This window comes from Delphinus delphis, chromosome 14 (assembly GCF_949987515.2).
Source record: "Delphinus delphis chromosome 14, mDelDel1.2, whole genome shotgun sequence".
NCBI classification, from domain to species: Eukaryota; Metazoa; Chordata; class Mammalia; order Artiodactyla; family Delphinidae; genus Delphinus; species Delphinus delphis.
This window is the reverse complement of record NC_082696.1, coordinates 27976599-28048687: the sequence shown is the minus strand read 5'-3', so window position 1 is coordinate 28048687 and position 72089 is coordinate 27976599. Positions and strand designations below refer to the sequence as shown.

The 72089-nt window shown below is 40.3% G+C and overlaps 1 protein-coding gene across 1 annotated transcript; it reads left to right on the top strand.

The window, feature by feature from the left end:
* Positions 1-36399: 36399 nt before the first annotated feature.
* Positions 36400-71397, top strand: MYB (MYB proto-oncogene, transcription factor). Its single transcript, XM_060030518.2, has 15 exons — positions 36400-36500; positions 40924-41041; positions 43077-43148; positions 44652-44744; positions 44991-45211; positions 46924-47158; positions 48495-48575; positions 48990-49094; positions 50417-50671; positions 53678-53820; positions 55046-55160; positions 55253-55378; positions 56499-56609; positions 58990-59097; positions 70041-71397. The coding sequence occupies exons 1-15, from the start codon at positions 36478-36480 to the stop codon at positions 70155-70157; spliced, it is 1923 nt and encodes a 640-aa protein (XP_059886501.1). The 5' UTR covers positions 36400-36477; the 3' UTR covers positions 70158-71397.
* Positions 71398-72089: the final 692 nt, after the last annotated feature.

The window sequence follows — 72089 nt, the reverse complement described above, 5'->3', positions numbered from 1 at the left end:
TGACCCTGATACTCTAGAGACTGGGGAAAACGGAGCCAAAACGGAAAAGCTGGGTGCAGACCAGAATAAGGGGGGGGGTGAGGCATTTGCCTTGGGTGCAAAATTTAAGGAGGCCCCCAAAACTTAGTAATCTAGAGAAATCATGTTTTAATGAAATAATTTTTTAAAATCTTAATTAAGGTAAGAAATGTCATGATGAACAAAATATCAAAATTTTAAATGAAAACAAGATCAGTACCAGAGCCCTACCAAGCCATGTTGGAGCCTGAGGCAAAAGACATAATCAGTAATACCGATCCTTTTCCCCAGTCCAGTCCTGTAGAGAAGGATAAATTATTCAAGGAGTATATGTTCATTTCTTTGGCCCTCAGGGCCATACTCAACCCCAGAGTAGAATCAGGACTCTTTTTTAATAACTTCAGTGTACAGACCTAAGTAATACACACACGTGAATGTTTTATACAAGGGCTAAGATGAACAATAACCATCCTTGCCCAGTATTGCACTCTCCTACAGCCAACTTAGGGACATTAAATAATATTATTTAGGATTAAAATGATTTTTAATTATTCCTATCTTTGAAAATGGGAAAAAAAAACCCACTGTTTTCTTATTGAACATTATTTTAAATCTTAGAGTTAAATAAGAAATATGATTGCAGGTGATGGAAAATGCCCATGTTCAATAACTATTCAGTAATGTGCCGTAAATGAGGAAATTGAAAATAGATGATAAGCGCTAGTTTATTATCTTTATATTTTTATTCTATTATATTATAATGAATGATAATAGTTAATATGAAATCGTTTAAACGTTCAAATTACAAAACTAATTTAAATTTACAAAACTAGAAATTCCTAACTGAAAATTACAAAATTATATTCCTTTACATGCGCTAACTTTGAGATAATCAGGTGAGAAAATGTTCTTCTGTGCCTATGGTGCCTATGAAGAATTGTCTTCTGGGGTGGGAAAAAAAAGATTCTTTGAAGGATAAAATTCTACCTGAATTGTTGTACTGTATTCAAATAGATCAAAAACCTTTCTGTTTAGGCATGGATTCCCTAAAAGGGGGCAGAATGAGGAAAAGGCTTATTTGCAAGCTGCTCCACTGATGAGCTGGGGGTGGGAACACACATGGAGAAAGGGAGGGAAATTCCCAGCTCTGGAGGAGAGCAGAAGGGAATACCCGCAAAAATCAGAGATACCTTGGCATGGATTTAACTTCCTCTTCCTAAACTTGCTGAAACACTTCTTCAAATCAAAACAAAATATAACAACAACAAAAAACCCTTCTTTCTTTTACAACTGAACAACAGTGATAATTGTGAGACTGCTAACCGTACTTTCCCAGCAGGTCAGGCTGTAACTTGATTTAACTGCTTTTGCACTGGGACAAACGAAGAGAAGGCAACTCTCCTTTCCATCCCCAGCCTCAGTCTGGGATTTGCCAATTTTTATAAATATGTCACATTGTTAGTACTTTCTTATTACTCCTGTAGCCTGCAGTCATTCTGAAGTCCTTTGGCTTTTCTTCTTAACCCCTTTATTTATATGCCATGTAACTAATACAAGTCTTGAAATCACCAAAGAGATAAACTCACCTCTCATAATAAATAACGGTTGGGGGGAAAGTACTTCCTAATGATCATTCAAAATGAGTTAAGCAATAAAATTTCTATTATGGTTCCTGTGTATACATATTATAAAGGTCTGCTAGTCAAAAACCCATAGCACACAAAAAAAAATAAAATAAAAGACCTTTCGTCTCTTCAGCTATTATGTCTTCCATTAGGAGTTTAGTCAATGTAATGATTTCCTTAGGTAATCACCAGTATGTGATTTTGCACACGCACACACACACACACACACACACACACACACACACACACATTTTTCAGGGTTCAAGAAAACCTCCAAGTTCAATTCAGTGTAACATTCTAATATTTAGTCTAACATTATTCATCCAAGGAGAACAAACTGGAAATTTCACAAGCATTGATTTAGTTGTAAACTTTTAGAGTTTTTCCCCTGCTCCAGTCATATAAATATAGTCCTCGAAAAACCCTGGGACACAAAATTTCAATGCTTTTGTTCCAGTACTTCTAGTGTCTCGAAACAGAATGTTACAAAAAAACAACATCATAAATCTTAATACTCTAATGAGGATATGTTAAAAGCCTAGTCTAGATATAAAGTCTAATTCTTCATACTTCTGATTTGGACACAGAGGAATTTATATTTGAGCCAAGCTTCCACGTAGAGGGCGAGGGGAGTGGTGTGTGTTCCCTCATGTGTTCAAGTTCCATGAAAGTTCTGCTCTGTTCAGTCTCAGATACAATTTAACAAAACCCCCAAAACAATAATATCTGTATAGTAAGTAGGAAATCCTGTAGATATTCCAAACTAAAAAAAAAAAAGTGATATCATTTTTCAGATGTCAAATACCTGGCAGAAATTGACCAGTTCAGTTTTGAATACTGTCATTAGCCATTCCCCCCAGCCAGGGGAAAATTTCTTCACGCTCTAAAAACAAGAACAAATTGTCAGTTAATCTCATTTTAGAATCTATGAATTTTATGTCTCCAGATGTGGGATTAGATATAGAACAAATGGAGTGGATGAAGAAGGCAAAGAAACAAAATATTTAGGATAATTTACCCGCTCAGCAAAAGACGACAGTATAAATCATTGGAAAACAGACTTCTCAGCTATGAATAGGGACATTATTTGGCCTAATAAATGCTATAATCTCTGAAACTTTAAGTATATGTGGTCAGTGAATATTTCTTTTTTACTTTCATTCTTATTTGTTTGAAGGGTAAGAATTAGCTACTATAAATTTGAAGACCATTCATATACTAAATAAAGTCAATTAAGCCCAAGGGTTCATAGGATTTATAAAACATATTGAGTAAACAGCTACCCTTAAAATTATGTTTACATTTATTAACTATAACTTTACATATATATTTACTTCACAGTTATATCTCTGTGGGAAAATAGAGAATGATGTCTGTGTTCAACCAACTATTTAGACATGTCTATTATTCTAGATTGTTTCCTGCCACAAATCATTTACAAGAAATTGTGAGGTCCTCCTAGGAGAAAACCCTTCCTTAAAAAAGAGAGACAGACAGACAGGGAGATTCAGACAAGCGTGGTAGTTACGATCCAGTTTTAGAAAATGAAATCTTAGTGGTCAGAGGAAAAGGGGTTCTAAGTACAGAGCAGTAACTGTCCTTCAATTTTTCTCCCCTGATCCAGACCCCAAGTGCTGTTTTCTTCTGGAAGCTGTTATTCTAAGAGGACACAGGAGGGAAAGCCATGGGGAAAGGTATAACCCAGCCGAGGTGGACAGAGCCCCTCATTCTCGTGCAGGGCACAGATTGGCTGTGGCAGTTTGAAAATTCCAGAGGACTCAGTGCCCCTCAGGCTCCCTGAGGAACCCAGAGCACCAGCTGCAGTGGTGGCCACGCCCAATGCATGTTTCTTGGGCTTTGTGGCAATGACTTCTTGTGGGCACCATCAGGAGGTAGGGGGACACAGAGAGGTGAGGAGAAAAGCTTGGAAACGAAGAAGAAGACAGTTCTGTAGTCACTAGTAGGATCTGCTTTACCAGGAGCACAGTTGAGTCTGTCTGAGTGAGGATCATGAAATAATGGTTGGGAGAATCAAAGACACAAATTTACTGCGTTAAAATCATATAAAATCTACTGTAAATATAATGGTGGACTATTTTGATTGCATATTTTGAAATGAATCTAGATAATAAAGTTGATTGATTTATCAACTTTTGCATTTGTATTTATGAATTTCAACCCCATGGTTATAGTCTTTACACTTTAGGATATTAATTTGATTAGACTATTTCATCACATGCTATAATTTGAAAATGCATTATTTCATCTAATCCAGCAGACTTGTGGGGAACACACTTCTAATATAACCCTGTTTTAAAGAAGAAAAACTAATTCCAGAAAGACTAATAACTTGTCCAACAGCTCACATTTAGTGTGAAAGGGGCAGACTCGGGGCCTCTGACTCAGAATCCTTATCCACTGCACTCTTGTCATAGCCCTGCGTGACCTGCCAGTTCCCCCAACAGCTACCTGGTGGCCCCAGAGTCAGCAGGCGACTCTGGGCCGACAATTGGGAAACCCCAAATGGAATCTTCCTGGCTCTTGTTCAACTTCTCTTTGACCTTGGGAAGGTCACTTAACTTTCTGTTCTATTTCTCCATCTGCAGAATGGGTTGGGTAACAATAACACCTGGCCTACCCAAACTTACATGAATGTTACGAGGAAGAATTAGATAATGTCTGCACAGAGCTTTGCTCTCCTTAGAAGAAAGTCCCTGTAAAACTCAAGGCAGAAATTCGTTATGGGGGCTGATGAGATCAAAGCCTGTTGCCATGAGCTGGGGAAGCTCTCCCCTGCACAGAGAGCATTTACTGCTCTCCACTCTAATAACAGTCCTCCCTTAAGATTCTAAAATGATTTGCAGATAGTCATTAAGTAAATCTTGCTGCCCTTAAGCAAGGTGCAATTTGCACTATAAGAGCCTAAAGCTTTATGAAAACAAAATCTTAAGAGGAGCAAAGGCGGTGCTTAAAAATATAATCCAGGAATTACAATCCGTATGTCTATTTTCTAATCCCCCTACTCTCTCTATCCACAAAATATAATTTTTATTTAACTCTTCAGTTTTCCTTTCATAGCAGCTAGGCAGTGCCGTTACAAGCAGACCTCGTGGTAGGAGACCTTATGCAAAAATAAAGGGAAACAACTACTCCTAAATATTAGTAACTTTAAAAACCTTGGGCAACTCTAAAACTTTATATGAATCCCTGGTTTTCATATTTGCCTGAACCAAAAGTACTGTCTTCTCTCCAGTTCGTTGTGCAGGTCCTTTCCGTCAGAAAGTGGATAAGGCACTCAAACCACGAAAGAACCCACTTGTCAGCTTTAAGGAATTCATCTCCCCAAAGTGCCAGGATCCATTAACCAAGTCTTGAGATGTTTGCATAATATTGCCTGACCTCGTTTTCTGATGTCTCAACTTGACTGCATTTCATTTTAATTTATTAAACTCTACTGGCAAAGACTCAGAGTAAAACGCTGCTATCTTATTTTTGAATCTACATGTTAATATGTCTAATTGTCCTTCACTTCCATCTGCACAGATCTCTAGTCTTCATTTCTGGAATTAGTAGATCAAATTGCCAAATCCAGCCCAGTCATGACCTCGTGACGTTCATCTGACTTTGCCTCAATATGCTGTCGAAGCCTTAAAATGTGCGTTACCAGCGTGAGCAAGGACCTGGCATTGAAAAAGCTTTCAGCTTTTATAATATTTCTCGTTTGGTTTAGATCTGCTGAAAGACAAGAGTTAAAAGCACAGAGAAGACCCCTTACTCTCAGTGTGAGGCTGACATAAGCTTTAAATGTTTTCTTTCCTTTCTAGACCTATTCTACAGTTTACTGAGATGAGCATTGGGGCCAGTTTTGACGGGCAATATGCATTTATAAGAGATTAAATAGAAGCCACTAACTCCTTTCTCTCAACCTCCCCAAGATTTTTGCCTCAAAAAAAAAAAAAGACCTATTCAATCTAATTCTAAAAAGGGAGGACTAACTTCACATATCAGTGCTGAATTGATTATAACAGGACCTCCCTATCCAAAAAACACAAACTTTCTATTTCTCCTCACGTTGGTCTCAAGGAATAACTCTTAAACTGGGACAAATAATTTTGAAGGTGTCACAAAGGTGCCCTTTCGCAAAATAGTTTTCTCCATCCTGTAAACAGTGTGTTTCCTTTGGCTACATGTTTTTCTCCTGATGAAATGCAAATAACTCTAAAAGCAATAACATATCAAGTCTTACCAGTCATTTATACCTTAGTGTGAAGGAATTGGACAGATTCTATGTGTGTGGGAAAAGGCCTGGAAAGGAAAACTTAAAGGAAGTCTGAGGATAAGGGACAAACCTTTTTTTGTTTGTTTTTTAACAACCTTATTGGAGTATCATTGCTTTACAATGGTGTGTTAATTTCTGCTGTATAACAAAGTGAATCAGCTATACGTATACATATATCCCCATATCCCCTCCCTCTTGCGTCTCCCTCCCTCCCACCCTCCCTATCACACTCCTCCAGGTGGTCACAAAGCACCGAGCTGAGCTCCCTGTGCTATGCAGCTGCTTCCCACTAGCTATCTATTTTACATTTGGTAGTGTATATATGTCCATGCCACTCACTCACTTTGTCACAGCTTACCCTGCCCCCTCCCCGTGTCCTCAAGTCCATTCTCTATGTCTGCGTCTTTATTCCTGAGGGACAAAATTTGCTCAATTTTTCCTGGCCAGGTATTTTCTTAATAATAATGCAGGTTCCATTCTATTCTCCTGTGACAGCTTCTTTCTTCTCGGGCTGAAATGGCACATAGAATCTTTTCTTTAAAGTCTACCTAGGCATTCTGTGTTAGGAGAGTAAGGAGGTGAGGAAGCGGAGGAGACAGACCCTCAGGGTCACGCCCAGGAGGTCACGCCCAGGAGGGCGGCTGCTGAGAGCAGGCAGGCTGCCTGACGTGACCTTGAGGACCTGCAGCAGCAAGCCGGCATCCAGGCTTCCAGACTGAGGGAAGAGGAGGAGGTGTGCAGACCATTTCATTCTAATCATGCCAGGGTCTGAACTGAAAAATCCCATCAAACCTCAACAACACGGGAAGATCCGGACGCGCAGCCTCAGCGGCCATGGCTCACGGGCCCAGCCGCTCCGCAGCATGTGGGATCTTCCCGGACCAGGGCACGAACCCGCGTGCCCTGCATCGGCAGGCGGACTCTCAACCACTGCGCCACCAGGGAAACCCCGGGAAGATTTTTTATTGCAGTCTAAAGTGAATTGGGGCTACTAAGATTCAAAGAGGGCATGCTGTTTCCGGCTCTCCAGCTCTAACAAATTTTCGAAGGTAAAGGAAAACTAATGTTCCTATAAAATGAAGAATAAAAACCCAAGACACTTGATTGGTGGAGAAGTGAACTCTGCTTAAAAGGAAAGAAAAAAAATCGTTTCGCACGTATTGTTAGCTCTTTCTTCTACTGAGGGTGAGTCTGGTTGATTGCTCTTTGGTGTAGCAAGGAGTATGATAAGCTTTCTGGATGTGTAAAGATATTGAGCCTCGTCTGGGATAGAGATTGCAAATTAAAAATTTCCAAATAATATTACAAGAAGGAGGCAGTGGGAGTGGGGGAGTGAGGAGTGAAGGAGATACAGTAGAGCTTTGGGAGCCCAGGGGGAGGCCACTCAAGGCAGGCACTTTAGGGCAGGAAGATCGAATCCTGAAGTTCAAGGGGATTTCTTTTTTGCATCTTGTGTTGGTGCTACTTTGGGCAATGAAAGAAGATGGGTGATGGCCTTGTGATGAGTGATGACTTTGTGAAGGTAAAGCAGTACTGAGAGCCACTAGCAGACAGAGGCAGCAGGATGAAGAGAGCATATAGGGAACTCTGCAAGAGGTCAAGGTGAGAGGTGGCTGGAAGGAAGAAAGCACCCATCCTGGGAATCCTTAAGAATCTCAGGGAGAGTACTAGGCTTTCCTCAGTATTTGGCATGGATGTTTGAGCCATTTTATTTGTAAAAAAAAAAAAAAAAGAACAGAACAGAAGAGAAAAAAGAAAAGAAAAGAACAAGGAAAGGAAAAGTTAAAGCCAGAATGCTAGAGGACATTCCTTGTACCAATTGGTCTGCTCTTGCTACATGAGGTGTGATAATCATTGGAAGTCACGATCTCTTTCTCTTTCCCAAGACATGTCTCTTGGCTACTTCAGTTCTCAGATTAAGAACCATCTGGAATGGTTGGATTCTGAATCTGGGCATAGCTCCACATAATTCAATCCAGTGGTGTGCTGGTAACCCAGCTCTCTGGGGGCGAAAAAGAGTTGGCAGTTTTTATGCGTAGATACACCCACCATGGCCAATTTCAAGCTACAAACTTTACGTCACTGAATGTGAAGTTGGGAAGAGGTGTGTGGAATCGGCTCACATTTGCTGGTGTAAACGAGCTCTAGCACACTGATAGCTCCATCAATGTGACAGCAATTCATTCCATTGTGTCACAGGACCAGCCACCTGGCCTTCTTTCAATTCCCTTTACTTGCTCTGCTTCCTCCTGCCTCAGGACTCCTGTGCTTTCTGTTCCTCTGCCTAGGACGCACTTTCCTTCCTTTTCACCTAGTCAATGTTTACTCATCCATCTGTTCTCAGCACAACTGTGGCTTCTTCAGGCAAACTTTCTCTGACCTCCCTGCCAGGTCAAGTATCTTAAGTTTAGACTCTCATTGCTCCATGCACCTTTCCTGCCTAAAATATATTACAGGTATAATTTTTTTTTTTTTTGGCCGCACCGCCCAGCATGTGGGATCTTAGTTCCCCGACCAGGGATCGAACCCACGCTCCCTGCATTGGAAGCGTGGAGTTTTAACCACTGGACCGCCAGGGAAGTCCCACAGGTATAACTTTACACTTGTTCAATTGATTATTTGATTTATATTTATCGCCCCTCCTTGATGGTAAACTCCAGGAGTCAGGCCTCATCTGCTTTTGTTCACATTGCATGGCCTAGCGAGTAACAGGTGTGCGATAGCAATTTGTCAAATGACTGAGCATCACACCTCATCCCCCAATCTTAGTAAATCAGCAGCTGGTCACTTTTCGTTTGAAGGTGGAAAGTGTAGAGCACAAAGAGGTCATCTCTCTTCTTATCAGCACCTTACCTGGCGTTGCTTCAGACCAAGAAGACCTCACTAGATCAGACTCACTTGAGCGTGCACCTACACTAACTTCTTCATCTCTGAGGAACCACACGGCAAACCAGCAGAGGTTTAGAAATCATTTTGTGTAATCTGGAGCTACACAACAATGTCTTATGTGGTTGCCTGATAGAACCTTCATCAAATAACCATATTTTTTTGTTCTTTTCTATCTATACATACTTGCTCAATACACTTGGATATATCCAATTAAAATAAATTTAATCTGGAAAATAGTAAGAAGAGAAACTGGAATGTTTAAGGGTATGTGTAATTTCCACTCCTCAGAATACTAATATTTCATCAGTGAAAAATGACATTGGCATTTAAATAATGCAAATAGTTAGCAAGTTGAAAGGGTTTACAAAAAAATTATTAAATAATAGTTGAAATGTATGGAGTAGCTGTGTGCTAACTCCTCATAGCAAGTCTCTGAGACTCAGAGACCTTCAAGTGCTCAATGTCATGCAGCCAGTGGTGGAGACTGGGAAGGTAAGGACTCTGACACTGGAGCCCACACTTCTAATGACTAAGCTCTGTGGCCTGCGGGGAAAAGACCAAGTGCAAAAGTGATAGAGTAACCTTCAGTCCAGGAAGACATGATATAGGTGCAGACATGTAAATAGAAATGGAAGAAGGTAAGATATTTAAACACCCATGCTGGGGTAATAAGAGGATGGGGTAAGAGGTAGACTTTTTTTACTTTTAAAACTTCATTTAAGATGGTTGTAACGCGTTTTTTTAAAGGCTAAAAACCCTACTTACATCTTTTGACCTATAGAGCATACCCACACACTGTCATTGGCGTCTTGCTAAGGATTCTAAGAGGAAAAGTAGACTTCAGTTTATTCCTCTACAGCCATATGAGCTGTGCCCTAGCCTAGTCATTGTAGTAGGAACATATTTTGGCAGTAAAATCATAGTTAAATTTAGTTGAACTGCTTAGCTATGCATCAGAAGTCAAGAGTTGCCTATATGCAGTTTAATATTACTTTCTGTAAAGAATCCATTAGGGTCTAAAGCCAGACTTAAGCAAAAATTTAAAAGACACTTTTAGAGAACAAGATACATCGTTCACTACAAGTTGCTTCTCAGTACAATTCCCTTTACCAATAATTCTAACTTTCACTGAGAAGTTTCTATGGGCCAGGCACTAGGCTCAGTGCTAGGGTAGACCATGCATTATTTCATTTAATCTTTACAAATCCCTGTGATCTACCTACTATTACTATGCTCATCTTAGAGTTAGAAAAGTGAAGTAATTAGCTCAAGTTGACACACTCAGTGAAAGACGGAGCAGAATTTTCAACAAAGTTCTATCTTATTCACTCTACACATACTGTCAAAAAATACAAAAAGTTAAAAAGGAAATTTTCACTTGAAAGCTCTGACCGGCAATTCATAGGATTTGATCATTTGGCCATGTCAATGCATGAGCTTCTCTTTGGAAACTTTTCAGAAACATATTCCACGAGGGAGCTTCTGCTTTGTAAGAAGCCTGACGTTTTGTCACACTGTCACTTTGCTCACTGGAAAAAAAACCCAGCTCCAAGAAATAAGAAGCAACAAAATCATAGCAGTAGTTTTTAACTCTGACATATTCAAATTATCTGGGCCGTTTTGAAAAAAATACTGATATTTGGGCCCCATCCCAGACCAATTAAATCAGAATTTCTTAGGGATGGAGCCTGGGCCTTGTTGATTTTATATACTTCCTAAGCCCGTCATCTGCCTTCTCTACCTGGTCCATCCCGACCATGCAGGTGAAAAAAATGTATAACTAAGGTAACAGCAAAAAATTTCAATGTTTAAATTTTTTTTGTTGTTAATAGGCCTAATTTGTAAATTTATGTGACTGCTTATAATTGTTGTTTATAAGATTATCTAAGCTCTGCCACTAGAATTTTCTAGTTTCAAAAGTCATACCAAAAGGCAACAGTAGATGGCTCACTCCTCTCAGAAAGATTCAAGAACCAGCACTGGATACTGAATGGAAGAACCAAAACGCGCCTTGAAATTAGCTTGAGGTAGGGGGTAGGTAAGAAGATAAAAAAGTGTTGGGGAAAATAAGAATTCAGAGTCTTTCCTAGAATAATTGAAGACTAGGTTAAAAGAGTCACCAAAAAAAAAAAAAGTACTAGGAATGGAAATGAGCAAAAAGTGATTCCAAAGTATATACTGTCTTTGAAACTGATAATGAAAGTAGTGAAAGTTTGAACGAGGAAGTTGACAAACCATAAAAGTGAGTCCCAAAGTTCCCTCTAATCATGGATATCTTTTTTTCCCCTTTTTCGGTGAAAGTGAGAATGGAAGATTTGGGTTTCATATGGACAACATCTGTGAGGAAACTTGGTCTGTCTTTCCCCTGAATGTCAATATGTACCATACAGAAGGGCCCAAAAGGCCAGGAATTTTCTCTTGCATCATCTGTTCTTAAAATTGTTTTCATTTTCACTTTTGCCAATTATACTGTACTTCAGAGACACGAAGTAATGATACCACTTGTTAGAAATTAATGAAAGTAAAAGTCTTTTACCAACCTCTATATGGTAAGACTAACCTCTATATGGCAAGTCTCCTAATATGAAGTATTTGTCACAATTAAGATAGAGTGTAAGGGAATTGTCTTTTCTTTTTTTATACAAGTGTAATTTTTAACTAAAACAATAATATATTCTTTCAAGAACTTTTGCACATCTCAATACATACTCAAGGGATACTTATTTCCATCAGGTAGGACCAATATTATTTCTATTTTACAACTGGACCAACTGAGAAATGGAGAAAACAATGATTTGACACAGACCTCCAAATGGGGCTAATCTCATCACTCCCAATCCAGAGCTCTACTCTTAAATGACTTTTCTCACTTTATTACCTCTGGGTTGATAGAGGTTTGAGGTGACATTTTCACTGTTAAGGACACTAGTGTCCTAGTTCTAGGCATGACTAAGAGCTCAGAGCCCGACTTTAGTCATTAGTTTCCGCCTGTGAGCCCACACTCACTCTGGACCCATGTAAACCCAGAGACCCTACTTAGAGCTGTAGCGGGGCAGCCAAGAGAACACATCTTTCCCACAGTGCTCATAACCCAACCCAGGACTAGATGTCAAGAACACTAACTCACAGTCACAGTCAGATTTCTATGCGACTACATCATCAGAGACCCGTTTCCGTATGCCTAAAAAAGTACTGAGCTTTAATTTAGACCTACAATCTGGCAGTGTGTTCTGGAATGGCAATGCATTGACCTTGCCCTAAAGCTCTGCTAGAAAACACAGATGTCTTTCCTTCAAGCCCATTCATTAACAGGCCTCAGTGAGCAAAGAGAGGGGAGTCGTGGAGGTGGCCTAGGGTAGACAGCTGTGGCTAAAGCCAACGCTAGTAGCCATGGCCATGAGGGCAGGTGAACAGTGGAGTACAGCTTAGCCACATCCTTCTGGCATGAGGTCACCCGAACCTTGGCCCAGCTCTGCATACAAATAAGTAAATGTCTACCTGTTTATTCTACCTGTGCATGTGAAGTTATTTTTAGCAAGATGGATTCCTATTTAATGTTCAGAATGGGGGGGTGCTGACAACCCTTTTAAACAGTGCAGAAAGTTCCAGCCAAGCACCCAGTTTCCACAATTGCATCTGCAAACAGAAGTGGTGATGGTGGTAATAGAGTTGTCCTATGGTTCATTTAATTCCTGAGTACTTGATTAATCCCAGTTGGAACTACATACAAGTACTGGATCTACTACTATGCACACTACCTCTGTGAACAGACCATGTAAACCTACTTTCCAAATTTGTTTAAAAATTTTTTTAAATGTAAATTATTGTGAACATTTTCAGGAAGTTACAATAAATTCAATTATCATGGCATTTTTCTACATAAAATTATTTTATTGTTCTCTATTACCTCTAGAATGAAGCCCAAACTGCCAAGATAAGGAATAGAAGGTCTTTGAAACACTATCTCCAACCAATCTCTCCATCTTTATCTCTTGCCACTCTTTACCATCTCTCCCATCCCCCAGAGCATATGCCCTGTTTTGACCCAGAACTAACCATTTTTGGAGTGTGTTATTGGCCAAGATTGCCAGCTAGAGGTCTGTGGACTCAATCATCCTACAGACATGTTTTGTTCGGGTCTTACAGTGTTTAAAAAGATTTTTGTTTGAACATTTCATAGGACTTCTATCTTCTTGTGAAAAATAGAAAATTTGTCAACATTGGGCCTACATTCCTATATGGCAACCAGCCAAAGCTAAAAAAATGACTTTCTGCTTTAGATGTGGCCTGCAGTCTCGAATTCTCCACAATCCCCACCCCTTTCCATTGTATCATTCCTAGCCTAGTCACTCATTTTCTTTGTCTGCCTGTCCCCTATAGGGCCATGCACCTTTCAATTCCATATTATTCCCTCATACTTGCTCCTCTTTGGGAAATGTTTTCTGAGTTTCTTTCTGGTAGACCTCTGCCAGTCCCAATTCAACATCTCCTCCACTGTGAAGTCCTTCATTTGCCTGTTTCATCTGTGATCCCTTACATATATTGTTATCATAATAATATCATAATATATTACAGTTCATTATAAGCATTAACTCCCTGACTACCTGTTCCCTCAAATTCAAGAATCTGGATCTATTTACCTCTTCGTTGCCAGTATTTAGCACAGGTGCCAGTGAATGGATAAGTTTCAAAGAGAGTCATGGTATAATATAGAAAAGGGTGAACTAATTCCCACAACATTGAAGGAGGAGTGGGTTTTTTCTGAGACGAGCATTGGATGTGTTAACAGTGGTTGAAAGTGGGGCGAAAAAGTAGGGTAGTAAGAAAGTTAAGAATATAAGCAGAATTTTCGCTTAAGAACAAATTCAGAAAATAGGACACATAATTGTACATATCCTGCAGATAGGTAAAAAATAAGTACACGTGAGGAAAACTGTGAAGAAAACATATGGATACAAAAGCATTTGTATTAATATTTATAGTTTCCAGCTGAGAACATTTTCAAATGTAATCATATTGCTCTTACAATTAAGGAAGGCCAATTTCTGGGGTTGTTTATAAACCTATTCTTCTACATTATAGAGGTAAGAGGTTCAAATGCCCAAATGTGTGTTGTGGGAGAAAAAACGAAAATAAGAGGAAAGTAACTCTCATTTTTCTGAACCTTTCACCAAAGAAGGAAGGAGACGGGGAGGAAATTACTGAATTCGTTAACATCTTAAGGTTTGACTGGTAGGTAGACCAGAGCTCAGCTGTATATTTCCAAAGCAACACTTACCACTACATGGTCTTTAGATTTGTTATGCTTGCATCTTAAATCAATTCCAGTAAACAATAAAAATATGGGAAAACAGTTGAACAGTTGTTTACTGAACGAGATATATGAAAAGTAAAAATGATTGCACACATCATAACAACAAAACTAATACTCTGCACTAATAAACAACAGTAGTCTGGTTTGTGTAATGGATTCTTCTTTATCACTCTAAGGGGTACGCATGTTCTCTTGTATAATTCTAGATCACTTCCTTTAAAGCTTCTAACTAAAGTACTCTGACAAATGTGTGCTTGCATACATTTAAATTTATCTTTTTTAGTACCTGCTATTAATTTACTCCTACTTCTTTTCCATTAGCTGCTTAAAAAGAAGGCGCATGTAGTAATTGACTTAGAAAGACAAATTGCCGAGTTTTTAAATGAAAGAAAAGAAATGTAGTGTTTGTAAGGTGACAAGTTTATGTGGGAGTGTTGTTTTCAATGACTTCAAGGAACCCTCATATGCTTGTTGTATAACGTCAAGTTAATGCTGTGCTCTTAATTTTTTTAAAAAAGTGTTCTCTCTCTTACAAAATCCCGTTGAAGAAATAAAACATACACATCTAAGTATAAGATACTAATTTCCTCAAGTATCTTCTATGAAGTTACAAAACTCATGATGAAATAACAGCCTCTTTAAGCCCTGTGTTCAATATCTCTGACTTCAGTTTATGCCGTTAGAAGATCCCTGGCATCAGAACATTCGTTCTCAATCCCATGCCCCTTAAACGTTTGCTCTATAAGCAAATAAGAGGTAGATATGTTAAGAGGAAGAACTGAAATGTCTTATTCTGAGGGGAAGAAAGTATGTCTCCACGTTTTCATTCTAAAACATCTATTATCATGATCAAATCCTTTCCTGTCACCAGTTTTTAGAATTAAATGTTTTATTTTACTTGAATGAATAGCAAAATGTATAGGCTTCACAGTCTATAAATATATTTTAAAAACTGGTTTCTTGAATCTATTTTCTTGATCCTAGGAAGCTAAATTGCTTCCTTTGGAAAACTGACTAAAATTTCACCAGGATATTTAAGGCAAAATGACACTAGTTACAGTCTTATTTTCATCTGTTTCTGTTCTTTACCATAGGAGAAATTAACCTTTGACTTTTCAGAAGACAAAGTTCATTATCTCTTTTTAAATAAATTAGTCAGCATGAGCTCTTGTCTATCATTTTCCATTGAGATAAATGACCTCCCTAATATAGCAGTGCCTACCATAATTCAACTTACTTAACTGAGCATATGTTTTAAAAGAATGCTTTGTTTTGTTGTTGTAGCTTTATTTTGTGTTTGGGCTCAGGACATTGCCTGTTAACATGCAGTCCAAGCCATTTGCCACAAGCCCTGTTTTTACATGTATATGTCAAATAGGCAAATATGGATCTAGGGAAATTGGGGTGGGGAGCAGTCTGAGACCTTTTGACTTTGCCACTTACTAGCTGTGTGACCTTGGGAAGATTTAAATCTTAGTCTCCTCATCTCAAAACGGAGGACAGGGCTTCCCTGATGGCGCAGTGGTTGAGAGTCCGCCTGCCAATGCAGGGGACACGGGTTCGTGCCCCAGTCCGGGAAGATCCCACATGCTGCGGAGCGGCTGGGCCCGTGAGCCATGGCCGCTGAGCCTGCACGTCCGGAGCCTGTGCTCCACAACGGGAGAGGCCACAGCAGTGAGAGGCCCACGTACCGCAAAAAAAAAGAAGGACAATACTTAAATTCTGGTGTTGCTATAAAGATTCAATGGGATAATGTATGTCAAGCTGTTGTTCTAGTCCCTGGAACATGGAAACATGATCAATGAATGATACTGACAGAAAAGATGATATGATGATGAGGGTAGGAAAAAGAGAAGAGAATGGTTTTTGGTCATTCCCTACCCAGGCCCTTTATCCTAGACAGAATTCAGGAATTCTCCACTCAGTCCAGGAAATGTAGGGAAGAAAGTGGGGTTCATTGACAGACTGTGTCAAAGTAACAATGTCCTTTTTTTTTAAATTCCCTCATTCATTCATGAAATATTTACTGAGTGCCCAGTGTATGCTAGGCACTTTTCTAGGCAAAGAAGATACAGCTGTGAAGAAACAAGGCCTCTTTCCTTCTTGAACTTATATTCTAGTGGAGGAAAAGACAATGACAAGGGTGAGTCCAAATATATTGTACATCAGAAAGTGGTTAAGTGCTAGAGAGAAAAATTCAGCAAGAAAGGGGTATTGGGAATTTGGGGGTGGGGAGCAGAAATATTAGATAGAATACATAAGAAGATCTCCCTGAAAAGGGAAATTTGAGTGAAGACCTAAAGCAAGAGAGGAAACAAGTCATGTGGACAGAAGAAGAACATCCAGGCAGAAGAAAAGCAGGCCCTGAAGTAGGAGCATATGCCTATCATGTTCCAGGACCAGCTAAGAGGTCACGGTGACCGGAGTGGCCTGGGCAAGAACAGTAGGGTGATACAAGGTACAAAGTCAGGGCAGGAGGCAAAGCAGTGGTGAATCACACATATGTCATCACTGGGACTTAGCTTTTTACTCTAAATTGGAAAACCATCAGGTTTTGAGCAGAAAAGTGACATGGCCTGATTCGTCTTCTGAGAGGGTCTGGCTACTGTGTTGAGAGTAGACTGAAGGCAGTCAGTTAGAAAAGTATAATTTGTAGGTAGGCAGCTACTCACAGGGTGGTAGCAATGGAGGTGGTGAGATGTGGTCATACTCTAGATATTTTTTAAAGGTAAAGCCAACAAGAGTTCTTGATGGATAATCTCCAAGTTTTATAAATGGAAGAATGAAGTTGCCCTCTACTGAGGAAGGAAAGATTTGGAAGGATCCAAAGGTGAGAACCAGGCACTTCGCTACATGAGTCTGAATATCAAGAAACAGATCCAAACTGGAGATAACATTTCAGAATCAGAGGCATGTAGGAGTACACAGAAGGTATTTAAAACCATTTGTAACAAACTCTAAAGCAACAATGGGCTAAACACCTAAAACAAACTTGGAACAAGCAGAGTAGAAGATAGCAGAGAAAAAGGACATGGAAATGGAAGGGGATGGGTTACAATAGTTTGTTGCAAGGGGCTTCAAGGTCAAGGGCACCAAGCACAGCTCACTGTAACAGGAAATTGGCCATGGGGGCAGGGCTGTGAACAAAGATGAGCAATTCTGCCTCCTTGCACACCAGTGGGCCTTAATGATCTCACCTTACTATCAGCTCTTACACCTCAACCTACTCTCCATACTCATTTGAGGGACACCTACTCCAGTGTTTAATTCTAACTTCATTTTTCTTTTGAACAGATAACAGCTCACTAAAGGACTTACTATACAAATAAATAATGTAAAAAATATTTCGAAAGGAAACGTTTATCCATTTGCTTCATGTGCAAAGAAAATATTGACGTTTGAATGTGTTTATTAGGAATCATTCCTACAGATTGATTAAAGCAGGATCCTCAGTTATCATAACTTGGCATATGACACCTTGAGCTCCTGGAGCTTTTCTGCCCTGACTCTGCTCTTGGCTAGATTTTCCTCCCCATCAGGAACTCCTGGGAACTCTCTTCTTGGGCCATTCCCTTTCTCATCCTAACTCTCTCTTTGGGAGTTCAAACACCCCACACAGCCACCAACCATATACTGATGAAGTTGATGCTCCTCATTTTTCCCTTTCTCGGTATTAATCCAACAAAAATAATACTTCCCTGGGCATCTTCCACCTCTCATAGGCATCTCAAAGGCCACACATGTCCAAACTATTATTTTCTCTTCAAACCCTCTCCTCCTTACCCAGAATTACATTTCCTACAAGATGCATCATTATTTATGAAGTCTCTAGAGCCAGAAACCTAGGAGTGACCTTAACTCCTTTATTGACGTCTTTCTCAACTCGACATAAGTTAGTCTTGTTAATTCTACAATTAAATATGACTTCCTCCCCATACCACTTCTATAATTCCTGCATACTTTTATCTTTACATATATCGAAAGATTTAGCAATTATGTATTTCTATGTCTGTGTTCCCTGTTAGCCTGTGAATTTCTTAAGGGAGGACACTGGATCTTCTTGTGGAAGTGAAGGGACTAATTCCAGATTTCAACAGAGTGAGGCTAACTGGTAAGGGCTTGGAGCTAAAGACAGAGGTGACTGTAGCAAGTGGCACCAAGAAGAAAGGGGCTGACACCTTGTAACAGTATGATCTTGGAAGGTAACCCCTGGAGTTGTGCATACACAGCCTGTACAGCCACCTACAGAAGTCCTGATTAAATACACTTGAATCCATGAGTGAGAATTTGCTGAATGCCTGCTGTGAACCAACACCATGATAGGCGCTGGTGGGGAATAAATAGGTATCAGACACAGTCCTCTTTCCACCAAGAGCACAATACACGACAGTACAGAATTCACTGATTTACTTAATGGAGACTGTGTCCTGGAAGAGGAAATAAAGCATTGTAATGAAAACCTTCGCGCAGGAGGTGAACTTGAGAAGGGAGTAAAAATGGGTAAAATCCAGTAGAAAAGGAGACTATGAAAAGGAAATGAACACATAGGTTCTGGAATGTGTTCACAGGACAGTCAAGAGATGAGGCTTCCTGTTGTGGGACAATGAGAAGTCAGGCAGGGCAGGGGAAAGACTGAAAATCTAGGCAGAGGAAGATGGTGCAAAGCCTGCGAGAGTCATTAATTTGAGCAAATTATAATTTAAACTTGACCCTCTACTCTACTTTTTTTTTAATCTATTTATTTTATTTATTTATTTTTGGCTTCGTTGGGCCTTTGTTGCTGCACGCAGGCTTTCTCTAGTTGCGGTGAGCGGGGCTACTCTTCGTTGTGGCGTGCGGGCTTAGTTGCTCCATGGCATGTGGGATCTTCCCGGACCAGGGGTCGAACCCAGGTCCCCTGCATTGGCAGGAGGATTCTTAACCACTGCACCACCAGGGAAGTCCCCTTCTACTCTACTTAAGGTTGATATTTCTTTGGGCTCTATTGAATTTCCTGAGGTCTTCTTACATATGAAGCACGATGACATGGATCCAGCAGTCTTCGAAAGTAAAGGAAGAGAGAGGGTGTGCCTGACACCAGTCATCAGAAACACACCAGCTGATTAAGGAGGGACATTATTTCACTTTAAAAGGAGGCTCTTGCTTCCCCCTAGGGACTCTGAGACTGACCACTTCAATAGGAAAGGCAACATCAAAAGGAACTGAGTGATGGGCAAACCAGAGTTAGAACTTCACAGTAGAACTTCAATTATAGACTCTAGAAATGTGTGTTTAACTACAGAAAGAGGACTTGGAGTCTGATCCAAAGAAACATCTTTGTGCATGTGATGGAAACAGACTACATCAGTTAAAGAAAGGCCAAGAAAGGAAATGACAGAGAGGTGTGAGGTCTGTTTCCCTAATCACCCTCTCCAATTCTCAGTGAGTGCAATAGACTACCCAATATGACAGAAAACTCATCGTGAAACTGGAGCCAGTGGCAAAGCAGAATGAGCAATTTCATAGAACAACAACGGACATGAGGTCTTCAACAGAACTACAAAAGGAAGAAAGTTAACTGTTAAACCTCCAACAGTTACGTTCTGCCTGGTTTAGGAACAACAAAATTTAGAGGCCATAGAGTCTTAACTTTAATCCTCAGATGTAAATGTTTTCCTTTTATAAGCTTGCTTAGAAACTGAACATACTAGACTAGGAGATTTTTTTTTTCTGTAATTTGTTGTGCATTATCAGCTATTTACATAATTACTCTAATTAAAGTAGTTACAGCAGTTCCTGTAAATATGCAAGAGATCACTGAAACATGTAATTATGTCCTTATATCATTGATTAAATTATATCAGCTGGGAAAACTACTGTAACTATGTCTGGAGGTGTCATTAGTCTGTGTAATGGAGACACAGAATTCTTTACTGAATTACAATAAAGCACTCTGCTCTAATAATCCATTTAAAACACCACTTGTGATTTTTAAAGGTCAAGATCCCAGGCATAAAAGAAAATTTTATCTTTCATACCCATAATGGTTTGAAAAACTGATCAGGTTTTAGACTTCCTTTATTACCAACTTGGGTAGAAGGCAAATTGACAAGTGGGCCCAATGACCTAGCGGTCATTCCTAGAATTGCAGAGAAAGCGGGCAGGGCCTAAGCTCTGAGCTCTTCCCCTGGTAAAGACACAGCCAAGGCCCATCCAGGAGGACATGTCTGCCTCCCAGGCTGGACAGGCTCCCACTGTTCCCTCCTGTATTCTCGTGTACTTAACCATTAACCTCTTTTCTCAGCGTTTATGTGTAGCTGTCCCAATGGCCCTAACCAAAATATTGGATTAATAAGGAGGATTCCTAGGAAAGACTGCATTTTAAAGGATACAAACATCAGAAGAGTGAAAATCTCAAAGTACTACATTTCTAAAGATAGAATTTCAGACATTGTGAGCATGATTTGTGAGGCTAAGGATCCAGTCTCTTATCCTCTCAAATCAATCAGCTTCTGCCTTCCCCTGAGGCAGGCCCTACTGCCTGGAGGTACTTCAAGCCTTATACCAGGAAATAGTATCCTGATTGAGTCAAGAGAAAATGCAGACAGCTCGGCGTGGGGATGGCAAATGATGGCCACAAAAGCCCTTATTGGTTCCAATGATGCTTGCTGTATAGGAAGAGGTAACTAGGACTAAAAAGATGAGGGGATCCCCAGAGCTTCAGAAAGACACACAGGAAACCCCCTCCCTCAGAAAATAACAAACAGAGAAAGCTTTCAGTTCTTCAAGTGCAAAAAATAAGAGCTTATGACTAGAATTCTGATTAGTTTAATGTTTATTTCTGGGGAGAGGAAAAGGTTAACTTTGTTCTTATACCAAAATCTTACAAAGGTTTTCATCTTCTTTGGAAACAAACAACTACATTCTAAAAGTTCTAATTCTTTGAAGTAGAATGTCTAAGTTTTGGAAGAAAGCACATGATTTTATCTTCAATAATTATAAAATATAATAAATACCTCCATTTGTCTCTAATCTTTGCATGTAGCAGATAACATACTTGACTAAGTTTCCATCAAATTCACATTTATGGACTAACCAGATATTTAAAAACTAGATTTGAATTATTATGATTTCTGCCTTCTTTCAACTTCATTTCCTGAGGCAGAATTAAACTCATTCCACAAAATGACACATAATAACATACCTCACTTTTTGGGTCCACCAAGGACTTCATGAATCTAATGATTACTACAAAATTCTCCCCTTTAAAAATGAAATGAATATATTCATTACAATTTACATGCAATTTAAAGTGTCCTCTAAAGTCTACTCATGGACCCAGGTTGAGAACCCAAAAAATACACTTTGAATTTTTAATATTTATTGGATGTGTGACTGTTCTCTGTTAGGACTTCTGGACTGAAGTGAAAAATCAACTGAAAGTTTCTTGCTTTTTTTTTTAACCAAAAGTCTTTAATGAGAGAAAATCATGGCTGATGATAATGTGTAATACAGAATACTGGCAATATTTCAGTGCAAACACTGGTCAGGAACTCAGACCAACTTTTAGTACACAAATACTACAAATACTGCTTGTTCCACTCCCCCATCCTTCCTTCTTTCAATGAATTTTCATAAGGCTCAGAATAGTTTATATATAAAAACTATTTTTCAACATACTCCTGAGGTAACATTGTCTCTCTGATCTATCAGTGTTGTCCTATCTCTCCCCACTCCCCACCCTGCCCCGAGTGAGGCAGCCTCAGCAGATCTCTCCATAGGCTCCAGGTTGTCGGCTTCTGTCTGCACATCAAGATTCACCTACCTTGGGCTTCCCCGGTGGCGCAGTGGTTGAGAGTCTGCCTGCCGATGCAGGGGACACGGGTTCGTGCCCCGGGCCGGGAGGATCCCACATGCCGCGGAGCGGCTGGGCCCGTGAGCCATGGCCGCTGAGCCTGCGCGTCCAGAGCCTGTGCTCCGCGACAGGAGAGGCCACAACAGTGAGAGGCCCGCGTACCACAAAAAAAAAAAAAAGATTCACCTACCTTAAGAGCAATCTGGTCTTCTCAAGGCGAAGCGTGTCTCTGAAGACAGGTTCCTTTCCAAATAAACCCAGTAAAGGCTGGAGGGCCTGCCTGTGAGGAGAAAACAAAATAGGAGCGATCTTACTCATTTTCTGAAACCCTAGGAGCATCATCCCCAAAGTTGTAACTCAATAAACAGAGCATCTGGGTACAAGATATTGCACCAGCCTCGGAGAAGGGATTTGCATCTCCTGCTGCTTCTCTTCCACTTGGTGACAGCCAAGCCGTGATCTTATTTGAAAGCCCTTAGTTAAGCTGTGCAATGCTACCTTCCAAATCAAGGTTCTTTGAGATCTATCGTGAGATGAAAAAGCGATGTGAAAACTGCATTTTTCATACTGACCTGAAGTTTTATGCCTTCTGCCAAGTAATTGCAGGAGCTAATCTCTTGATCAACCACAGTAAATAAGACTTCAGGATCACATACTTGGCCACAGAGTTTATCCTAGGATATAGGACAACAAATGGAGTCTCTGATACCATCAGTGGATTAACTCACCTCACTTAGGTAGGTAGTTGTTCTCACACAGTAGTTCAAGTGGCCTCAGCATGACCCTTTACATTAAGGAAAATAAGAATCTGGGACTTCTCTGGTGGTGCAGTGGTTAAGAATCTACTTGCTAAGGCAGGGGACACGGGTTCAAGCCCTGGTCCGGGAAGATTCCCCCATGCTTTGGAGCAACTAAGCCCATGCGCCACAACTACTGAGCCTGCGCTGTAGAGCCCACAACTACTGAGCCTGCGTGCCTAGAGCCCGTGCTCCACAAGAAGAGAAGCCTCTGCAATGAGAAGCACGTGCACTGCAACGAAGAGTAGCCCCCGCTCGCCACAGCTAGAGAAAGCCGTCCTGCAGCAATGAAGACCCAACGCAGCCAAAAATAAATAAATTAATTTTTAAAAAAAAGTTTCAAATACAAGTACGAATGGATTTAAATAAGGGTTGTTAAAAAAAAAAGGAAAATAAGAATCTAATATGTAATCTTAAAGACTTCATGTCTTTGAAGGAAATGTTTTTTAAAACGCTGAATAGAATGTGCACATTAGGGGTACTGCATTTATTAGAGGCAGAGGAAGAATTAGACAAAACTAAAAAACCCAGGTTAATTCTAGGCTGCTTCTCAAGTCCACCAAATGTGGTACTCTCACTAGGATTTATCTCCTACCGAATGAGGTTTTTCACTCCAGTATCTAATCTGGGCCTATTCTCGACCAAACCCCCAACTCAAAAATGAACGCACCCTTAGAGGTAATAGTTATAAATGGATCCGTATGGTCTTTCAATTCAAAACAATCTTTGAACAGGAATCTGATCTCACCCTAGGGGGTCTAAGTGTCAGGTAGACAGGGAAAGTATCTTTGGACAGGACAGTCTACTAAGAACACATTAGACCAGGTAATACAGGCCAAGTACTCACCGACATCTTCTCCGGTTGGTGGATAATTATGGACAACCTAAGCTCTCTCCCACAGAACTTCATGCACCTTGTACGATAATTACCACATGCTAGTCTCCCTACGCTGAGCTCCTTCAAGGTAGGGACTTGTCATGTTCATCTTTGTCCCCAGCGCTGAAGGACTTGCTGGCAGCTGTGCTGGCCTGCAGCTTTGTCACTCTGCTGCTGACACTGTTCCTGCTGACCCTGAGGAACGTGCTCAAGGCCTTCCATCGGAGCTGCCCTCTGGGCTGCCTGGGGAGCACACTGAAGCGGGCCGTGGTCTGCCCAGCACCCAGGAGATGGGGCTAGTGACCAGGGCAGTGGAGAGCCTCTCTTCTGAGGGGGAGATGGATGGGGTATACAGTCTACTGTGGTGATCACAGAGTGAACCCTGATGGAATGTTTGCTGGCCTCCAACGAAGTGCTAAGATGCTCTATTTATGTAAATACAGCCAACATGACACTGCTGTGAATCCTGGAAATTATTTTCTAAATCCCAGAAGCAGAAATAAAATACAAATCTTTCTTGCTATACCAAAGCAACATACATTTTGTAAGCCACTTTGCTGGAGCTGTTTTACATCCTTTTTGGTACAAATGGGGGATCAAGAGGATATCTAAATAAGTAAGTATAACTCAAGCCCTGCCTTTTTGACTTTTGGAAGTAGCTGACGTTGGTTACTTCTGATGGTTTGAGTATTTGTGGTTGATTCCCTTTCTTCTCTGAACATTAAGTCATATATTCCATAAAAGGAGCGCTCTTAGATTTACATGAAACCTGATACAACTCTACTGAAGCCCAGTTGTTTTCTTTAAAGAGGGTATGCCTAATCATTGACAACTAATTCCATGGCTCCAGGCATGACCGAAAGCCAGAAATGCAAAACAATGACTGACCTCGAAGGTGACATGCTCCTTTGGAAAATTATGTGGAGTAAATCTTTATTCAAAAATCTCTGTGGAGTTATTCTCCATTCTACTTGCTGCAAATGGGTTAAACCTCTTCTAGGCCTAGAATTCCACAATTGCTCTCAAAATGAGTGATATTCTCAGCTCACTCAGTATTTCCAAAAATCATCATTAGATTATCTTACTCCAGTAACCAAAAAGAAATTGAGGAATTTTACCATTTTTTAGGGGGGATAGTTGTAAGATTTCTAGGAAGATAGTTTATTAATAAGTATCTGATCTTGAACAATTCCATGTTTTATAGCTACACTGTCTAATATAGTAGCCACTAGCTATATATGACCATTGATTAGTTGAACTGTGGCTTGCGTGACTGAGGAACTGAATTTTAAATTTTAGTTATTTTTAAATTAATATTACATTTAAAACCTGACACTTGCTTCAGTTACTAGAAAACTTTTAAGTGTGTTTGAAACACTCTGGTTCTGTAAATTTACTTTTTCAACTGTACATTTTGTGAATTCTCATAACAGATCAAATATTTCTGATAAAAATTTAGCATGTGAGTTGAGATGCGTTATAAGTACCAAAAAAAGAATGCAGAGTATTTTCTTAGTAATTTTTAATACTGATGGTGCATTGAAGTGATAATATTTTAGATATATTAGGTTAAATAAAAATATTGTTACAATTAGGGTTGTCGGTTTCTTTTTACTTTTTTAAAACACAGCCACAAAAAATTTTTGAGGTAGATATATGTGGCTGGCGTTAAATTTTATTTGTCAGCAGTAGTCTACAGAAAACTCAATTATCTATGTATCAGGGGAAAATTACAGGTAATATCATTTTTCATTTTATTGATAAATTTTAATTTTTGACCAGACTGAGTCTCAGATTCTTCATTACTAAGATCTTTCAGGGATGCTACTTCCTCTGAGACAGCCAGACAGAAGGCAAGAATGTGGGCTTTTTGTTTGTTTTTTGTTAGTTTGGTTTTGGGGTTTGTGTGTGTGTGTATGTGAGTGGTAGGAATGGAGAGACAGGGGAAAGGCCTAAAAAAATCCTGAAATGGACATAACTCTTGAATTAAAAGCTATGTTCAGTCTAATTCAGTGCCTCAAATATTTATGAAATATCTACAAAGTGAAAGTGACTTGTTACCTGCAGGTTAATAGAACCCAAAATGCTGGTCTCTGAGGTGCTTATCATAAACCATCGAATCAGCATCACCGAATTCTGCCTATTAAAAACGCAGATTCCTCAATTCCAGGAAGGTTTATTGAATTGGAGTCTATTGACTCTATGGAATCTAGGATCTATTGAACAGACATGGTTACTTAGGAATCTTGCATATTGAATGGTAATTCTTATGTCACTAACAATGAGACCCACTGTTCCAGAGGACCAGGCAGAATGAAACAAAGGTTAAACATAAAGTAAGCACTCTGTTAGAGGCATTGATTCACAGTGTGCCCTGTGGTGACATATGAGCAGTGGACTGTTCTGAGGACATAAGAATGATATGAGGTTATTAGGAGTCTTAGATGTAATGCTAAGGATTTTGATCTCTACCCTGTAGGTAGGTCACTTTTTAGCGTGAAGGGGACATTGGTGGAGGTGGTAGGGGAGGCATGTGTAGTCTGAAAACAGTTTCCAGATGACCCTGATATTCTGGTCCAGAGCCACTGCTATAAGCAGGATTTTAAGCAAATGAAACTAAATGAGATTTAAGCCATCCTTAAATGGCTTTTAAGGATGCTAGCACAGCATCAGGGGGCTGACAAGTGTCTAAACTGAAGTGGTAGTAGAAGGGATAAAAAGGAGGGAAACTTGGATAAATGTTAAAGAAATCAGTTTAGCAGGAATTTGTGCTTGATTGAAGGTTGGGGCAGAGAGAGTCTAGGGTGACTTCCAAGTGCCTGGTTTGACTAACTGAAAGGGAGGCAATGCCTTTCACTGAGAGAGAACACCAACAACTTAGCCTATTCTGATTTTAAAACTTTGCTTGGCATGTTCTTTGGAATGAGTCATTCTATGCAAAACCTTTTGACAGTCTTCAAAAGAAACCAATAAATCCATAACATGGCACAAGACTCTATACCACTACGCTGGAAACACATCAGGTTTTGCATTGATAACATCTGTTCCCACGTTACATTTTCAAAGAAACCTATTTACCGTGAAATGCTTTTAGGATTTGAATCAACATTATCATCATGAAAATTCTGATATTTACATACTGAAAGGTATCTTTAAGTACACTGCAGTGAGTTTTTTTAAACTTTTAAACATTAATAACACCAACTTCATATATCGATATATAGCAAATTGTGAATTTTAAAAAGTAATAGTCTGAAGATAAAAAGTATCTTCTTTCGGGCTTCCCTTGTGGCGCAGTGGTTGAGAGTCCGCCTGCCAATGCAGGGGAAGCGGGTTCGTGCCCCGATCTGGGAAGATACCACATGCCGTGGAGCAGCTGGGCCCGTGAGCCATGGCCGCTGGGCCTGCGCGTCCGGAGCCTGTGCTCCGCAACGGGAGAGGCCACAACAGTGAGGGGCCCGCGTACCACAAAAAAAAAAAAAAAAAAAAAAAAGATTGTAAACAATTTGATATAGTTTCTTTAGAGGCTATTTTCTTTATGAAAAGTAAAATGTTTGCTTAACACAAGTATTTAAACCAAATTAAGATAATTCTGCGAACTGACATTTTACAAAAGCTAACTGACTATTTTTATTTATTTCCTTAGACCCACTACTAACACCAAAAAGTAAATTAGAATAAATAATTCCATAGATGTCACAACTTTTGTAGTATTGGTTTTACACTTCCACAGATTTTTTATATTTCTAGCAATAAAGTTAAATGGAAAAAGTAGAGAGATGGTATACTTTATCCCAACAGGGTTCATTCACATTTTAAATTATGTAACCCACTTGATTTGAAGGGCCAAAGAAAATAAAAACTACCTTAAAGCTATTCCCCTGTCCTCGTTCTGGTGGAGGAAAGAACTTCATCTTCTTAGACTGTGGGTTCAGATGGAAGGAAGGAAGGAAGGAGGGAGAAAGGAAAGGAAAGGAAAGGAAAGAAGGAAGGAGGAAAGACATACTAGTGATTAGAAAAGATGCCAGTTCTTACCAAATGGTTTCCACAAAGACTAAGAAAGCTTTTCATATTTGCTGGACATAAGCACTCATTCACTCACTGAGTTTATGACTAGTTTCAAAATGGACGGCTCCTTAAGGTAAAGGAATGGAATTCAATATTACATGAAGACATATTAAAGTAAATAAATAAAGATAAATATATAATGATAGGATAGAAAGGGAAGAAATAAAATTCAGAAAAACAATATGTGAAAAAAACATGCTTTCAAAGAAGACAGCTGCAGAGTCAAGTTGCCAAAAGGACAAGGATCTATATAAATACTAGAAATAAAGCACTACTTCTAAGATTAAAACAATGGTATTGATATAATTTGTAAGGTTATCAACCTTTACCCGAGGGCAGAATTGAATCCATGTGGGGGAATCCAATTTGAGAAGAATTACAAGAGCGTAAAGGGGGAGGAATTAAAAGTTGGAGGCTACCATAGAGTAGTGAACTCAGGGTTTGGAATAAAAAACCTGGGTTTAAACAATCCCAGCTCTTCAATTTATTACCTGTGTGACCCTGGGCAAATCACTTCACCTCTCTTAACCTCAGTTACCCCCACCCAAAACTAGGGAAAATTATATATGAGAGGGGAAAAACCATAGGCAGAAAGATAAGAACTGCTATGGGGATTAAAGATAATATATGACAAAGCCTGTTGTAAACTCTAACACCCAAATACCAGGCATTAAATGTATTTTTTTAAATATTTATTTATTTATTTTTGGCTGTGTCAGGTCTTAGTTTTGGCATGAGGGATATTTTGTTGCAGCAGGCACAAGGGCTTCTCTCTAGCTGTGGCATGGGCTCCAAAGCGCAGGCTCCAAAGTGTGCAGGCTCAGTAGTTGCGGTGCACGGCTCTCTAGTTGTGGCACTTGGGCTTAGTTGCCCCGCGGCACGTGGGATCTTTGTTCCCTGACCAGGGATTGAACTCGCATCCCCTGCATTGGAAGGTGGATTCTTAACCACTGGACTACCAGGGAAGTCCCCATTTAATGCATTTTTTTAAAAAAAGCAACACATGCACACGACAGCTCCAGCTAATTCCTCATTAATTGTCAACAGCACCACAAATATTTATGTGCGTACCTGTGCTCAAGATCCTGCTCCAGGAACTGAGTATATAGAAAGTCAGAAGATACACCCCTCTCCTCTAGTTTATAATCAAAACTCAACATGCGATAAGGCACATCATAAAAAATAAAGACAGAGAAAAGAGATAAGTAAATATCAAAGGAAGGTAACGTAGGCCATATGCTCAATAAAAGGCAGGGAATAGAGGCATGAACACAACTCACCGGTGGGCATGCTGATTGTGGATTAGGGAAGTCTAAGAGGATTTCAGAAGAAAGGTTGGGCTTCAGCGGGGCCTGAGGGATGGGGGGGGCACTTATGTAAACAGAGAGGAGGAAGGAAAGCATTGCAGGCAGGAGGCATGGTGTAAGCAAAGGCCCTGAGATTGCCAATGCTTTTTTTGGGAGGAAGCAGAGTGAACAGAGCGTGGCGGGAGATAAGGTTAGAAGGGAGGTGTGTTGTAAAGCAGAACGACACTCAGCCAGTGCGCCCAACTGGAGCTATACAGGTTGTGCTTAGCCAGGCCTTCTGATTGGTCGGTACATGAGCCATCCCAGTTATTAAATGCCATAACCCCCCGGGGGTAGGCCGAGTAGGCACAGAGGCCAGAGCAAGCTCAAGACAGGGAATGCCAAGTGGAGGAGTTCAGGTCTTATCTTCTCAACATTAGGGAGTCAGTTATGGGATTTTAACATACGACTGAACTGCCAAAAGTGGTTAGAGTGAGATTGACTCGCTTGTGGTGAGTTGAGAATGGATGGGGGAGAAAGAGATCATAGGGGGGAAATTCGTTGATGCGGGGCTGTTATGGTAGTTCATGGTGAAGTAATGATAATCTAGGAGAAGGTGGTGACGATAGGAGTGGAACAGAGGCCTTGAACGATCAAGAATCATCTAGGAAAATGCCCCGTTCCTTCTGCAAGCTCGTGCTTCACACAGTGCAATAAAAACAAACTGTGGGGGCTTCCCTGGTGGCGCAGCGGTTGAGAGTCCGCCTGCCGATGCAGGGGTCACGGGTTCGTGCCCCGGTGCGGGAAGATCCCACATGCCGCGGAGCGGCTGGGCCCGTGAGCCATGGCCGCTGAGCCTGCGTGTCCGGAGCCTGTGCTCCGCAACGGGAGAGGCCACAGCAGTGAGAGGCCCGCGTACCGCAAAAAAAAAAAAACAACTGTGGAAACATTGTCAGGTATATAGAGGTAAAATGGGAGACCTAGGTATTTTGGGGGAAAACAGAATATTAAAGACTGGAAGCACCTTTCAAGCTCTCTCCTGCAATCTCCACATTTTGAAGGTTTGGAATACGAGGCTCAGAGAAATTGCCATCTGCTGTATGTTTGATGACCTGCCTTGCCCACCTTGTCATTTCGTTACTCCGATAAGCCCCTAAGTGTGACTGTTGTTTCTGTTACAATTTCTATTAATAACAGCTCTTGGGCTTCCCTGGTGGCACAGTGGTTAGGAATTCGCCTGCCAATGCAGGGGACACGGGTTCGAGCCCTGGTCCAGGAAGATCCCAGATGCCACAGAGCAACTAAGCCTGTGCGCCACAACTACTGAGCCTGAGCTCTAGATCCCGCGAGCCACAACTACTGAAGCCCGCGCGCCTAGAGCCCATGCTCCCAACAAGAGAAACCACCGCAATGAGAAGCCCGCACACCACAACAAAGAGTAGCCCCTGCTTGCCACAACCAGAGAAAAGCCCACTTGCAGCAATGAAGACCCAATGCAGCCAAAAATAAAATAAATAAAATAAATTAATTAAAAAAAAAGATTTTAAATGCCAAAAAAAAAAAAAGCTCGTTAGTTTGTTTACTGACTCTGAAAGCTGCTAGTTTACATTTACTACACATGTGGAGGAAGTATGGAGAGGCAGGAGGAATTGGCCACGAACAGTTGTGAGAAGAGAGGGGAGAAAAATTACTTCTGTAAACTGGTTTTGAGGACTTTCTCCTAAAGCTTTGAAAAGACAGGACTGCCACTTGGGGAAAAGTTACTGTCTAAAGCAAAAAGAGGTGAGGCCTTCATCCTCTCAGAAGTGATTTTCAAACTGTCCTTCACTACCTGTAAGCAGGGCACAAAAACAACATAGGGTTCCTAACCAGGATATATTAACAATAGAATGGAATGGGTTGGAATGGAATAGAGTAGAATAATGTGAGTCATGATCCAAAATGTTTGAAAGCCACTGCCCAGTAAATATTTTTTTTCAACGTAAAGGAAAACCGGGACTTCCCTGGTGGTCCAGTGGGTAAGACTCCATGCTCCCAATGCACGGGACCCGGGTTCGATCCCTGGTTGGGGAACTAGATCCCGCATGCATGCCACAACTAAGAGGTCCGCATGATGCAACGAAGATCCCAAGTGCCGTAACTAAGACCTGGCACAGCCAAAATACATACATACATACATACATACATACATACAATAAATATTTTTTAAAAAGCATTCTTTAAAAAAAATAAAGTGGGCTTCCCTGGTGGCGCAGTAGTTGGGAGTCCGCCTGCCAATGCAGGGGACACGGGTTCGTGCCCTGGTCTGGGAAGATCCCACATGCCGCGGAGCGGCTGGGCCTGTGAGCCATGGCTGTTGGGCCTGCGCGTCCGGAGCCTGTGCTCCGCAACGGGAGAGGCCACAACAGTGAGAGGCCCGCATACCGCAAAAAAATAAATAAATAAATAAAGGAAAACCTTTCAAAGTCAGCTGATAAATACAGAATCCTATCAAAAGAAGAAAAGATAATAACATTTATTTATATATATCTAGAAACTTTCTTTACTTCCCAAGAGGTCTCTCCACCTAGCTCCTACACTCAGTCTCAACCTTGTCTTTCAACCTCTTAAATATTCTCCAAAGACTTGCCCTTGGCCATCTCTCTGTACAATGCCTATTAGCAAAGCCAGGCTATACCACAATTACTGCCTTCACACAGATAATTCTTAACTGTTGTAGCATTTGCCACTTTTTATGGGGCAAATACTCCAACCAGAGCCAATTTCAAGCTACTCACACAACTTCACTGAACACAAAATTGGAAAGAAATGCACATTCGCATACATTACATCGTATTTCCATCATGCAGAGGTAATAGAGATAAACTCAAAAGCATATTTAACAGTGAAATGTAGTAAAATAATTAGGAAATGATGAGTTTTTAATATTTATTATCTTTTAAAATCTATTTAATTGTAGATTTATGTAATTTAGCATTTAATAATGTCCGTGTCTAAGGACTGCCTCCCAAAGCTTTGCCCCAGGACACCGCTGTCCCAGCTCGACCTCTCCCACAGGCTCTGATCCCACACTCTCTACCACCTGCTCACCAGCTCTACCCGGATCTCTTCCAAAAGAAACCACAAAGTTAACATACCGAAATCTAAACTCACTTTCCTCTTTGAATCTCCTTAGCACTCACTTCTCTTCCCCTCTTGACTTCCCTATTTCTATTAATGGTGCCTCCAAATAGCCATCCAATCAGTTGTTACAGTCTTGAAGGTTCTGCCTCTGCAGTGTTCTTAGGATCTGCCCCCTCCTTTCCATTCTAAATAGGGTTACTGTCCTAGTCCAGCCCAATTAACTGACTGACCTCTTCTCCTACCCCTTTTTCTCACTCCAATCTATTTGTGACACTGTTAGATTAAACTTCCAAATGCACCGCTCTGATAATGTAGATCTTTCCATTCAACACATACACTCTGACCTGGCCTTCAAAACTCTCCTTGCTCCAGGAAATCTGGCCACCTCCTTATTCCCTGTGCTTGGAATACATCTTGTGGTTCCCGATCGTGTGCTTTTGCTCACAGTTTTCCCTTCCTCTGGAATGTCCTTCCCACATCACACACAAAAAACCCCTCATACCTTTTATTTAAGACAAAGTTCAAATGGCAATGAAAATATGCAGTTTGGTTGTCACAGGAATACACATATAAGTTTATGAAGATCTGGAGGTTGAAAACAAACAGGAAATACCAAACCCAGTAATCCTTAAAGGATAAAATTTTTTTGGTCACCATCCTGTATGGAGGCTCTGTGAAACATATTGCACTAAGCACTTCCCCATTGTTATTACTAAAAGGTTTGTTGTGAGCCAACATGAGGTTTATCTCAAACCTATGGATTTCAATTATACATGCTACAGCTGTCATTCATTAACTGAAATGATCAAGCATTGTCTGTACTTTAACCATTTGGTGTTTACTGTAATTATTTCCCTCTTAATGCTCTGAACCAAATTGGCTTGAGGGGGTGGGAAATGGTGGGTGGTTAGAGACATGGGGCCCCTGGGGCCTGGTCTGTCACCACCATTGATCCTCCTTCATCTTTGGGACGCTGCTCACAGGTATTAAAGATCCACCATGTGCCCAGAATTGCTCAGCAGTCAGAAGCAAAAACGCTGGAATCTACATCTTTCTTCTGTCAGCCCTTCCCCTCAGCGTTTAGAGTAAAATAAAATGCTTTAAGTGCTTACTTTCTGGAGGAGAAGATGATCATAATGATGACCAGCGTGTGATCAAGTGATTCCTTTTCTTTCAAGTTTCAAATATGAGGCTGAAGTTTAGTAGTAAAGGAAGAAGAGATAGGAGGCCACAGCCCAGCGGCCACCGGCACCAACTTTCCCATGGACCTAAGTTGTCTTGGGTTTCTGAGAGCTTGATTCCTTAGCCCAGGAGAGGTGAAAGAGAATGAGGTAGGGGAAGGTGGTGAGAGGCAACAGGCAGAGGGAAAAGTGTTTTGAAGCAGGCTGACTTCACTCTAATATCAAGATAGTCAATGACTGATTCAGAGACGGCTTCCGTGAAAACTGTTTGGATACTTCTTAAAAATGCAGAGTTTCCTGGGCCCTGCCACAAACCTATGGAATCATCTAGTCTCTAGGGGGATGGCCTGGGACTGTGCATTTTTCATGGATACACTTAGTGATTCTTATTCTAAAGACTGAGGATCACTGGTTTAATGTTGTCCAACTATGGCCTGCAGGCTGGATATGGCTTTCAAGCTAAAAATGGTTTTTACATTTTTAAAGGGTTGTAAAGAAAAGAAAAAGAAAAGTAGAAGAAGATGCAACACAGCCCCAAAAAAGTCTAAAACACTTGTTATCTGGCCCTTTACAGAAAAGTTTGCTGACCCCCATCTAGCACATTGCAAATAAAAGGCTATATCTGAATTTAGATCTAACCGAGGCCTGCCACACTAAAATAACTGATGCAGCAGATCTTTAAAAAAAAAAAAAGATTTTGATACTAATGAAATATATAATGTTGTCATCTAAAAATGCATTTGCAATAATTATAAGTGGAGAAAGGAAATGTATAAATATAGTTACAGTTCATATTCTGCAATGTCTTTGAAAATACATTTTCATCCATACAAGAATTTATAATTCCATTTGATTCTATCCTTCCACATACTTATCAGGTGGCAATATATCCCAAATTAGCCTAGTAAAATCATTGCATGCATACTCTTTATCAGACTATATTTGTCCCCATCCATATTTTTGTCACACATATGAGGGAAAAAATGTAAACCTAAACTCCAAAATGTCTGGGGAATGACAATATTATAAATTCTCAAAACAACATGTATGAAAATGATGCACAAAGGGAATAAAGGAAATAAAATTGAATTTGGTATTTTCTACTTAAAAGGAGTTTAAGAATCATAGACCACTTCCATCTCCTAAAAATCCTGGGAAAGAGGTGGTGAGCTCACTTTGGGAAGGGTTCAGACACTCTTATTGTGCCAAACAGGCTCAGCATTTGGGAATCATGCCAGTTAGATTCATAATAATCCCAAAGACAGATGCAGTTACTTTAAGGGTGGGTTCTAGATGTTTGTTCTAGGTATTTTTTTTTTAATTTGTTTATTTTTGATATGGAGAAAGAAACTTTATTATAGAAACTAGAAATAAACATTGGCTTTTAAAATATATTAACTTGCAAGTGACTTGTCTTTCAAGACTGTGAACTGAATTATCTCACAATAATTTTGTTTCAGTGTTATTTTTTTTTCCTCAGGAAGAAAGGAATGTTAAAACCTAACTAGAAACTAACACTTTTTGATAAGGATTTAAACTATATTACAATGTTAAGAAACAAAGTTTAAAACACCAGATAAAATCTTGAAACCAAGCATGCTTCACCATTTAATAAAATTGTGACTCATTTCAGTAAGAAAATGCTTTTTTAGTAAGAAAAATGCTTTCTGAGCTAAGTTTGAACTGCCGGGGCACATGGGACACTCACAAACCCAGTCAGCAGAAGTCTCAAACTCCTATAAGATTAAAGGAAAAATAAATTAGTGTGTACAGAGAATGAAAAAAAAAAAATCCCCAATGGTACAAGTGTATAAACGGAAGTAAAACTAAAACTCCCCTAAAATCCCCCAATCATCAATCCTTATAAATTCAGCACTTATATTCTCCCTCTGCTTCTTCGGGAGCCCCTACTTAGATGAACACGAAGGTCTTTTCGTGATTTTTATCTCGTAAAACAAAGAGTCGTAAACTATGCTCAACGTGGATACCGACCTCCGTATCACAAACTGTTGAACTTTTAAAACCATGCAAGCACACGTGGGGTTTCCTGAGTTCTGCTGGGGGCGGGCTGTTTGGAACCCTGTGGATTTTGCAGGTGTGTAATCCAGGGCGCGCGCTGCATTCTGCACGGGCAGAGGTGTGTGGTGGGCGCCGCCTGGGCCGGGCAGGGTGGGTGGGGCCGGGCGTGTGCCCCGGTGAGAATGAAGGCATGTGACAATGCGAAGGTGGCGTGTTGGCTCCAGGATCTGGGTGGAGAGTGAAAGCTCCGCCGGGGTGCGCCATGTGTGAGCGGTGATAGCTCCAGCCCCACTCGTACTTAAGTGTCTTTGGTCATCAAGTTAAATTAGACATGATCTTTATTTAAAAAAAACAAAACCAAAAACATAGCCAAACATTCTATGCAAACGTATGCTCCCATCCCCTACTACCTATCCCCCAATCCAACATTGCCCCATCGCCAGGGAGCTGAGTTTTAAACCCTGCAGAAAATCCAATCTCAAATGCCGGAGTCCCCCACCCCCACCCCCACCCCCCTTGCCGCCTCTGCGACAGTGAGGCAGAGCCCGGCGAGCTCGGTTCGGGTGCCCAGGAGCAAGCCGAGTGGGGCGACGGCGGTGCGGCCACCGAAAAGGAGGGGAGGAGGCATCAGTGGGACGTGGCGCGGCCCCGCGCGGCCCATGCCGCGGAGCGGGTTTTGCTCAGGAAAGGGCGCCGCCGCGGCCCCCGGCCGCCCCTCCCTGGCCCCGGGCTATCCGCCCGCGCGCCGCCTGGGCCTCGCAGCGCGCCAGGAGCAGCTCGGCGGCGCGAGAGCCGAAGGGGAGCGGCGGCCCCGCCGGCCGGGCAGCCCGGCGGGCTGCAGACAAGGCTACCGCGGAGGCGGTGGACAGGGCGCGTGCGCACTGCAGGGGCGCCAGATTTGGCGGGAGGGGGAGTGTCCAAAGCTCTTTGTTTGATGGCATCTCTGTTTACAGAGTTTACACTTTAATATCAACCTGTTTCCTCCTCCTCCTCCTCCTCCGCGACCTCCTCCTCCTCCTCCTCCTCTTTCTCCTGAGAAACTTCGCCCCGGCGGTGCGGAGCGCCACTGCGCAGCCGGGGAGGGACGCAGGCAGGCGGCGGGCAGCGGGAGGCGGCAGCCCAGTGCGGTTCCCGCGGCTCCCAGCGGAGCCCCGCGCCCGCCGCGCCATGGCCCGGAGACCCCGGCACAGGTAACGGGGATCCCGGGCGGGCGGCCGCGGGCGGGGGCGCGCTGGGCGCCAGGCGCCGGGAGAGCAGGTGGGAAATGGTTCCCGGATCTTCTGCGGGGCTGTCAGATCCTGCGAGGACCTAGAGCCCCTGCCTTGGCAGCAGAAGCCGCTCGAGGGACTGATGAATGGAAGAGCCTATGCGAGAAACGCATTAGGACGTTGGGAAGCACTCCCTGCGGCTCATTTTGCAAGTTGCACGGGGGTACGTTCTCTCTAGGGGGAAAAAAGCACGTTCCAGCCGGGGGCAGAGCGGTGCCCACCATTCCCGGGGAGCCCACTAGGTCCCTGGCTTGATGCCGCGGATGTCGGCGAGGGAGTCGCAGCGTAATTGCTGGATGCATTGCGATATGTTTGGACTTGGAAGTGCAGAGCATATGGCAGATATAGGGAAAATGCCGGATTGTATAGTAGCTGCAGGTAGTTCATGTAAATTTCATTCATTCTTTATGGAGGCGAAGAAGAGTGTCAGCTGACAGGCGGCTGGAAAGAAGCTTGTAGGGGAGGAAAGGGTCTCTACATCTGCAAATTGTTTTAAGCCCTGGTTTTGAAGGTTCTAATCATTATTCTCTGCGAGGCTTTTACTTCTAAAGCAAACATTGCACACCCGCTCCCACGCACCCGCGACGCACATGTCAACCGCACTTGGGGAGGCTCGCCGGGTATCTTGAATGAAGTGCCCTTACATTTCGGCCGGAAGGAGGGGAATAGGGAGCGGAGGAGGAAAAGACTGGTCCGAACTGTCACTTGCTGAAGCTCCCGCTTCCACCAGTCTCTGGACTTCCCGGACTGGACGCGGCGGAGCTCCCTGCGGGTGGCCGGGTGTAGTCGCTCGCTCGGCGGCCGTCACGGTTGCCACTCAACGGAAAGGGACTGAGGCGGGCAGCACCCAAGGCCGCTGCCGCGCAACCGGGACGCAATCCCCCGGAGCTCTTCCCCTGTGCAAGAGGTCCCGGCGCGGCGCGCGCACGTGGACCCGGCCGAGGTCGCCGTTCCTCCCCGCGCCCAGCTCTGCAGCCTCAGGTCGCCCTGTCGGAGGAGGGGAGACGGGACGGACCCTCGCCAGGAGGTTTTGGGAAAAAGTCCCCGGAGGCAAAGTAAACCCACCCTCTTTTCCTCGGGTTTTTTGATTTTCTTTTACTTATTTGTTTTCGAATCAGCGATCACGGGTCCTCTTGCAGAGCTAGGAAGTTGCAAAGAGCGTGGGTGTGGGCCCCGCTGCAGCACCCTCGGCCGGGCCTGGCCGGGCGGGGAGCGGCACCAAGGCATGGCCGGGTGCCGGAGAAAAAGGGAGGCGACTTGGGGGGCCGCTGGCTCCCTAAGCTTCGTCCAGGGCCCGGCCGCGCGGGGCAGGGGTGCTGCCCCTTAAGTGGTTTCACCTTCGCCCTTGGGACTTAACAGTAGAGCAACGGAGGTCACCTATTTTTTCGAGAGCGGAAACTAGGAGGAATAGGAGAAGGAGGGAGCTGGGAAGGGGTGCTGGGAGGAGGCGCGGGGGAGGCTCCGCGCCCCGAGTTCTCGACTGTCCCCGCGGGGCGGGGCCGCGCAGGTTCCCTGTGGCTCCCAGGTAGCAGAGAGGGGAGGCGGCCAGGAGGGGCGGGAGCCTTGAACCTGCTTCAGGGGGAAGAGAAACCCGGCTGCGGGCTCGAAGCCGTTTCTTGCAAGGCGAACGTCAACTCGGCAGGGATTATTAACCAGGTCAGCGAAATGAGTCTGAACCCTGTTTCTAGAATCACAGTAGCGGCCACAAGGCACTTCCTCCCGCTCCCCTCCCTTTTCCCAACCCCCAACACTTCTTTTCTTTTTCGTTTCTTTGCACGGTTTGTTTCCTTGACAGAATGTAATATTCATAGTCGTACTCTTGTAACCACACCAGGTCTAGCAGGTGGGGAGTCGGGTGCATCAAGCTTGAAATCAGCCTTTGAGAGTCTTCTGACTGTTGGGTCTGAGATCTTCTCAGAGCAGATAAAGGAAAAGTTATTTCAGGTCCTTAGTAGAAATTAATCATGCTTAGACGACCCGGACAATTTAGAACGAGGAAATCTCATGCAAAGCTCAAAGGCGAGACCCGCGCCTAGCCTGCTGATGGACCCAGGAGCTGACAGTGTGAGCAGCCCTGGGCTCGCCCTGCTCCCCTCATGGCCTCTTCAGGACCTGCGGAAGTTGCACACCAAGTTTTCCCCGAGACTTTGCTTTTGCACATCTCTGATTTTGCACATTTCTGCTTAATTTTTAAGAGTCATGGAAGATGTGGAATTATCCCTTATTAGCCCTGGAAAATACCTTACAAGTAAAATCCAAGCCCTTTGTATAGGCAAGCAACTGAGGTCGTGAGAGAGAGGAAGTGATTTGTCCAAGTCACGCAGCTAGGTGGAGGCAGAACTAGCACCTTTGCCTCCAGAACCCTAGTCCTGTTTGATGTCTATTCTCTCTCACCTGGTGTAGGCTGCCCCCTACGGGCAGCTGAATTTGTTGCTTATTCCTGAGTGTTGATCTGTTGCCCAGACAGTGGTGTCCAATTACTGATTTGGAAAACCTAGTCCTCACACCAAGGGAGGGAAAGGGGGAGGTGGTGGAGGGATGAATTGGGAGATTGAGACTGACATATATACACTAGTATGTATAGAATAGATAACTAATAAAGACCTGAAAAAAATATATAGTCCTCAGTTCTGAAAACGTGATCTCCAGATCCACCCAAACCCCCAAAGTTGAATTCAGTTGAATCTATGACTCCACTTTCAGATTACTCTGGTTTTCTTGGTATCCCTGATATTTCACAAGGGTGCCACCTCACTTGGGGGGCTTTCCAAGGAGTTCCCTATGAACCTTTCAAAAGCTCTAGGATTATAACTTTTTTTTTTCCACCTTATGATGCTTGTGCTTTTTATTAAAGGGAAACTACTGTAATTTTTAATCAGAAGTTGGTTTAGAGCCCCTTGTTGACAATGTGAAACAGGATCAGGCTCTTGTTTAAAAGGATAGGTACTAAGTGAAAGATGGTTATAGATTATAAACACAGTTTAGTGGTCTTTTTTGTGGTGGCGTTTTAAGTTTGGATCACATCCTACTTATCGCTATGCATCCTGGACCTTCAGATTCTTTCCCAAAATAATAGTTTTAAATTATAAGAACCTCAAATTCAGGATTTTGGGTAAGCATTTTTGCTTGCTGGTAAGGGATGGGTAATATATACTTGTAAGTTACTTTTGGAAGACAAAACCTGATATGAACATACATTTTCCTTTTAGAATAATGATCTGCATTATGATATTGCTTTATATCATTATTTTTATCGTTCTTAGTTTGATGGAATTCTCAATATTACAATTATAAATTTTAGTAAATTTTTAAAGATAGTATAATTTTTCCTCATATCTTAAGTTTTATAAGTAAAATTATAACTAAAAGTAAACTTGCTGTAAAATGACTCTCACCTATCCATTAATAAACATTACGTATAAAGTTACTTCAAAAGTCATCAAAATTTATAGTTTTGGTCAAGTAGGTAAAAGAAAAAACTCTTTTGAAAACAGTAATGGGTTCCTTTTAAACCCACCTGGGGGAATCCCTCAGTTTTGAATTAGGTACATTTTAAGATCTTTCAAAAACCATTCAGTCAGAGGTAGAAAAAACATGAGTAAGATTCTGACTATCATGTGGCCTAATTATTCACTTGGTTACTCTGGAAACTGAGGATTGTAAACGTGGCCACAAGTTGGATCAACCTGGCCTGGAGTTTTGAACTGTTTGGTATTAATGTTATCTACAAAGCAGTTTGATCACTTGATCATTTATCCTTTGTCAGGTTTTTAAATCCTTTCCTTTTAGATTCTCTTAATCTTCTAATCTTTAAGGGATGACTATAATTACATTGTTGGGTGCATTACTTCTTGAATTTTTTTCTCTTAATAAAACACCAGTCCCATTAGGATAACATAATGGAGGTTTTTTTAATTGTATTTGGGAAATATTACTTAAATGATGGGACGTATACCAAAGGTTTTGCGAGTGTACTTATGTAAAGGACATGGGCTCTCGTTCCTTTTATTGTCCTTAACATTAAGTTTTAAACTTAAACCTTCATTGGTTGGAAGGTTGCCAATTGTGTAACTTGTCACTGGTCTAACATTAACAGCAGGTTTAAACACGCAGAGCAATAGAAAGTACCAGGTCCTTTGCCGTATCTGTGGATACCAATAACAGCAGAACCAGTTTACAATCCTAGAGCAACAGAGTGCCAAAAACAGTCTCGTTATGCAAGTTTTCAAAGTTTTATCTTCGTAACCTTTGAAAAGATTGTTGAGGAGTTTTGGTGTAAGTTTTGTAATCCAGTCGTTTGAATCCTCTTGTTTCAGTCCACATCTGCCCATTTTTATTTCTGCAGCATCTACAGTAGTGACGAGGATGATGAAGACATTGAGATGTGTGACCATGATTATGATGGGCTGCTTCCCAAGTCTGGAAAGCGTCACTTGGGGAAAACTAGGTGGACCAGGGAAGAGGTAACTAATCACGTAATCAAAACATGGGGAAAAACCTAGAGTGCATCCATTTATAAAGGACAAAATTTCAGCTAAACTACAGATGTTCAAACTCCTTAGCGGGCTCTCTGACTCTTATCCTAGCCTGCCTCACCACTCCCCCACATGGACACTATACCATCCTTTTCCAAACTTTTTGCAGTTGTTTGAAGGTCCCCTCCTCACTTTGTTTTATCTGTGTTTCCTTCTGCCTATTCTGTTCTTGTCCCTTTGCCCCACAAATTCTTACTACTTCTTTTTTTTTTTTGGGTTCTCGGGCCTCTCACTGTTGTGGCCTCTCCCGCTGCGGAGCACAGGCTCCGGACGCGCAGGCTCAGCGGCCATGGCTCACGGGCCCAGCTGCTCCGCGGCATGTGGGATCTTCCCGGACCGGGGCACAAATCCGTGTCCCCTGCATCGGCAGGCAGACTCTCAACCACTGTGCCACCAGGGGAGCCCCTTACTACTTCTTCATCACTTGTGAAGACATCACTTCTTCTGTGAAGCCATCCTTGGCTTCCCCAGACAGGTTGGATTCGTCCTCCAACCAATGGATACATACATGTTCTTATTTATTGTTGCTGTAATGTATATGCCCCCCCGCCCAGTAGACTGTAAGTCTGCTGAGGGCAGAGCTAAACGTCTATTCATTTTTGTGTTCCCTGAACCCAGAATCGATTGCCACAAAGTGGAATATTAACAGATGTTCCCTGAACAAATGAATGAATTGCTATTTCCAAAAACAAAACAAAAGAATAAAGCAAAACACTCACAGAACTTGTCTTGTTATAATGGGTTCATTTAACATTCTTGATATATAATATTACACAGAGGAATATATGTGGATGTCTGTTCTGAAAGCATTCAAAAATGGATGGAGGTATGTCTCCTTCTCACCTCTGTTTGTCTGCTAGCTTATCAAATCTTATCAAATCTCTATGGGAATGGAAAAATGCTTAGGAGGCAAAATTATTAATGTAAGAGAAAAGTTGCTTTTTTCTTCCAAGTTCTTTAAAAAATTTTTGCTACCAATTGTAGAAGATTTCATGTTAGAATAAATGGTATTGACTCTTCTTCGGTTTCATCCTGTCCTCCTTCACTTAAACCAGAACTCTCATTGACAGGCAGACAGAATTTCCAGTGAGGTCCATAGGAAATCCATAATTTACCTATGGAAATTGTGCACTTGGGTGATTCTCAGCGATTTAGAAGTTCTGTTTGTAACACTGGTTTCCTAATTGCTGTGACTGTGTCATAGCGAGGACTCACATTGTGTGTGAAAGTTACCTTTGCAGAAACATGAGGATTCTCTTTTGCTTGAACATGTTTAGAAAGACACTTGTGAACTGAAAGAGTTCACCCTGACGTTTAGCGTCTTCTGTGTTCTAATAAGTTTGGTCTCATTTAAATTGTCAACACATTGATACAAAAGCTGAATGATTTTCTTACATCATACATGCCTTCGAGTGTAATTAAGAAAAGTGATCTTACATTTTTTTATATGAAAGAGGTTGAACTTACTAAATGTTAGACTAGAGCTTGAACTATTTCTTACTGAGAGTCTATCTATTGCCATAGTTCAATGTCTCTTACGTCAAACACTGGCGTTCATTACTTTTTTCCCACAAAGTAAAATTTTAAAAGTTACCATATGTTAAACATTCAATGCGCCAGGCATTATGCTAAAGTTTTGCATAATTAACTCATATAATCCCCAAATAACCCTGCTGACATCATCGTTTCCATTGTACAGATGACAATACTAATGTCCAGAAAAGCAAAATGATATACCCAGGTTTATACAGCTAATCAGTAGCTGAGTTAAGATTCAAACTCTGGTCTGTCTGACTCTAAATAAATCTATGCTGTAAACCAGTATATCACCTTAATATTTGTTGAATTTGGTTATTTTTGAGAGATTTTTTTTTGGTGAGGGGTTGGTTCCCCTTTAACTCTAACTTGAATAGAGTTGTACAGTAAATGACTGATATCCTAGGATTACCTTTAAATGTCTTAGGATGAAAAACTAAAGAAGCTGGTGGAACAGAATGGAACAGATGACTGGAAAGTTATTGCCAATTATCTCCCGGTGAGTTAGTAATTTTTTTCTTTCTGTAAAAGGAAATCTTCTCCCAAAGATTTAAATAAGATATTGTAGGAGATGATATTAAGACATTACATATTTGCTTGTATATAAGAAGTAAGGGAGAAATGCCTTATCTGTAACTTATATTTCTTTTGTAATGCATATAATTAAAATTTCTAAATATATTTTTAAAGGATTTTTACAATGTATTTTAAACGTTTGCTTCTTATTTTATCTTTTAATTTTTTAGAATAATATAAATTAGCATTTTGATGATTTGTTGTATGGTAGATGACTAAACTCATGGTACTTCCCCCAAGTCAGCTTCTTTTAAATTTCCTATTTTTTCAATAGCCATAATTTTGGTACCCTGGTTTAAAATTTTGGCGTTCTTTTAGACTTATCATACTCCCCCATCCCCTACAATCAAGCGACGATTAAGGAATCTGGGATTCCTTTGTTTATTCTTCTCACCGTTCCGTATGTTCGGCCCCTTTCCCTCTTCTCTGGCCGATTGCATTGCCTTCATAACTGGCTTTCCTACTTGTAGCTTTCCACTTTCCCATACATTCCAGACACCACTGACAGATGGAGCTTCATAAAATGCAGCTGTACTTTACTTTTCAAAACTAGCAACAGTAACTTCGAGTCTCACACATCAGGTAAACTGCCTGGCACATGAGGGCCTTCCCATATGCCTCAACTTACAGCCCCAGTTCTGTTTCCTACTTCCCCTCTGTAAGCAGGTTTGGTTGAATTCATTTCTGCTTTCCCTTCTGAGGGCTTTTGTCCCTGGTGATGCCACCTCCTAAAATGTTCTAGCCATCCTTCAAAGTCCATGCCAAGAGCTTTTCTGTACTCCTTCTAAGGAAACATAATTTCTCCTCCTCAGAAGATGCTCCTTTTTCCACCTCAATATCATTTTACTTTGGTCTCTTCTTGCATATGAATCAAATTCTGCCCTCTGTTAGTTAATTATATATTTGTCTTTTACTTCTTACAAGACTATAAACTCTTATAAAACAGGGCCTATCTTTATTCACCTTTGTTCTTTCCACAATATTAACACTTGTGGTCCTAAATTGAAGCACATCTCTTAGTTTGAATGGGAATCAAACTTGAGTCATTTAGAGTGGGTTTCCATAGAAGTCCAACATCAATATGGAATCGCTAAGAAGTCCTAATCCATGTGGGTACTTCCAAATGCAATACACTGCGGTTAAGGTTAAGTTAAATTGACAACCAGGTATACAGTACGATGATCCTTTAGTTCACATGGCAGGACTATTTCCCTGAGGATGCAGAGCTTCTAATTTTAGATGCAACTTTGATATATTCTTTGTATGTTCTTTAGCTGTAAGTAATGGGCTCTCCAGATATGCCCTGAACTATGTTCTTGAATGTTTTCACTGCATATTGTCCGTGTGTGATTTTTATTACAGCAGTCTTCATGTGCTTATCACATCGTATCTGTATGACAGTGCACACTTTATCTTATTTGCCTAGAATCGAACAGATGTGCAGTGCCAGCACCGATGGCAGAAAGTACTAAACCCTGAGCTTATCAAGGGTCCTTGGACCAAAGAAGAAGATCAGAGAGTAAGTTCTTTCTCCGTTGGTGTGTGAATCACAATTATGAATATTCCCCAACATTGTTGACTGTTTCCCAACTTGAAGAAACAGGTAAAGTGTGCAAACAGGAAGCAGAGGACTCCATTCCCATATTTCCCATGAATGAAAGAGGATTTTTAGAAATTTTCTAAAGATCTTGTAACATGAAGAATGATTACCCTGACTCATTACATAACATTAAAACATAGGTTATTTTTGTGTGTTTATCTGAAGGTGATAGAGCTTGTACAGAAATACGGTCCGAAACGTTGGTCTGTTATTGCCAAGCACTTAAAGGGGAGAATTGGAAAACAATGTAGGGAGAGGTGGCATAACCACTTGAATCCAGAAGTTAAGAAAACCTCCTGGACAGAAGAGGAAGACAGAATTATTTACCAGGCACACAAGAGACTGGGGAACAGATGGGCAGAAATCGCAAAGCTACTGCCTGGACGGTAATAATATGTCAAAAAATATATTGATTGGGAAGAATGAGGGAGTGGGTATTGAACATTCTGCTTTAAAATGTATGGTGAGTGAATTACATTTTATCGATGGTAAATGTTTCACAAGATAAACTAGATCCATAGCTTTTACAAACTGGAAGAGATCTTAGAGTTTACCTGGTTGAGGACTTCCAGAATCCACCCAAAAGTGAGCTTGGGCCAACTTTCCTCAGCCTCAGTTGCCCCATTTGCAAAACGGGGTATAACCTACTTCGTAGGGCCAATGCTAGTATCAAGTAAAACAAATGTCAGAGCACTTTGTAAACTACAAAACTCTAAACACATAGAAGCAAACCAAGGGTAGACAGTTTGTCTCTGGTCTGAGTTCACACAGCTGGTTAAGTGACCAGAAGGAATTTGGCTACCATTTTCCTGATACCATGTTCATTTCATTATACCACTTGGCTTAATTTTTTCTTTTGAATAAAGAAAGACTGTATTTCTAGAATTATCATACTGCTTCCAGGTTTTTAAATAATGTCATTGTTAAGCTTTCTTTTTAATGAACAAAGCACGAAAATGACCTCATTATGAGGGATATCTATGGAAGCTCATTTTTGTCCCACTTTCCCCATTTAAACAGTTTATAACGGATGTCATTTAGTTTGGAAGATACTAATTATAAATCTTACATTAAAATATTGTAGGATAGGAAACATTTTAAATATTTTTATTCTTGAGCTTCATAACCCCAAAGTGGAGAAAGGGTCATTTCAAAGAAGGCTGTGGCTCTCATGGTCTATGCAGTGTTCTCTTGTGATGTTCTGAAACATTTCCTCCCTCCTGGTTCAGTATAAGCTTAGAGAATTCAAGAGGTTGATAAAAGGAGGCCTTTTCTCCCATATGGTCTGAAAGGATATGCTGTTGATTCTTCCAGAAATTTAAGGGGCAATTGAACTTCCTCTTTCTTTAGCATACATTCCCCCACCCCCATCGAAATAGTAAAAGGGAGGCTTAAAACGGTTTTTTTGAATTGAGAAACTGTTTTCCTGAGAATTGAAAAACCTTAGTAAAAATGCTTTGCAGTTTGAAAATATATTGGGGAGTTAGCCTCTTTCCCTTCGGGATCCCATTTTGCATTTTCGCCTCTGGTTATGGTTCCATTTGCCTGGTTATGGAACCATTTGAGGTAGTTTTCAAAAGGTGGGCATTTTTTTTACTCAGAATCTCTGGCTAGTGCTATTCTAGATAAAGAGTAGACGCTGAGACGGCAGCAACGTCATTATTGCTCACCAAACTTTACTGAGTGCCTGTTGTGATGTGTAGGCCCTGCTAAGCCACGCTCAAAGGAGTAATTTTCTACAACAGCCAGAACTTTCAGTTGTCTTAGAGTCTTGTATCACAATCAGAATAAACATGAAGGGTGTTTTATTGGAAATATTCTTAACAAGGAAACAAAATGGCTAAAAGATTTCAGCATTTATAGAAAACTATGTAAGTTCCATATTATGTAATTTAGAGAAACCTATCAATTTTTAATTAGGTGATAGTGGAAGCATGATTTTTAGGAGGCAGAGAAGACAGAAACGATTAAAAGGAAAGAAACACTCGTAGTGGACCAAAAGAAAGGGTCTCTGTTAGAAACAGTTTTCTGTCAATTAACTGTAATCTGAATTGAAATTTTTGTTTGTAAAATGTGTATGTGATATATTTCTGTGCAGAACTGATAATGCTATCAAGAACCACTGGAATTCTACCATGCGTCGCAAGGTCGAGCAGGAAGGTTATCTGCAGGAGTCTTCTAAAGCCAGCCAGCCACCAGTGGCCACAAGTTTTCAGAAGAACAGCCATTTGATGGGTTTTGCCCATGCTCTACCTTCAGCTCAACTCCCTCCAACTGGCCAGCCCTCAGTTAACAATGACTATTCCTATTACCACGTTTCTGAAGCACAAAACGTAAGCCATTCCTCAGAATTTCGTTTAATGAGAGGGATGTTATTTTAGCTCCAGGTAATAATGATACCTTTCAGGTGCATACTTCTCAGCTTTCATGAACATGACCATGATCACGATCAATCGAGAGGGGTAGGTGTTGTTAGCCCTGATACGGATCCAGAAATGAGGATGTTAAGTGATTTGTCCAGGGTTACACAGCTCATAGAGATAGTACAGACTAAAACCCAAGTTGTTTGCTTCTAACTTGCTGCTTCGAATCTAATTTGGGAAGTTAGCTTTTGGATGTAAATTTACTTATCAAGGTACTGCTGAAGAAGAATGGGGGTATGGAGGTGCGGTTGTATCTAATACTTTTCTCTGCCCAAATGAAAAGTGAATGTAATATTACATTTAAAGAGGAAATAGTTTGACCCTGAAATTTAACAGATAATTGTAAGTTCAATTCTGGTAGTGATCTAGCTGAAGTACCTTAATTTATTCATTCAGTAAGTGTTTACCTTCTTACTGTGAATCAGGAGCAGTTTTGTGACTGACATCTGACATCTTTTGTCTCCCTTTGAATCGGTGTGATTCTTTCTTCATTTCTTGATATTTATATTTATGGACAAAAATCTTCAAAATGGGTGGGAAAAGAAGAATAAAGAGAAAAAAATCAAGAAACTTGAATCTTAAAATCAGCAATAATAAATGGTGAAACTTATCCAAGAATTCAGAGCTCATAAGCAAATTCTATGCAAAACATATTAGTAGCTTTTACTCTTCTCTGTCTGTTCCATATATTTGACTACAGACCTTCCTGACTGGTCTCAGGTGAATGAACTATCTTAAGAGGTGCTATACTCTTTCCTAAAGCTCATAATAGTTCACAGAAACATATTTTTATTTATAAACAGCTAGTGCCATCCGTTTTTACCATCAAAACTTTCATACACTCGTGAATGTACTTTAGATTATATTTTTCTTTCTGTTTCACTCTAAGGAATACTTCCTATCAGGATCGATGAGCACCTTAAATTTCTTTCGCTCTGTTGCTTTAGCTCTTTAACAATTATTAAAGGCTTGGCTAAAATTTCAAATTGGAGTTGGGTTTTATTTATTTATTTTGCTTTGTGAATTTTATCAGAAAAGTGTTTGTTTGTTTGTTTTCCTTAGTCCTAGAGCAAAACTTCAGGAAGCCAACAAGTCCCCTGAAGCACGTGTAACCATGAATGTCTCGGCCTTTGTTTGTTTTGCCTTTTTTTAAAATTTAATTTTATTTATTTTTTATACAGCAGGCTCTTATTAGTTATCTATTTTATACATATTAGTGTATATATGTTTTGCCTTTTTGATGTAGGTCTCCAGTCACGTCCCATATCCTGTAGCGTTACATGTAAATATAGTCAATGTCCCTCAGCCAGCTGCTGCAGCCATTCAGGTAAGCCCACTTTAAGATCATTTCATGAAGAAACTCATTAGCTACTCAAGGCACAGTTCTGTTTCTTTCATCCCAACGATTATTTGCACCTGATCCACTGAAGTTAAAAGAAAAGGGGGCTGTGGGGAGGTGGGCAGAGCTCTGGCCAGCAAGCTACACTTCAGGTTCTCTGATGTTAGAAGTTGAAACAACCCCTCCGTCAGCATCTCCTCTAGCCTCAGGTTTCACATCCCTCCCTTATGTCTGGGATAACATTCAGAGATTTCTACAGTGGCCAGATTCCGTTGGCGTTTGTTCCACGCCAGGGCTCTTTGGGTTCTGTGTGGTCCCTCGTGAACCTCGGGCCACGATCATTGTATTTACACTTTCTCACCAGATCTTTGTCTTTTTTTCTCCCTTAACTTTTAATTTCAGAGACACTATAACGATGAAGACCCTGAGAAAGAAAAGCGAATAAAGGAGCTAGAGTTGCTTCTAATGTCAACTGAGAATGAACTCAAAGGACAGCAGGCACTTCCAGTAAGATGTCACTGCCTACTTGATCTGGGCGGGGGATAACGCTTGACCCCAGCGCTCTTTACTTTAACAGCGCTTTTACTTTTACTGTATCTTTTCCCTTATCTTCTAAATATCACATTAATCAAGACTCTGTATATCCACTAACAATGTTTAAACACTAGAGGTTGCTTGTAATAAAATGCAGTTGGTATCACGATGTGTGTTGACTAAGTTGGAAGTAGTCCTTTTGTGTTGCCATAGAAACTCAATATCCATTTGTGATTCTCATTCTTGATTTTTCTTTTCTTCAGAAGGACTGTAATCAATTCAAAGACTAGCAGAGAAAAAATGAAAATTTGCAATTTTTTTTTTTTTTTACAAATCTGTGTATCTGTCGGGTACCTATTCATTCGATTTTTTCTATTATTCTTTTAAGCTAGATTTTCATACTTTATAATTTCAAATATGATTTGATGTATGTCCAGTATATACATGTAAAAAAAGATATATATTAAATCTCTCCATAAGCAACATAAATGTCTCTCTTTTGTTTGCACACACAAAAGCTGTGTGGACCATTACTGAATTTTGACATCTTTTCTAGTGTTTGGGCAGCAAACTGGGAAAGCAGCTTGCACTTTGTAACGTGCAAGAGAATAAAAGATGGGATACCCAGTAGGTATTCTGAGGAGTAGATTTCTTTTTGGTTAAATAATAAAATGATTATGTGCATATGATAGTTCGACCACTTTTTAACTTTAGTTAATGTTTTGCAATTTCTCCTGTTGCATGGTCATGCTGAAAGGAGACTTCTGTTAATTTGCTCTTCTGCTTTCCTAACCACGTTGATTTGGCAGCCCTTCACTGCATCAGTGCAATCTGTAGCATTAAAAAAGGAGTAGAAGCCACAAGAATATATGCAAATAAAAGCAACTCTAACTCTTGAATCCTCCAGCCTTTTTGTAGGTTAGAATGAGAATAGCCCACTTCTTAATTTGCAGCAAACCTTTATGATCCTATTGGAAATTATGTTAAAGTAGATTTTTAAGACATTCCATGTGAGAGTTGTACTTGGTAACATAATCCCTCTATTTGCAGTTTTAACAAGATGATGACAGTGAAGGTAATCCTATAGATGACAGGCTAGACCATTATTAAAAAGCAGGGTCTTGCATTGGTAGAAGGAAACATCTTGACAACTGTCTCATAGGCGCAAGTTTTGGATGATGCAACAACTTTTATCTTTCCTCTAACAGCATCTGATACCTTGTGCAACTTCATTGCTAAGTTCCTTCTCCCTTTTTCCTCCCCGCTTTTTCTTTATTCCCCCACCCCCTCCTTAGACACAGAACCACACATGCAGCTACCCTGGGTGGCACAGCACCACCATTGCCGACCACACCAGACCTCATGGAGACAGTGCACCTGTTTCCTGTTTGGAAGACCACCACTCCACTCCATCTCTGCCGGTGGATCCTGGTTCCCTACCTGAAGAAAGCGCCTCTCCAGCCAGGTGCATGATCGTCCACCAAGGCACCATTCTGGACAATGTTAAGAACCTCTTAGAATTTGCAGAAACACTTCAATTTATAGATTCTGTAAGTAGAATTTTTAAGGCAAGCTAATGTTTTTGGAAGGGGGATTAGGAAACTCCTCAAATTGTTGCCATTTTCTATGGCGAATATCATGTTACTAGCATATGTTAACGTAAACGTATGACTTTAGTTTCTGTGTATATATTTTTTCAACATCTGATTTCTTAGGCTACCCAGATATAAAGGTAGCTTTTCACATATTTCCTTCAAAATGCATATTTTTAAAAATAGTAAAGTTAATGACCTATAAGTAGAGCTTGGGTAATAGGAATGATATTTGGATTATTTTAAACTTGTTTTTTTGTACTTTGTTTACTCCTTTGTGTTTCCCTAAAATTGTGCTTTGCTTTTGGATAGCACATTAAGAATTATGTTCACTCGGAGCTTAAAGCCATCTTTCAATATATGTGAATTGGTAATATGTTCATTTGTTGGCGCATGGCTTTCTCCACAAAACATTGATTACCAGTCCCAACGGATTCACTGAGACAAACCATCTCTGGTGAAACAAACTTGAATTCAGTACCACAAAAGCAGACACTCAATTCATTTCCTTTGTTTCCCGGTTGGTTAAAAAGCATTTACTGCATCCCCCATCAGACAGAGGATGAACATTGCCAAAATGTGCTATCAAAAAGTCTTCTTTTTGCTTTGAACTGCATGCAAATGATAGAGTGCCAGGAGGTCCCTGCAGCACCAGGGTAGGGCCAGCCTTGAGGCAGCATGGCAGACGCACCATGCAGTGTACCAGAACAACTGTTCATCCCGAAGCTGTTTCTCAGGAGGTCAAGCAAGTGGGCCAGGTGTTTTCTTTGCGTTCAGCATCTCTTTCTCAGTGCTGTGTTTCAGGTGATGGCACACATCATGCACACACTGTCTCAAAGTTCTGTGCCTCCCACATTGTTTCAGGATCCTTCATCGTGGGGTGATCTCAGCAGTTTTGAATTCTTTGAAGAAGCAGCTTTTTCACCTAGCCAACACCACGCAGGCAAAGCCCTCCAGCTTCAGCAAAGAGAGGGCAATGTGAATAGGCCTGCAGGAGAGCCTAGCAAGAGGGCGAACAAACGCAAGTTGAGTGAGGGTTCACTTGACCTGCCCAAGCCCTTCCCTCCTGCGAGGCCCAGCACAATTCCACGGGTCATCCTTCGAAAAAAGCGGGGCCAAGCCAGCCCCATAGCCACTGGACACTCTAGTTCCTTGATATTTGCTGACGTCAGCAGTTCAACTCCCAAGCGTTCCCTTGTCAAAAGCCTACCTTTCTCCCCCTCGCAGGTAGAGCACAATTTCTGCACAGCTGTTACTAATTTTCAGCAGACACCTGACCCTTAATAATCTAGAAACTAATCCTTTGGAACAAATGACTCATTACTGTTGTCTTCACTGATTTCATTCCGTTGTTGCCTCTGGCTGTTGCTAAGTCATACTGCCTCCCAGAGTGTAGGCCATCTGTAGATGGACTGATGATTTTGTCATAATTCTCTCTCTGACTTTTTGGTGATTCTAAAGAGAGTTAGTTGCCTGGGATGTGCTTTTATTTCCTTCAACACTAGAGTTTAACGTTTCTACTCCTTCCTCTTCTCCCATCCCTTTAAAAACTTTAACAGATTTTCTGCCTCTTTGTTCACTTATTGTTATGTGATTCACTGACCCAGGGGAGGAGGGAACCAAATTATGTTTAGATAACATTTGAGCTGCAACGGGAAAATTTAAAGGTTCCAGTCCATCTTTAAGTGAAAAAGTTTTGGGAGAAAATGAGGAACAAATGCTTAAGAAAAACAACGTATGTTTTAATTTCAATTTCTCAACATTGGCTCTTCTGAGTCGTGCCATAATATTTTATTGGCAGTTTTTGCCAATGAATGTTCTTATTTCATACAGCTTTTTTAAGGCATGGAAATTATAATTTTTATCAAAGACTTGTGTTCCTTAATTATGAAAATAATTGAAGCTAAAGGATAATTTGGCACTTTAAAACATTTTTCCAATTATGCCTGTCGAGTCTGTTATAAGAACAACTTAGGTATGAGCAAATGATATGCCCACTAAAAAAAGATCTTCTTTTTTTGCTTGTATTTTCCAAACCCTGTTCTGAAGTATATTAGTTCTACAAGATTTTAATGATGTTCCAGAAAAACATCTAAATATATAGGTATATAAGTTTGGGAAACACTGAATCAAACAAAATTAAAATGGTTTGTTTAGGGCTTCCCTGGTGGCGCAGTGGTTGAGAGTCCGCCTGCCGATGCAGGGGACACGGGTTCGTGCCCCGGTCCGGGAGGATCCCACATGCCGCGGAGCGGCTGGGCCCGTGAGCCATGGCCGCTGAGCCTGCGCATCCGGAGCCTGTGCTCTGCAACGGGAGAGGCCACAACAGTGAGAGGCCCGCGTACCGCAAAAAAAAAAAAAAAAAAAAATGGTTTGTTTACTGCAGGACCTCTCAAAGTTTTTAATATACGGATGTGCATTGTGAATTTCCAGGAGGAGATTACAATATGTGTGTTTCCCAAATTTGTTTTACCTTGGAACCATTTGAGGAACACCTATTACTTTCTCAGAACATCAGTGTTCTGAGAGATACAGCTTAAATTATTCAAGAATTTTCCACATAATGTCAACTTTATATAATAATGGTTCCTAGATCATTAAAGAGAAAAAACAAAGTATGAAAGAAAAAAATGATTACTTTCCAAAAAAAATCACGTTAACACCTTTAATGTTAATAAGAAATGCATCTCATTCTCTTTAATGACAAGTGTCCTTATTGAGAATGTTTTCTTAGGATTTTGCAAGTTTTTCAGCATTGACTCTAGATTTTATTTCTTGGAAATCATACTCCAGATCCCGGGTGCTGAATTGAAATAAAACACTATGTGCTTGTTAACATCATTGTTATCTCAGATAATGGTCCAGTAAAACACACCTACTTGTTAACAACATGTCATTTTTAAATTGGGCTGAGTAAAGAATCACTGTTTAATTTAAGTATATTTTCTTTCTTCCCATATTTAGTTCTTAAACACTTCCAATAACCATGAAAACTTAGACTTGGAAATGCCTTCTTTAACTTCCACCCCTCTCAATGGTCACAAATTGACTGTTACAACACCATTTCATAGAGACCAGACTGTGAAAACTCAAAAGGAAAATACTATGTAAGTCCTTGTTTCAAGAAAAAAATTATTTATTTTATTTACTTATATTTAATTAATAGAATATAGTCCCCAAATGTCTGATCTATTTATATGTATGTAATTTTACTGATCCACTTTTATATACATAGTCATGTGTATCTCCACATTGAATATGCCTGTCCTGGGCATGTTAGAACTACCTAGAGGTAGAAGGTAGGAGAATAAACTAAATTACCTTTTGTAGTTCATTTCAAAATTTCCTATATATGGGCTTCCCTGGTGGCGCAGTGGTTGGGAGTCTGCCTGCCGATGCAGGGGACACGGGTTCGTGCTCGGGTCCGGGAAGATCCCATATGCCACGGAGAGGCTGGGCCCGTGAGCCATGGCCGCTGAGCCTACGTGTCCGGAGTCTGTGCTCCGCAACGGGAGAGGCCAGAGGCCACAACAGTGAGAGGCCCGCGTACTGCAAAAAAAAAAAAAAAAAAAAAATTTCCTATATATGCAAAGGTAATTTTCAAATAACTTTTCCATTCAGTTTTTCTGTTTGTTCAATAAGTCCTTTTCTTCTTCACCAAAAACAAGCTTTTTCAGCCTTCTTTCCTCTTTGATTATAAACTTAAGAATGAGTATGGTTCTTTACTTAGTTCATATTTTTTTAATCTTATTTTTTCTTTTTGAAATTTATCTATAGATAGGACCTCTTTTGCCATCCCCAGGAAAATTATATGATTAGAAGCCAAGGAGTGATTAAGTAGTCATTTATAGTCAATAAAGCCTTAACCAATTCAAAGAAATGGGAGAGAACATCAATAAGAATTATAAGAAACCTTTTAAAAAAGCAATTTTATTGTTTCCAATATAAAATACACTTTAAAAGGTTAACATATGTTTTCTGTTGTGGGTAGATAAGAGATAATGAATAGATAAAATTGATTTTTAAATGACATCAGATCTTCACAATACTTATGGTCATTATAAAGGCTTAGGGGTACTACATGTGTTTTCAGAATGATTAAAGAAAGATGAGAAATAATTTAATGCTCTTAGTTTTGTGGTATGATATTTTGAAATATGTGATGTACATATTATCTTTTCCCTAGCAATACATATATGATTCATCAGCATACCCTATTCCATATCAATGAGTTTATTGTATTCAGTAGAAAAATATTAAATTTAATAGGTAGAGAAATGTAAGGGACATATGTTCTTTTATATTTAACCAAAACTTGTTTTCCTCTTAAAGTTTCAGAACTCCAGCTATCAAAAGGTCAATCCTAGAAAGCTCTCCGAGAACTCCTACACCATTCAAACATGCACTCGCAGCTCAAGAAATTAAATATGGTCCCCTGAAGATGCTAGTAAGTTCTCACAAAGTTCTTGGGGTTTAGTTGGTTTATTAGCACAGACAGAAATTTTCCTCTGATACAAATGTACCCAATCATCCCTTCAGCCTCAGACACCATCTCATCTAGTAGAAGACCTACAAGATGTGATTAAACAGGAATCTGATGAATCTGGAATTGTTGCTGAGTTTCAAGAAAATGGACCACCTTTACTGAAGAAGATCAAACAAGAGGTAAACACAAGATTCTTTGGAAGGAACAACCCTGCTGTTTTTGTCCCTTGTGGGCAGCTTGATGTGTCTGGGGGAGGGGGGAGGCACTGTGTAACAACACCACTTTTCATAAAAGATTTTCATATAAGATGCAGTTACGAGGTACTGCCAAGCTGTAGGCATGCAATCTTGCATTTGGGAAGCCGAGCCACTTCTATTTCCTTCCTGTTTGAACAGAAAACATGTGAGAGAGTATAAAGGAAAGAGAAGGAAGCAGTTTTGTATTGTACTTTTTAAACTCACTGATATATAGGTGGATGGATGACTGGTTGATACATAGATATTTAATTTTTGGACATCATGGAAAATTGAAACAAATTAATAGTATCTATTTTTTTGGTAAGTCTTTTTGATTTTATTCATTCTAATGAGTGTGGCATTGTACCTCATTGTAGTTTTTTTTAATAGCTCTTTATTGGAGTATAATTGCTTCACAATAATATTGCTTCACAATACTGCATTAGCTTCTGTTGTACACAAAAGTGAATCAGCCATATGCATACGTATGTCCCCACATCCCCTCCCTCTTGAGCCTCCCTTCCACACTCCCTATCCCACCCCTCTAGGTCATCGCAAAGCACCGAGCTGATCTCCCTGTGCTATGCTGTTGCTTCCCACTAGCTAAATGTTTTACATTGGTGTCAAGAAGCATTTCCAACAGGTTCGATACAGTGCCACTTGAATTTATTTTCATATAAGGATAAGTGGTTGAGAGATTGGGCAGAGATTTACTTTTTCTTCAGCCTTACTGAGACATAATTGACAAATAAAATTATAAAGTATTTAAAGTGTACAATGTGATGTTTTGATACACGTGTACCTTATGAAAGGATTCTCCCCCATTGAGTTAATTAACACATCCATCTCCTCACATGTTTACCTTTTTTTCCAGTGAGAACATTTAAGTTCTACTCTTTTAGCAAATTTCAGTTATACAATACAGTGTTAGCAACTATAGTCACCGTATTATACATTAGATCCCCAGACCTTATTCATCTTACAGAAGTTTACTCTTGAGTTGAACAGTTTCATGGGAAGTTCTAGCTCTAGAAACAACAAAGCACTTCCTGTTTGCTTTTAGGTGGAATCTCCAACTGATAAAACAGGAAACTTCTTCTGCTCAGACCACTGGGAAGGGGAGAGTCTGAACACTCAGCTGTTCACACAGGCATCGCCTGTGGCAGATGTGCCCGTAAGTTATGACATGTTATGAGATGTGGGCAGCTCACAGAATTCTGTGTGTGGCGTGTGGGACCACTGTGGTTTCGGCATTTAGTGCATCATACTTCTAAATATTCTCTCACATGCTTATTTTCTTATGATTATTAATGTTGAATATAAAGTGAGATTTTCTACATGTGTTGGAAATAGACTGTGTTCAATTGCAGACTTGTTTATTTTCTTATGATCTGAGTCCTTGCCACTTAAAAAATCTGCTGCATGTATACACACATTTCCATGAAAACAGAATATTAAGTTTTACATTTTCTTTTAGTTTACTTATTTGTCTTCTAAACATAGTATAGGGTTTCCCCTGCTATCTGAAAGTAGAGCATTCCTATGATACCTTTAGTAGGCCAAAATGACGTAAAGCAAAGAAGCAGTTTACCTTCGGACATATCTTGCTAACAGGTGCAAAAATTAAATAAAATTAAAAAAAAAAGAAACAAATGTAACAAATAGAAGCAGACTCACAGATACAGAGAACAAACTAGTGGCTGCCAGAGGGGAGAGGGGTGGGGAGAGGGACGAAATAGGTGAACCGGATTAAGAGGTACGGACTCCCAGTTATAAAGTAGATGTCACAGGGATGTAATATATAGCACAGATAAGATAGTATTTTTTAATAACTGTGTATGATGTGTGATCTATAAAAATATCAACTCACCATGGTGTACACCTGAAACTAATATAATATTTTAAATCAACTATACTTCAATAAAAAGTGAATAAAAATAAGGAAATTGAGATAAAGCACAGGTGCTCACACAATTCAAAACTATGGGGTTGATGCTGAGATGCTGAGTGTAGTGCCTGGGGAAGGAGCTTGGCGGTGCCACTCTAACTGCCCAGGGTGTGTGCTGCCTCTGTAACAGTTGTGGCTGCAAAAGAAAAGCAAAAATTCTCTTCAGGTTTCTTTTGGTTAGCAGTTAGCGAAAATATTAGGTGCTAATGTAGGACTTTCATAAAAGCAAAGTGGTGTGAAGCGAACTTTTGAATAGCAGGGGATGCCTGTATTTCCTCCTTGCTAAGTTGTCTCCTGTTTGGTTTTATGTAGTATCTAGCATAGTGCTAATCACAGTGTCTATAGTAAATTCCCTTTATTGTACCCGATATTGCATTGCTTTGCTTACCACCATTTTTTTAATAGACTATTTTTTCAGAGCAGTCTTAGGTTAACAGCAAAGTTGAGCAAAAGGTACAGAGATTTCCCATATATCCCCTGGCCTCACATATGCACAGCCTCCCGATCATCAACACACCCCACCAGAGGGGTATATTTGTTACAACTAGTGAGCCTACATTGATACAGCATCACCCTAAGCCCAGAGTTTATGTTAGGGTTCACTCTTGGTGTTATTCGTTCCATGGATTTGGACAAATTTGTACTGACATTTATCCACCATTATAGTATCGTGCAGAGTAGTTTCAGTGCCCTAAAAGTCCTCTGCTACTATTCATCCCTCCAACTTCTGGCAACCACTGATCTTTTTACTGTCTCTAGTTTTGCCTCTTCTGGAATATTATATAGTTGGAATCATACAGTGTGTAGCTTTTTCCAGCTAGCTTCTTTCACTTAGTAACATGCTCTTAAATTTCTTCTGTGTCTTTTCGTGGCTTGGTAGTTTTGTTTTCTTTTGTTTTGCCCTTGGTTAACCATCGATTTTAAAGTTTGTAACTTGTGAATGATTGCCCTTTCCTCTTATGAAGAATCAAAGCTAACAGCAATTGCTAATATTTATTCAGTGTGTTCTAAGTGGTGAGTAACAGTCTAAGAGCTTTAGATACGTTAACCCATCTAATCCTCACAAGGTTGGTGACATTATCATTTCCATTACACCAGGGGGGAAACTGAGGCACAGGGAGGCTTAGTCACTTACTCAAGATTGTATAGCTTATAAGTGGCGGTTCTGGGTTAGAACTTTAGTCTAGTTCTAAATTCCATACTTTTCACCATTATATTATACTGCCATTAATCTGTAAGTCAAAAATATTTCTTTACCAATATATGAAATAAACAGTTCTCTCACCAGAGTTTAATAAATTTTTTAAAGCACAAATTTATTAATCCATTTAGCAGATGTATTTTGAGTGCCTGCCTCATGCCTAGAACTGTGTGGGACCCTGAAGCTTTTTGCTTTAGTGATGTTTGCCACAGTGGGATTAGTGTTAGTACATAGTTGAGTTCTCAGTTTAGCTCATTGGGAAGAGAATTTCTGGCAAATACCTGCATTTTTTTCCTGCCAATGTGTGTCAACTCATAGTAATCTACTCTCTAAAGTGTTAGAATTGTGTCGGCTCTCCTATTATCCAACCTCATTTAAATTTCAAATTATTCTCTTTCCCTTTAGAATATTCTTACAAGTTCCGTTTTAATGACACCAGTATCAGAAGATGAAGACAATGTTCTCAAAGCATTTACAGTACCTAAAAACAGGTCCCTGGCGAGTCCCTTGCAGGTAATTATTATTCCAACATTGGTATCTTAAAAGTCATTCACTAAAAAAAATTTTTTTTTAAAAAAAAGAAAAACATTTTAGACATAGAGGAGTGATGCTTTTAAACAACTCCCAATGTCTAAAAAACTCCTAAAATTCCTTGTTGCCACTCATATGAGACTCACTGGAAATTTCTTATTAGAGCAGGCTCCCAAAGCCTGATGAAGTGAAACATTTCTTACTGTGACTGAGACTAAGATTGTTAATTACACATGTGTCAATACCTCCTTCTTCTACTTTTAAAGGTTTTATAAAAAATTGGTATAGTTTAATTTTAGTTTCAAAATTTTTTATGTTTTCTGCTCCCTCACTAAGCCATCAAAGCTCAGACCCTGTTTAGATTTTCAATGAAGTTTGAAATTAGATAGCTAGAAAAGAATTACAACATATTTGACTATCAGAATGACAAACTCAACTGTCAGTGTTATGTGGCTAATCTGTAGTTGAACATCTGCTCACGGGTTTTAATATCAAAAGAGATTTCCCTTTTTTGAAGGAGGTGTATGTTGATGAAATACAACAAATTCCAAATTAATCCCCAGCCAAATGTAAATAAGAATGCAAATTTGTTCCCTTAAATTATTTAAAGCATTTCCCAACATTCAATAGCCCAGTACCCAGCCACCTGCTGAGCCCTCCTCCCCTCCATCCTCCTGTGCTACACTGAGGGAAAAGCCATAGCCCCTGCAGCATGCAGAGAACCTGGATTAGGAAGTGGAAAGTCACAGTTGTCCTGTGAGGGAAAGGCACTGTTTTAGGCAGTGTGATTTGAAAGAGTGTCCTGTTCCTGGAAGGGCTTTCCCATCACTGCAGTAGGCCTTCTCTCTCCAAATTGTGAGACTCTTAAGACTACCTCCTTTAAAGCATTTGTGATATTTAGCATTATTTTTAAGAAATACAAATACAGCTGGAAGGGCTGTAGGCACACTTTGTGTCTTAATTCCATCAGATTGCTCTCCTTGTGGCTTCTATCTGATCCAACTGCTTTGATGAAAGGTGACTGTTGACTGGAGTGTGGACTAGGGAAAGTCTGTCCTTGTGGGGAATCTGGAGTCCTTCCTGAGTCAATCAGGCTTGGGTAGCCATGTGAAGAAGACTCAGAATATGGCAAAGAACTGGAAAATGAGGAAAAGAACAGAAGGGGGACATATGGGGGACAAAGAAAGTGGATTAGAAGGATTATAACCAGAGCATAGAATTTGACTAGTGCTATTAGTGCATTAATTAAACTAGGTTGAGTTTTATGTATATTTTGTAACATAGGCTAGGATCTGACCGATATTTATAATAGTATAAAAAAAGTGCATTCTAAGTGGCAAAGTGCAACATATATATATATTTAGGGACAGTTATCATTATGTAGGTTGAAAACCCCTGGTTCTTTCCCTAAAACTAAATCCTAAAGCTTTTGGCCTAACCAAATAGTGTTTAGCAAAACCTAAATCTAAACCTTTATGCAGATATAAATAAAATATATCCAGCCAAACATGGTACAGATATAAAATATATATATTACATAAAATTTGGTAAGAGTGTCAGATTTCTAAAAAATAGGTTGTCTAATTTTAACCTTGAAGATTTTAATGATACTAATTAAAAAAATAATCAGTATGGAACTTTATCATCAGCATATTTATATTTTATTTGATGGAAATATTACTTATCTTTGAAACTCAGTATTAAGTAGTAGCTCTATTTTTTTTTAATTTATTTATTTTTGGCTGCACTGGGTCTTCGTTGCTGCGCGCGGGCTTTCTCTAGCTGCAGCGAGCGGGGGCTACTCTTCGTTGCGGTGTGTGGGCTTCTCATTGTGGTGGCTTCTCTTGTTGTGGAGCATGGGCTCTAGGCCCGCGGGCTTCAGTAGTTGTGGCACGCGGGCTCAATCGTTGTGGCTCGTGGGCTCTAGAGCACAGGCTCAGTAGTTGTGGCGCAAGGACCTAGTTGCTCCGCAGCATGTGGGATCTTCCCAGACCAGGGCTTGAACCCGTGTCCCCTGCATTGGCAGGCAGATTCTTAACTACTGCACCACCAGGGAAGTCTAGTAGCTCTGTTTTTATTAGTCAGTATTTTCTAGTATATCGGTGAGCCATCTGTGGCACTCTACAGATTCTGATATTGTATATTGAGATTAAGCCACCTACGTACATCACATGATGAAGGTAACATTTGTCGGCTCCACTAAACTAAATAATTGAGAGCTATAAGTTGATTTTGGAGTCAATGCTTCTATCTACATTATATGGTTTTAGGGATTTACACCACTCAAATATATTTTAATAACCTGCTATAATAGATAACTAATTCATTTTAAGAATGAATGAGTGAATGGCACGCACCATGTATCTCCTTCATTTTGTGTCATGGAAACATAGCTTCTCGTACCATAGAAATATATGATTTCTAAAAAGTTTCAAACTTTTGTGATATATATCAGAAAATGCGTCAGATGATTCTAAATATTTAAGCATATATTGCCTATATTTCATATAACCCTGACTCAACAATATTTATGTAGGTAATTTTAAGCAATTTGGTAATTTTTTATTAAAACCATTACGCTTTATCATATATTTCCATTGATAATTCAATTTGACCTAATTAGGCAGATTTCTCATGAACAGTATTGTTGAACATGTTGTGCATTTGTTAAATGATCTGGCTATTCAACTTGAGTACTTTATATAACCTAGAAATTTTGTCATTTGTACTTATAATAAATCAAATGTTAAATGGGATTTTAAGCAAACAATCTAGACATTTTTGTTAGAGTGCATTTAATTAAAACAACTAAATATGACTCCTAAAATATTTTAAATTTCCAATACTTCTAAAATGTCATTTGTCTAGTACAGTTGATCGTCTATCCATCTAGTTGACTAAATAAATTTACTTAGGTACAAGAAAAGTTTATTGAAGACTACACTAATTGTGCAATTCTGTGTTCTGTCATTTCAGTGGTAATGATCCTTGGCTTAATTATAGCTGTAACACTTTAGACACAGTAGTTATTGTTTTGAGGCCCCAAATATTGGGGCTTTATAGTTCAGCTTCTAATACACATATAAATGCATGTGCTTATACATGAATACGTGTAATAGTTACATGTCTTTCCTCTCTTCTTGGAGCCAGCCATTTCCCTAAGGTGCTGTGATCCTTTTAGTGGGAAATGGTATGTAGAGACCAAACTCAGGGTGCTAAGTATGCCCATTTTTTATGCGGGTTGTCATTGAGAAGCAAAGAATTTTAATAACTCAGAGCTTTCCAATACCCCTAGTCCATAAGCTATAATGTTTAGAGGCTATTATAAACCATTATGCACAATGTTATATTTGGTTTTGAAATTATTTATGCTTGATCTTTTTTTAAAAGGAATTTGCAGCAGCTGCATAATAGTATAATAGTTGGATTTCTTCTTTTTTTTAGTTGCCTAAACTTTAATTGTAAAAACAAACAGGGACTCTTATAATAAAAATGTCCTGAGACATTTTTGATATTTGTGTCTTTCATGTAGCTCAGAATATGTGAGATTTTCGGACCATTGTGCTGTTTTCCTCATGCTGTATGGTAGTAGAGAATGGAGTCTAGAAGCTTATACACAAATGAGGAAATAGACATTCAGCCTAGAAAGCTTGCAGTTTGGAGCAGGAAAGGCAGATTCACTGTGGAACACTACTGGATTCTGCTGTTCGAAAGTTACCCTGAAAGAGCCCAAGGCAGACACACACACATACACACAGCTCCCTCAGCAAGGAGAAAAGAACTGCCTGTTTTTCTCAATGTGCTTTCAATTTGCTTTACATTTTAAAATAAATACATTATGCCAATAAACATTTCCTAAGGTAGACATTTTCATTGGTAGATCTGAAACTGTACTTAAGTTATAAGCCTCTGAACTTCTGTATTTTTCTCTTAAATTATAATTTCCTTTTATTCCTGTTTAAAACCCAAATGTAAAAGATGTGTTCATATGCTTTTTACTCACTCACTTTCCTCTTTTTTGTAACCACAGAATGACAGCCTTAAATTTTAATTTCCTGACTTGCCTTGTCCTAGCCTTACTTTTTAAAAACAGTGAGTTTAATTTAAGTAAATTTCTCAAGCCATTAACACTTAAACACATTTGCACAGCATCAAAGAATCTTACGATATTACTGCAAGCAGTTGAAGCTCACTGCTTCAGTTCCACGTGCTTTGGATTGCTTTTTGCATGATTGGCATTGCTAAGGAGTGTAATAAGCTAGCATGCAGGCAACAGGCACCTGGGTTCTAGTCTAGACATCAGCAGTTTCTAACTGCATGTTTTTAATTCATTAACTTCTTCAGATGAAAATGCTCTCATTTTAAATTGGGGACTATAGTTATTTCCTCCACTTATCATACAAGGTTTCTATGAAGATCAAATGGATATAATATTACTTTCAAAATGGCAGCACAGGGCTTCCCTGGTGGTGCAGTGGTAGAGAGTCCGCCTGCCGATGCAGGGGACACAGGTTCGTGCCCCGGTCTGGGAAGATCCCAAGTGCCGCGGAGCGGCTGGGCCCGTGAGCCATGGCCGCTGAGCCTGTGTGTCCGGAGCCTGTGCTCCACAACGGGAGAGGCCCGCGTACCGCAAAAAAAAAAAAAAAAAAAAAAAAGGCGGCACACTTGCCAATGTACATTGGTGGTACCTATTTTCAGACAAAGGGTATGCACTGTCCCTGTCCTTAGAAACATAGACAAGGAGGCCTCACTTTGCACTCTGGTGTATTATTTCCTCTCACATGTTCTTTCTCATTCCTTGCTCCACTCTGGCAGAACTGTGTCAGTGGGTCACCAAAAGCGATTGCTGATTCAACTGATTCCTGAAATAAAGGTAGTCAGATCTCTTTGGTGTTATGGAGATGAGACAACTGATTTACTGGTCTTCTCTATTTTTCTGCTGCTTGTGTTGGCATGTCAACTGACACAGAAACAGTCCGTCTCCATGTGACATAGATCTTTCCAGGCATTTCTTAGTGTTAGTGTGCTGTTGTTGACCTACTCCCCTGGATACCTCTGTATCCATTTGGTTCTCCCTTGGGTCACTTTTTTCCACTTGCCCTGGCAAGATTTCACATAGCTGTCAATAATATTTCAGTGACCTGCTTTCAATATATCTTATATAATAAGCAAGTTTACCGTGTACAGTTTTTGGGGTGAACTGAGAAAGGCTAAATGAGTGGGGAAGGCAAGTTGAGCTCAAATTCAGAGTGCTCTACCCCAGAGAGTACACGACCTGGATTTTTTTTTTGTTTGGTTGGGTTTGGTAAACACTGTGATATTGAATCTTCCTTGGGCCAACAAAGATAGAATTGCTTTAGAGCAATTTGGCACTTATCTTAATCTCAATAGTTGAAAACCAATATGTGACTAAGGAAAGAGCTATTCTTTCAAAAAATTGTGACATCTGAGGCTATGTGACTACAACTGTTGGGAAGTCTATCAACATGTAAGATGAAAAGAACCCTAGAGACATTGGCGACAAACTCCAAATTTGGTAAAAGTCCATCCCTATTAGCGATTGTTAACTTAGACGTGGGTGGGATGTGAAGGCGCTGGTGGATGGAACACCCTCCATCACCATCTGGACCTTTGACCCACGCTAACTTTTAGGTCTCTCTTCTATGAAAAGTTAGCAACTCTGAAGTTGGGAGCATTTAATTGTTTTGTGCAGACATAGGGAAGCATTTATGCGTGGGACAAGTTTGATAACCATTAACCTTACCTTAGCCACACTTCATCTCAGGTTTATTCTTGACTCTCAAGATACAGCTAAAGATTTCAACATTATCTCTTAGATAACTAATACATTTTAAAAGATGCCCCACTGGGAAGGAATTCTGACTTTTAGAATTTTAGTCCAGAGTAATTCTTTTCTTCAGATAGGTTAAATGGAATTATCAAATAATTCTTAGTCTTTTGGACACCATTTATATCTGCCTATTATTTTAAAAAATGAAACAGAAAAACATAACACCATCTTATAAGTTGTTTTGGTTTTGCAAAATCATTTTTTCATGACTTAACGCAAGTTTCTTATGAGGTCTGTGAACTGTAAAGCACATACCCTGCCAAGGCTATTGACGGCAGCAGCTACTGTGTGAAGCTGCTCTATGAATAGAACGACAATGGCAGTTCTTGTTCAGCATGATGAAAAAACCATTCATATTCTAAGTGAAAATGTGGAGATAATTTAATTCTGACAGAAAACCACCTGTGGACATGGTCTTGTCTCATGTTTTGTCTTCTGTTTTATATAAAGGATCTGTGTATTTATTTAAAGTGCTTCAGCAGGATATCCCAGTTAGACCTCTGACAGTCCTTTTTCAGTTCACTTCTGCCCAGGGGCAATTAAAGGTAAATTATGGGATAAGTAAGATAACTCGCGGGCAAGAGGAGGAAGATGTGCAGTAGGATTATTAATGTTGTAATGAATTAGGGTAGAGTGACATGTCTGCAACAGCACCATGGGTTAGTCATTTAACAAGAATTCATGTGCCGAAATCTGTAATTCTTTTTTTTTTTTTTTCCTTTTTTTGCGGTACGCGGGCCTCTCATTGTTGTGGCCTCTCCCGTTGCGGAGCACAGGCTCCGGACGCCCAGGCTCAGCAGCCATGGCTCACGGGCCCAGCCGCTCCGCGGCATGTGGGATCTTCCCAGACCGGGGCACGAACCCGTGTCCCCTGCATCGGCAGGCGGACTCTCAACCACTGCGCCACCAGGGAAGCCCAAAATCTGTAATTCTTACTAATTCTTTAGTGTAAATGAAACTAACATTTAAGGAGAGGGAATGAAGAGGGTGCCCAAGGATCTATATGACAGTATTAAAAAACATCCTCTAGCACGAAGACATTTAATCCTCCTTTGTCAGAACTATTCCATCAGCTTGAAAAGTTGGCCCAGGGCCCCAGGGCTTCAAGGTAAGGAGGGAGAAAGAAATAGCAGGAGGAGGCAGCTGCCCTTTTGGCTGGTGGACCTCAGCATTTCGCTTCTTACCCGAGTATTCGAACTTCTGCTCTTCCTTTACCTTCACAAAGTAGGTATGTGTCTGCTCTGACCAGTATTTTCATTCATGGTTGTAAGAAGTGCTTGCTTTGTACTCTCACGGTGCGGAAAAGGAGCTGCCCACTCACGTTCGCCTTTTTGTTCTGCGCTCAGTGGTTCTTGCACACAGTGGCTACTGTGTCTTGGTGTCTGTCTACACTGGGAGGTTCAGGTGTTCCAAGTCGTCTTGCCCTCCCTCAACTCTGAGCTTCAGGGCTTAGGTGCCCCTCAAATGCTCTGCTTTCTGAAGTTTGGATAGGTCAGTCAATTTGATTTATTTCTTCATAAATTTCATTTTGACTTGGGGGAAGCTGACTGTTTGAAAAGTGTTTTCAAAGTACTAACTAAAAATATATGGTACCTTCTTTATATTGATCTTGTTTTAAATATCTGGTCCTGGAGGAAGAGCCAAACATGAATAAGTGATGAGCCATCTGGGAGATCCAACAAGAACACAGTTAAAGTCCAAGTTGAAAATATACTAAGCCGATAACTGTGTTAGATTCTCTTGAACAGACATTGGGAATCCCGAATTAAGTACTATGTTGTCAAGGATCAGAACTTGACTTTTACCAAGAGGCATTGTAAAAGCAAGCATGAGATTCTATTAATATAGGATTTTAGGATACTTAATTTACTTTAATATAGAAAATTAATCCTATGTTAATTGAAGCACAGCTAAATAGAAAAATTCTTAACCAGAGAAAAACAGAAACAATCCTTTCTTCCTTGCTCCTCACTTTTATCTCCGTTTTCACCTACATCCTCCCTTCCCCTTCATTTGTTTGTATGTATTCTTTTGAAATATGTATTTTTGGGTTTTGTGTGTATCTTTGTTATGTTTTGCTTACATATAAGATATTAGCATATTAAGATATTTTATTCTGCATCTTTTTGTTTGTTTGTTTTTGCGGTGCACATGCCTCTCACTGTTGTGGCCTCTCCTGTTGCGGAGCACAGGCTCTGGACATGCAGGCTCAGCGGCCATGGCTCATGGGCCCAGCCGCTCCGCGGCATGTGGGATCTTCCTGGACCGGGGCACGCACCCATGTCCCCTGCATCGGCAGGCGTACCCTCAACCACTGCGCCACCAGGGAAGCCCTCTGCATCTTCTTTAGTCACTTGCTTTTAAGATCCATGTACTTTGTTCTGTGTACATCACTGATTCTAAGCCCTGCATAGTACTCATCATGGACAGCCATCATCTTTAACTATTGACTCTCAAATGGTAGTTAGTATATGTCATATTGTTATTGTATGTCACATTGTCATATGTTAGGATGTCACATTGTTATTATATGTCACATTGTCATATATGTTCTATGTGTGTCACTACAAATACAAGCTCAAAATTACAATGATAACATTAAATTTTATTTTGTTAATTGGATTCCTTGTGCCAATTAGGTGTTTCAGTACTGCACTGAAAAATGTTAGCAACAACACGTAAGCAGTCAACTAAACTAAAATATGAGACTTGGATGGGCAGATAACACACCAAAGAAATATGTATATGTAACCCACTTCCTTCAAACTAGACAAACATCATTTATTCAGAACTGTATCAAAGAATGCTTAACCTACTCTGGTGATTTTACTTAGTAAAACATTAAATGTGACTCAATGGCAGAAGTCAGCCCAGAACGCCTTGTCATCTTTGTCCTGTCATTTTTGTGATTCACAGTTCCGGGAAAATATTATGATAATCAATCTTGCTTATGTAGTATTTCAAGTTATGTATTGAGCCTCTGAGCCTTGAGAGTAAATATGTGTAAACTTGGATGGTGGCTTTACATTGGCAGTGAGATGGCACGACAGACTGGGCAGAAACTGGGTAATCTACTTTGTGTCCTGTGAAAGTTTACAAGTTAGAAACATGGCACTGTAAACCTTATGTCACTGAAAATTTATTCCAGACCCTAGGTAAGGAAGCCCCTTCACCATACAAATACCACGTTCATTTGGAATTGTCTTACCTATTTGCTAAAAGTCTGATGACTTTGACACCTCATCTAAGCACTTCTTCCTGCATTCCAAGGCCCTGCTGACCAGACCCTACAATTTTCCACTGATAAGAACTCTAATGGAAGCAGCGAGTTAGAGCCCGGATTCACATTTCTACTTCATCACTTCTTAGCTGGGTGACTTTAAGGGTGTTGCCTCAGCTCTCTCTTCCTTTAAAATTGCCTGCTCTGTAAAAAATGTGTAATGAGCCATATTTATGCCACTGGTGTTTTGTATGAGAATTAAATGAGATGATACATGTAAAATACTTAGAAGCGTGAGTGGTGCGTAGTAAGCACTTGTTAAATGTTGTCATTAAATCCACTGTGTCCCTTCCTCTCTGTCTCCCAGTCCCTCCCACAAGCAGTGTACAAACTGCAGCTTCCTGACTCTTTCATGTTATTTTCCCACCCGGGTTACCCTCTTTACCACTTGTCTATCTAAACCCTGCCTATTCATGCCCTTTGCCTAGAGCATGGCCCTGGCTGCTCGTTGGTGTCCCCTCTCCTCCTCCTCTGGCCGTGGGACCACAAACCTTTCATCTGCCTGTTGTCACTCCACCGGTTTCACATGTGTTCATTTTTTCTCTTAAAGGACAGCAGAGGCCTTTCTTTTCTTATTCTTCTTTTGTACATGAAAAGCATCCCTCTTAGATATCAATACTAGGAATAGTTGTGCTTTTTAAAACCACTGATTTCGTTTTGAGCTTACAGACAGCAAATCTTATATCTGCTTGTGTTTCTGTTTCCTTCTTTGCATTGACTGCTAGAGAGCTCAGAGCCATGTTTGGAGTTTACATCTTGCCGGTGCATTATAGTTCATGGCAAGTGTTTTGAATACAAATCTCACCTCTTCTTCGTATTATTTATTTTTTCCACATTTCTCTGTGACCCTGCCTTGTCCACTTTTTAAACTCTCTTTGCTTATATTTACTTTGTAAGCATCTTAAATCCTTTTGGGAACTAAGTAGGGCACAAATAGTACATATTTTGGTTTGAAGCAACATGGAGGGAAGGCAGGAGCCAGGGCTCGCAGGAGACAGACACACGTTCAAAACCATTACTCTAGTTACCCACAGAGTGGCCTTGGGCAAGTTATCCTTACTTTCTGAGTCTCCATTTCCTGCCCAGTTTAAGAGAGAATGAACCTCCCACCCAGGGTAGTTGTGCTGTGTAAATGAGATCATGTGTGTGAAGGATCCAGATGCTGCCCATGAGATATTAGTTCCATCCTGTAACTTCCAATGTATCTTTAAAAAGTAAGCTATCCAAGTAAACCGATATTTCTTAATTAGTTGGTATTTAATTGATAAATATCCATTTTAATGATAAATTTAAATTTTCATAACTCAACTTAATCAATTTCATTGTTTAAAAAGATACACTATGTTTAGTAGGTGTTGATCAACTCCAGCACCTACAGGAGCTTCTTTGCTGGGTGGCTCAAGCACTCACCAGTTTGCTTAATAAGCAAATGCCCACAGCTCACCTGAGGTATCTGGGGGATCACACTCATTCCTGTCTCCAACTCTGTAAACTCTCCTAACAGACAAAAGGCACGCAAGTGTGAAGATACAGCTGTATCTTATCATACTGCTTGGAGTGGGTTTTCTCTCTTCGCGATAAACAATTTCTGATAATTAATATCACTTAAGAATGCTGGATTCCTGGTTGTCAGAGGGAAGATTTTATCTGACAAAGGCTCCCTGGTGTCTACTACTTGCTGTCTGGAGGTCACCCTTTTTTTCTGCTGGCCCTGCTGGGACTGGGAATCCATTTGTGGGCTAAAGTGTGTGCTTCCCGGTCTGACCTTGCCATTGCCTTCTCTCTCCCCATTAGCCTTGTAGCGGTGCCTGGGAAACTGCATCCTGTGGGAAGACAGACGATCAGATGACGGCTTCCGGTCAGGCTCGTAAATACGTGAACGCCTTCTCAACCCGGACTCTGGTCATGTGAGACGTTTGCAGACAAGCATTATGGTTTTCAGAACACTTCAAGTTGATTTGGGATATAGCATTCCTCTACATGAAACTTTTCATGAATGGGAGAAGAGCCTATTTTTGTTGTGGTACAACAGTTGAGAACAGCACCAAGTGCATTTAGGTGGATGAAATCGTATCAGATTTCACCCAACTAAACGAATTTTTTTAAAAAAATTAATAAATAACAGTCTTACCTAAATTATTAGGTCATGAATTGTAGTCAGTTAGTATCTTACTGCAGATTTTTAAAATAAAAAAAAACATAAAGTGATTTATCTGTATTTTAAGAGGACCAGTATTTTTTCTGTGATAGGGTTTTTGAAATTTTACACAAAAAGGTACTCCAATATTTCACTTTTCTCAATCACTAAACACAATGCATTACTATAAATGTTGGCTTAACACCATGGAATAAGTAATCAATATTGTAAATGCTCATTTATGGTTAATAACATTGGAGGTACATTTACTGTACTAAACCATTTTATGAGGGTTTTTTTGTTAGCTTGCTTTAAAAATTATTACTGTATGAAATAGTTTTATAAAAAATTATATTTTTATTCAGTAATTTAATTTTGTACATGCCAAATGAAAAAAAATGTGTTTTGCTGCTATGGTCTTAGCCTGTAGACATGCTGCTAGTATCAGAGGGGCAGTAGAGCTTGGGACGGAGAGAAAAGAAACTTGGTGTTAGGTAATTGACTATGCACTAGTATTTCAAACTTTTTTATTTTTTATATATATATATACTTTTTTTCCTTTTGTAATACATTGGAAAACTTGTTTGGGAGATTTTGCATTTGTGGTTGTTTTTTGTCTTTTGTTATTGTTGGTTTATAAGAGCATGCACTGCACTTCTTTCTTGGGAGATCTGTGTTGTTGAAGTCCTATGTTTTGTTTTGAGTTCAGCCTGACTGTTCTTTAATTCAGGGGTTATGTGTTTAATCAGCATTCCCCGTGGTCTCTAAGTGTATAGTCTCAGAACTGCCACACAGAACCTGTGTTTGCAGCTGGGGTCGATAGCCAGTTGCTGCCTTAAGAACATTCGGTGCAAGATGGCCAGCACTGAACTTTTGATATGACAGTGTACTTACTGCCTTGTAGTGAAATAAAGCTGTGCCCTTATTTTACTTACTTTTGATTTCTGTCTTACTTTCGACTGTGGACAATAGTTACAATTTTAAGAAAATGGAGTGAAAGCAGAGCACTTTCCTCTGTTAATAATTTGCACACCATCTGAACTTCACTTGAAGGAGCCAAGAATTATAACTTTGGAGAAAGAAGGACAAGCAAACCAAGTTCAGTAGTTCCCCAAATAATCACGTGCAGAATGACAGCTGGGAAGAATCATCCAGAATCTATCATTCAGGGTTCCAGCAGCGTTTGAATTAGAATAATGCAAGGAGAGGTCGTTTACAAGGATACTGCTACCACGGATATGGGCAGGGGGTAGCAGGACCACAAAGGGTAGTGCGTGCTCATGGATGCAGGCCTGAAGGACACTGTCATGTGGAAGGGGAGAGTCATGGAAAGCAGGAGCTCTTGAGAGGAGCGGCGACCTTTGGAATTCTCACAGAAAGAGAGCCAAGGGTAACCCCTAACTTTATATTCCCTGTCCCTCCCATATGTGCCAAGGGTCCTCATTGGCAGAACCAACCGGAAGCTAGAAGGTCCAGGAGTACCTGGATGCAAGGCAGCTGACCAGCCTCCTGGGGCAGAGCCAGAGGACATTTTTCCACTGGGGTAAGGACAGGGCGACCCAGCCGAGGCATCCACTCTGTCCAGCTTCCACTGGCTTCCATCTCTCAGCTCAGTGTTCTCACTGTGCTACAATATCCCTTTCACATAGTTTCCTTGCAATTTCCTTTAGTCACTCCTTTCCAACTCAGATTTTGAATTCTCATAC

Excerpts from the sequence above, each read along its gene's own strand:
- MYB (XM_060030518.2), top strand. The coding sequence starts at position 36,478 with ATGGCCCGGAGACCCCGGCACAG. Across the intron at positions 41,042-43,076 it reads CTAGGTGGACCAGGGAAGAG|GATGAAAAACTAAAGAAGCT; the intron begins GTAACTAATCAC and ends TAAATGTCTTAG. Across the intron at positions 49,095-50,416 it reads AAGGACAGCAGGCACTTCCA|ACACAGAACCACACATGCAG; the intron begins GTAAGATGTCAC and ends CCCCCTCCTTAG.